The sequence below is a fragment of the Oncorhynchus gorbuscha genome, linkage group LG25 (assembly GCF_021184085.1).
Source record: "Oncorhynchus gorbuscha isolate QuinsamMale2020 ecotype Even-year linkage group LG25, OgorEven_v1.0, whole genome shotgun sequence".
In the NCBI taxonomy this organism is placed as follows: domain Eukaryota; kingdom Metazoa; phylum Chordata; class Actinopteri; order Salmoniformes; family Salmonidae; genus Oncorhynchus; species Oncorhynchus gorbuscha.
Window position 1 is genome coordinate 30,991,385 of NC_060197.1, and position 72,089 is coordinate 31,063,473.

Consider the following 72,089-nt stretch of genomic DNA (forward strand, 5'->3'; position numbering starts at 1 on the left):
CGTGGAGGACTGAATGCCTGGCTACAGGACAAGTAGACAAATCTGGATCTTTCATCATTGGGGAATTTATGTTTGATGAGACTAGTGTTGAGGATAGAATTAGATTAATATTGAAACAAAGTACAGACTTTTTTAACCTCTTGCTCCTACCTGACACGCAGGCGTCCCATCTAGACATCTGGAAATGCAAATGCGCTACGCTAAATGCTAATAGTACTAGTTAAAACTCAAACGTTCATTAAAATACACATGCAGGGTATTGAATTAAAGCTACACTCGTTGTGAATCCAGGCAACAAGTCAGATTTTTTAAATGCTTTTCGGCGAAAGCATGAGAAGCTATTATCTGATAGCATGTAACACCCCAAAAGACCCGCAGGGGACGTAAACAAAATAATTAGCATAGTCGTCGCTACACAAACCGCACAAATAAAATATAAAACATTGATTACCTTTGACCGTCTTTGTTGGCACTCCTAGATGTCCCATTAATCACTATTGGGTCTTTTTTTCAATTAAATCGGTCCATATATAGCCTAGATATCGATCTATGAAGACTGTGTGATAAACGGAAAAAAAATAGGGTCTTATAACATATAGTCATTTTTTTAAATTGAAAAAGTCGACGATAAACTTTCACAAAACACTTCAAAATACTTTTGTAATAAAATATCCGGTCGGAGGATGGAACAAATGGCTTGTCTCTTCTTCGTTTGACCAAGAAACAAAGCCTAGGCAAATGGCAAGATTGTTGACATCGTGTCGAAGCTGTGGGTATTGCAACCTCAGCCCCATTTATTGTGGTTCGCCTTTATCAATGGGTTGAAGTGGCGGATGGATATATATTTCCATTTTCAGTGATCAGATTTTCCTGCGCTTTGATGAAACTCACGTTCTGTTACAGTCACAGCCGTGATTTAACCAGTCTTATAAACGTCTGAGTGTTTTCTATCCACACATAATCATATACTATATTCCTGGCATGAGCAGCAGGGCGCTGAAATGTTGCGCGATTTTTAACAGAATGTTCGTAAAAGTAGGGGGTAGGAGTAACAGGTTAATGAAGATTGTAACGAAAATCCTGAAAGAAAATCCTGAAAGAAGAGTTATGATTCTGATGTAGGTTTAAAAACAGTTGGAGTTAAGGTTAGATTTGATTATGATGGGTGGATGTGTAACCCGGCTAGCTCAGTACAGCATTGGTTGGCATGGCTCTGTCATGTCAAATGCCCTCTGGTAAAGTATCATGTTTTATGTTTCCTTCTTTCCACTCCTCTCCTCTTTTGACCTCACCCTCTCACCTTCCCCCCCTACTCACAAGGCAGGCAATACGCTCGACCTCATCTTTACTAGATGCTGTTTTTCCACTAACCTCATTGCAACTCCCCTCCAAGTCTCCGACCACTACCTTGTATCCTTTTCCCTCTCGCTCTCATCCAACACTTCCCACACTGCCCCTACTCGGATGGTATCGCGCCGTCCCAACCTTCGCTCTCTCTCCCCCGCTACTCTCTCCTCTTCCATCCTATCATCTCTTCCCTCTGCTCAAACCTTCTCCAACCTATCTCCTGATTCTGCCTCCTCAACCCTCCTCTCCTCCCTTTCTGCATCCTTTGACTCTCTATGTCCCCTATCTTCCAGGCCGGCTCGGTCCTCCCCTCCCGCTCCGTGGCTTGACGACTCATTGCGAGCTCACAGAACAGGGCTCCGGGCAGCCGAGCGGAAATGGAGGAAAACTCGCCTCCCTGCGGACCTGGCATCCTTTCACTCCCTCCTCTCTACATTTTCCTCCTCTGTCTCTGCTGCTAAAGCCACTTTCTACCACTCTAAATTCCAAGCATCTGCCTCTAACCCTAGGAAGCTCTTTGCCACCTTCTCCTCCCTCCTGAATCCTCCTCCCCCTCCCCCCTCCTCCCTCTCTGCAGATGACTTCGTCAACCATTTTGAAAAGAAGGTCGACGACATCCGATCCTCGTTTGCTAAGTCAAACGACACCGCTGGTTCTACTCACAGTGCCCTACCCTGTGCTCTGACCTCTTTCTCCCTCTCTCTCCAGATGAAATCTCGCGTCTTGTGACGGCCGGCCGCCCAACAACCTGCCCGCTTGACCCTATCCCCTCCTCTCTTCTCCAGACCATTTCCGGAGACCTTCTCCCTTACCTCACCTCGCTCATCAACTTATCCCTGACCGCTGGCTACGTCCCTTCCGTCTTCAAGAGAGCGAGAGTTGCACCCCTTCTGAAAAAACCTACACTCGATCCCTCCGATGTCAACAACTACAGACCAGTATCCCTTCTTTCTTTTCTCTCCAAAACTCTTGAACGTGCCGTCCTTGGTCAGCTCTCCCGCTATCTCTCTCAGAATGACCTTCTTGATCCAAATCAGTCAGGTTTCAAGACTAGTCATTCAACTGAGACTGCTCTTCTCTGTATCACGGAGGCGCTCCGCACCGCTAAAGCTAACTCTCTCTCCTCTGCTCTCATCCTTCTAGATCTATCGGCTGCCTTCGATACTGTGAACCATCAGATCCTCCTCTCGACCCTCTCCGAGTTGGGCATCTCCGGCGTGGCCCACGCTTGGATTGCGTCCTACCTGACAGGTCGCTCCTACCAGGTGGCGTGGCGAGAATCTGTCTCCTCACCATGCGCTCTCACCACTGGTGTCCCCCAGGGCTCTGTTCTAGGCCCTCTCCTATTCTCGCTATACACCAAGTCACTTGGCTCTGTCATAACCTCACATGGTCTCTCCTATCAGTGCTATGCAGACGACACACAATTAATCTTCTCCTTTCCCCTTCTGATGACCAGGTGGCAAATCGCATCTCTGCATGTCTGGCAGACATATCAGTGTGGATGACGGATCACCACCTCAAGCTGAACTTCGGCAAGACGGAGCTGCTCTTCCTCCCGGGAAGGACTGCCCGTTCCATGATAAATATATGCAAATAATATATGCCATTTAGCAGACGCTTTTATCCAAAGCGACTTACAATCATGTGTGCATACATTCTATGTATGGGTGGTCCCGGGATCGAACCCACTACCCTGGCGTTACAAGCACCATGCTCTACCAACTGAGCTACAGAAGGACCATGATCTCGCCATCACGGTTGACAACTCCATTGTGTCCTCCTCCCAGAGCGCTAAGAACCTTGGCGTGATCCTGGACAACAAACTGTCGTTCTCAACTAACATCAAGGCGGTGGCCCGTTCCTGTAGGTTCATGCTCTACAACATCCGCAGAGTACGACCCTGCCTCACACAGGAAGCGGCGCAGGTCCTAATCCAGGCACTTGTCATCTCCCGTCTGGATTACTGCAACTCGCTGTTGGCTGGGCTCCCTGCCTGTGCCATTAAACCCCTACAACTCATCCAGAACGCCGGAGCCCGTCTAGTGTTCAACCTTCCCAAGTTCTCTCACGTCACCCCGCTCCTCCGCTCTCTCCACTGGCTTCCAGTTGAAGCTCGCATCCGCTACAAGATCATGGTGCTTGCCTACGGAGCTGTGAGGGGAACGGCACCTCAGTACCTCCAGGCTCTGATCAGGCCCTACACCCAAATAAGGGCACTGCGTTCATCCACCTCTGGCCTGCTCGCCTCCCTACCACTGAGGAAGTACAGTTCCCGCTCAGCTCAGTCAAAACTGTTCGCTGCTCTGGCTCCCCAATGGTGGAACAAACTCCCTCACGACGCCAGGACAGCGGAGTCAATCACCACCTTCCGGAGACACCTGAAACCCCACCTCTTTAAGGAATACCTAGGATAGGATAAAGTAATCCTTCTCACCCCCCCCCCCCCCCCTTAAAATATGTAGATGCACTATTGTAAAGTGGCTGTTCCACTGGATGTCATAAGGTGAATGCACCAATTTGTAAGTCGCTCTGGATAAGAGCGTCTGCTAAATGACTTAAATGTAATGTAAATGTAATGTTTTAGGAGTGTGGTGGTGGAGTGACTTTGGTGGATGTGTAACCCGGCTAGCTCAGTAAAGCATGGGTTGGCATGGCTCTGTCATGTCAAATGCCCTCTGGTAAAGTATCATGTTTTAGGAGTGTGGTGGTGGAGTGACTTTGGTGGATGTGTAACCCGGCTAGCTCAGTACAGCATGGTTTGGCATGGCTCTGTCATGTCAAATGCCCTCTGCTAAAGTATCATGTTTTAGGAGTGTGGTGGTGGAGTGAGCTTCAGCACAGGGTTCCATGTTGCTTATTGTTTTTTCTTGCTCTTAAAATGTAGATCCTGGTTATTGGACTAACACATTGCGGCACTCCCATACGTTTTTCACATTCTTATTTTGGGGTTTAATTTCAAGGATCTGGTCCTGGTGCAGGTTCTTTCCCATGGCTGGGCCGCTTCTTAATGTGAACATGGAAATGCGTCTCGTACTGCGGATTACTTTTAGGCTCGTCTCCCACCTCTCTCTCGCTCTCTCTCGCTGTCTGCTTCAGCTCTGTAGCTATCACTGTTGCCAAGAATCTCTGTCTCCCTTTCTCCACGTTTCACTCCAAAATTTCACACACATTTTCACTCTTTCAGTTTGTATTAGCCGACATTCTGACACTCGCCCTCATTCATAGATGGTTCCCGCAGACGTCTCAAACTATGTGTTCGTAACCTTCACAGCCTTGCTATATTCTGGATGCACCAATTTGTAAGTCGCTCTGGATAAGAGCGTCTGCTAAATGACTTAAATGTAAATGTAATGAAGAGTCAGATAAACATTTATAATAATGTTGGATGTGTCTATTCATATGATAATCTGATAAACCTTAATAAGCTTCGTTATTAGTAGGTTAATATGTTAAAACTAGATGTAGATTTGAATGTATATTTCATCAAAGGGAGGATTGTTTGAGGAAATTATAGTTGAAATGATTAATGTATACATTTAAATTAGAACCAATTATACTATTATGGGATGAAATATCGGTTCTTAGTTAAGCTGTTACTGAAAATGTAAGAAAAATGAATTAATTGTCTGTACTTTGTAGGTTTAAGGGAGAAGGCTGATGCATCTTTGACAGATTAGAATAGTCCTTGATATTCCATTAGTGGAGAAAAGTATCTTTTAGACAGTTTGGAATGTAGTTTTATGAGGCGAGTAGAAGAAGGTCTCCAGACCTAAAGACACTGCGCTATTGTGGGGATCGGAGAGAGTGTGAGAAACTGATGTCATTTTATGTTCTCTTTAAAATGTAATGTTCCTTGTATTTTGGGTCAGTACTCTGGAATTAAACGCTGTTACCTGGCTTTTAAGACTGGTCTCGATCTACTTCATGCATAATTAATTAACTTACACCTCATTAATGAACTAGAGAATGCGAAATTGATTTTGGCTATAAAACAGGAATTTAGAAATTCCACTGACACTAGGTTAAAGAACTGGGCTGCACTGGCCCAGGTTAACTGGTGCCAGCTTGATTAGATTTAGGGCTGTGACTTTAAACAACCAAGCTGATCACTGCTGGACACTGAAAGTTTAGCTAGTGCATGGACAAGCTGTAGTCATACATGGGGAATTACCACCATAAATCCATCCTTCATACAAATGTTTTCACTACAAAACAGACCCTTCAGCCCTTGAAATGCTAGCAAGTCAGTTAGAAGATGGCAAGTGAATTCCTACTAGTTCATATTGAACATTAGCCAGAGCCTATCATTTTTTTCTGGTTTGCTAGGTGGTGAATGCCATGGCAAGCAAGGAATTAAGCTAGCAACACTAAGCATTAAATAGTGAACATTAGCAAGCTAAATAGATGGATCAGTCATGCCACATAGCAGGAATTTGGGGTAAAGTTAGAACATGGTAAATTACTCAGGTCAACATCTTGCTAGCTACATTAATGACTCCAGCTCACCGCATTGTCTACCTACAGTAGCATCATGGCAATCTAATTTCTGGAGGCAATGGAAATAACATTTGAGTTGACCCCACCCTGGGTTGACTTCAAAGTGCCAATGTTAACAGGGATTTAAAGTGTTACCATTAGAATTCACTTGGGGTATAACCCCCAAACCAAATGAAGCCACATCAGGACAAGCTACAGAGATTTTAAAGATTATATTTATTAAGACATTTACACTCAATACTCTTGGCAGCATTGTCACTTCATTAGTTCCTACAGAGAGAGGAAGAAAAAGTTAGCTCAGTTTGAAATGTAACACCATACTAGTTGTCATTGTACGTCATAAAATTGTGTTGCGTGACTGGTGTGGGCCTAAAGGTTAATTTGCCAGTTGCCTTAAGCTGGCAGGCATTTCTCCCAGGAGTCACTCCTGTTTTGGAGGTTGAAGGTATAATGGGTAGGCTGAAATAGTGTGGACAGAGTCAGGATTAAATTTCTCCACTTTTTAGATGCATGACACCAAGTATTGAACACTTACTTTACAGGGACTCTAGTCAAGATGGTGCCAAATCCTGGCGAGTCTGCTTCAAACCGCCGATACGCAAACAGCTTGTAAAGGCCACTCAGTGGATAGACACACCGCACAGTCACCCTAACGAGAGAACAATTGAACATATGTATACATTAAAGCCACCAGTGCCTTTAGTGAGAGTTAATGACTGATAAATATTTATTGTACTTGGTTTCAACCAATGAGACAGTATATTATTAGTGAAGTCATGTACACAAAGGCAGTATACCTGGTTGAGACTGGTGCTTCCACTGATTGGCTTGTATGCTCAACGGTGATCTCATTTTCATAGGTAAGGTGCTGGTAATCAAACTGCAACACAAGAGGTCAAAACAAACCTGAATTTATTAATTCAACCATTAACCTGTTGAAAGCCATGTCTAAACGCTTACGGTTGTTCTTTTGTTAGCCCTCATGAGAAATCAAGAGAGTTTAAGTCTTAATATTAATTTAAGTAGTTGGCCTGTATGCGGAAAGTTCCTGAGTTAAACCAGGGTTTCCCCAAAACTCAGTCCTGGGGCACATACTTTGCCCTGGCATTACAGATTCAAATACCAACTCTGCAAGCTTTGAATCAACTGTGTAGCACTGGAGTTTTAATTATTTTCAGTACCAGGGGCCCTAGAATAAAGTTGTGAACACAGAGTTTAGGCACATTAATCACTTGGACCGTCTATGCACATTCTGGTAATCAAATTATTTGGCCAGATTAGGATATGGGGCAAAACAGGTTAAATTAGGGGGTTTCAGCAGAGTCCTTTGGTAAGGACTCTAACCGAAACCCCAGAACTAAAACCCACAGCTGACCAAAATTTAGCAAGATTTTAGTTGTTGGTTAACATGGAAGAATGCTGGAAAATCCATTTCAAATACCGATCACTCGTGGAGCCCGATTGCATTTATGACTAATTCTATGGGTTGGACAGTACTATACCTGGACCCTGGTTCCACAGGTGTCAAGTCTAAAGCTAAAGAGAACCCTGGTGTCATCCATCTCTTGAGGCCTGCAGTTGGAGTCCAGGAGGGAGGATCTGATGGGTTCAGATCCAGGGATGGCCAAAATCACAGACACCACTGTCATCACACCTTCAGTGGAACACACTGGAGAGAGGAAGGCCTGTTAGTGCTCATCGACCCTATAAAAGCGTCACCAGGCAAAAGCAAGCGACGCTGCAGGTTAATATCTGACCAACTAGTAGTTACCTATGACCTCAGTGGTCTGGAATAGACACGCTTTGGCCAAGGAGCTCTTGACCTCCAAGGTCTTCGGAGCTCTTGAGAGAATTTCAAAAGTGCCACGGAACTGCTTCAAATTGATGTCCTAGGAAGAAAAAAAGAGCAGGTACACTTTAATTATAACTCCTACTTTATCCAACGACGAGTCAGTTTAAGCACTTGACCAATGAGCATCTCACCTTATAAGTGTAGCCAACAGAGAAGAGGGGCACTTCCAGGGTCAGACTCTTGCTGTCATTCCGCATAACGTAGCCCCGCTTGGCTGCCAGATTTGTGGTCAGAATGTGAGGGCCAACACCCACCTCCCACAGGTAGTCAAACGGCTTATGGTCCATCTGGAATCTGATGCTTTTCTCGTTGCAGACGCCTTTGAAGACCGGAGGAACTGACGAAGAGAAGATCAGCCCAATAGTGACACGACGTTAGGGGTAAACTTGGGAAAGTGTATCGTGGTTGGTTACTGGGCTGCGTCAAGCCATCGTGCAGCCCAGGTCTCATAGTTGAAGGTTGAAGTCAACTTACAGACATCATTGAACTGAGCCACGACTGAGGCCAGGTAGAAGTACGGCTCCGCCTGAGGCAGGATGACCAACGTGTAGTTGATGTCCAACGAGTATTCGAGAAGCCCCTCTGTAGGGTACTATGGACAGGAACACATCACCAATTAAGAAACAGTACAAAAGCCTTCAATTCACCTCTTAAAACCATAGGAGAAAGTTCAGGCCAGGAACACCCTCTTCTCCAATGTTGAGGAAAAGCTGAGACCACAGTAGCTAATATCATTGCATCATTACCAGCTTGTGAATAACGGCATCAAATGGCACCCTGAGAATGTAGGCATGTAGGGTACTATTGGGCTGGGGGACCATGGTTATGAAGAGGCCACTTTTATTCGCCTCTAGTATGGTGAATTTGTGACCATTGAGCTTCACAGCCACCAGGTCAACATCGTAGGAGAGGTTCCCCAGGTAAACAGTAAACACACGATCCTCAAGGACTGTTTCTGTGGTGGGAGAAGAACAGGGTCATTAGCAATCATGACCATGAGCTGAAGATCCACTTGAATTAGCTAGTAGAACTCCTTACGGTTAATGATGGAGAGGTGCTGGATCAGAAGGGGTGTGTTCATGGGCCTGTGGAGGCGGAGTCTGGTCTCCACACCACTGTCATCCATGAAGATTTGTTCATAGTAGAGACGGACCACATAGAACTCATGGTACATGTTGTCCATCACAAGGCTCTGGAAGAGTTGAAACCGTTATGAAGCATCTGCCATTAGGTTATATGGTACAAAGTAGAATATTCAAGGTGTACAGAGGACATGAGTGAATGAAGCCATTTGCAGCTTCTCTACATCAGAATAAAAGGTAAGAGTCTCCATGTGAAGTGTCAGATGACGGCCTGGTACGCTACTGACTTTTCTGTATCCTCCGGCAGCATTGAAGGGGATGCTGATCTGGACAGTGGTGTCACTTATATCCAGGCTGTAGCCTCGCTCTGCTGTGATGGGCTCATCCAGGAGCTGACCATCCACCCCCATTGAGATCTTGATGCTCTCCAACCCAGAGAGGCCAGAGACCAGCGGGGACAGCAGAGTGGGGGTCTGCCAGACCAGCCCCGCCCCATCATACATTCCTTCATCTGGAAAGAGGTTATACATAGAAAGGTTAAGACTGATGAACACTCCCTGGTTTAGTGATCAGGTGCAGGTGAAAATAGTCACTAGAGCCATCAATTGTTTAGCCCATCTAGCCCTTTGAACCTTGAATGGTCAGGGCTGATAGGTCACTGAAACTTACCAGTGCTGCAAGCAACCACCAAGTTCACCATGATGACCATCCATCTCTGCCTGGAGACTAGTATCAGATAGACCACCTCAACCAACGTACCATTCACCTGGAATTAGATAATGATTTGGTACCTGCCAACAATACAGTATGAAGAAGACTGAAAAGCTATGTAAATAAATCTAGTATTCCAGCCTAAAAAGTTCAATTTTAAGAGTTCCTACAGGAAAGCAAGACCCTACCCATCAAGGCATTTAATGTAATTTGAGATGGGAAAGCCTTGTGCCAGCATTGAGACATAACCAAGATACCTGCATCCATTTAAATCCTCACCATGGTTACAGACCCCATGACAGACCCTGGCGTGTAGGGTGAACGGAACACTAGCCTCCCCTGGGTGAGGTAGAACACGTAGCCCAGCTCCCGAGCCTCTGAAGGGGACATGGGAGTCAGCTGCTGCCCCTCCTGCTGGAACATCACCTGCCAGGTAGACATGGCAGAGCTGTGGGCCTGATTAGGAACAAGAGACAGGGCATGCATGGTGTTATTGGGGACAAATTGGTGGAGCTCATCTAATTGAGAATTTGACAAATAGCCTTTAGCTTACTTTAGCAAGGGCAGCAGACCAGGCATCTGCTGTTGTACCAGGTAGATCAGACACGTCACCCTCACCGACACCTACAGGGGAATATAACAGACCATACTCCTATAAAAAGGTTAAGGATAATCTAGGCCAGCATCCGCACAAATACAACCCTGGATGCACAGTCTAGAGCCATGTATTAGTACCTCCATATAGTTCTCCTCACAGCTGACTTCTCTGGGGGACCAGGGTAGAGGGAGGGAGCAGGTTGCAGTCACAGTGTAGGTGGCTTCCACTCCATTCGCATCAATTGTGATCAAGTTAAAGTTAAAAGTGAACACCTCATCATCCTAAGATACAAAACAAGACCTTCAACTGAGATACCTGGTAGTAATTTAACTTTTAAGATTTGCAAAAGTGTTTAAAAACACTTCTAGCTTTGAAAAGATCATCGCGTGTGGTGATATGAACCTGGTTGTCAGTGTGGCAGGAGAAGTAGGAGGCTCTGAGTTCAGCAAGGCCAGGCAGAGGGAGGATACTGAACATGTAGCCACACTCTGACCCATACTGCTTAGTGATGGGGTGAACACCATCAGCATCTAGATAGGGGTAAAAAATTGGGTCATATCAAATGATTTGAATATGCTCAAGTCCAATACTAAATAAAAATCAGTTTATTCTTAAGTGGTCCAACAGGCACAGTGAGACTGCAATATACTGCAGTCGTGCTGTCAGCACCAGCTACCAAACCCTGGCCAAGACGTGTTAAGATGCCAAGTTCATGAGCTGACCAAACCTGGTTTCAGGCCCATTTTGCAGCAGAATTAAGGTTAAATGCCTACTTACCAACCGCTTCAAAGCGAGGTTCGTTCCCAGCAAATGAGAGTTGGGTTGTTACCAACAGGTATCGATCCCGGCATACAGTCTCAATGGCCCCTATATAGACACACACAAGGTGAGAAACTAAAGGGTGGAAACTAATTGATTCTGACCAACAATTCATACCAGTGTTCTACAGCTTGTATGAAGGCTAATCGGAATCAATTTAAGTTTCTTACCTCTTGGAAGGTCAGAACATCTTACACTAGGCCATACAGACAGGAGTACAAATACTCTGTAAGAAAAACAATAGCAGAGGTCAATAAAGGTTGCCAGCATCAAAACACTTATTCAAAACATTTAAGCCAACCACCAAACTTACCCCACCCAACAGCCAAAAGCCATTGCTCCGTTGTGAACCGAGTGTCTAACCCTAGCCAGGAACAGCTAGTAAACTACACCTGCTAGTTAACACAACATCAACTATCACGGACTGACAATATCCCAGTAAAAGCAACAGTGGATAAGTACCATGTTCTCTGGCACTTTTATATGGGGGTGGTGCTGTGATTGAGGTAATTAATTAGCTAATTGGGTCACATGGTTGGTCATCTTGCCAGAGCCTAGGGGCACAGCTAAATAGTCTGAAATGGATTCATTTACATTTACATTTAAGTCATTTACTCTCCTCATCTCTTCTCCTTCCCCCTTTCTGAGGATGTGTTTTCCATCTCCACTGAATAACAATATAAACGGGTCATGTAAAGTGTTGGTTCCATGTTTCATGAGCAGAAATAAAAGATCCCAGACATTTTCCATAGGAACAAAAATCTTATTTCTATCAAACTTTGTGCACAAATTTGTTTACATTCCTGTTAGTGAGCATTTCTCCTTTGCCAAGATAATCCATCCACTTGACAGCTGTGGCATATCAAGAAGCTGATTAAACAGCATGATCATTACACAGGTACACCTTGTGCTGGGGACAATGAAAGGCCACTCTAAAATTTGTCACACAACACAATGCCACAGATATCTCAAGTTTTGAAGGTGAGTGCAATTGGCATGCTGACTGCAAGAATGTCCACCAGAGCTGTTGCCAGAAAATTGAATGTTCCTTTCTCTAACATAAGCCGCATCCATCCGGCCTCACAACCACAGACCATGAGTAAGGCGTTGTGTGGGCGAGTGGTTCGCTGATGTTAACGTTGTGAACCGAGTGCCCATGGTGGCGGTGGGGTTATGGTATGGGCGGCATAAGCTATGGACAATGAACACAATTGCATTTTATCTATGGCAATTTGACCCCACTCCGGGATCCTGTCCTTCTAGGCAGAGTTTCAAAGGAAAAGCCATATCTCAGACTGGCCAATAAAAAGAAAAGATTAAGATGGGCAAAAGAACACAGACACTGGACAGAAGAACTCTGCCTAGAAGGCCAGCATCCCGGAGTCGCCTCTTCACTGTTGAGACTGGTGTTTTGCGGGTACTATTTAATGAAGCTGCCAGTTGAGGACTTGTGAGGTGTCTGTTTCTCAAACTATACACTCTAATGTACTGTACTTGTCCTCTTGCTCAGTTGTGCACCGGGGCCTCCCACTCCTGTTTCTATTCTGGTTAGAGCCAGTTTGCGCTGTTTTGTGAAGGGAGTAGTGTAACTCCCTCCGGTAACCACGAGCACAACCGCTCCTTGATTTTAACTGGCCGCTTTATCCTGTAGATTTAGTCAGAATTATCACCTTCCGTGAGAACTATAAAGTAAATTAAAAATACAGTTAAGCACACTCTTACATCCTCCTTATCTTACGAGTGACATATTAGCTTGGTATAACTCTGAAGTGCTTACATACATAAATAGTTTAGCCGGTGCTATAACAGTATCAGATTAAACACATGAATAATGGTAACATACCTCATTGACTGCTTATTACAGAAGGGAGGAATCAAACTTCACATTTATTATTCCTGGAATTATCAAATCAAATCAAAGCAAATTTTATTTGTCACATACACATGGTTAGCAGATGTTAATGCGAGTGTAGCGAAATGCTTGTGCTTCTAGTTCCGACAATGCAGTGATAACCAACAAGTAATCTAACTAACAATTCCAAAACTACTGTCTTATACACAGTGTAAGGGGATAAGGAATATGTACATAAGGATATATGAATGAGTGATGGTACAGAGCAGCATACAGTAGATGGTATCAAGTACAGTATATACATATGAGATGAGTGTGTAGACAAAATAAACAAAGTGGTATAGTTAAAGTGGCTAGTGATACATGTATTACATAAGGATGCAGTCGATGATGTAGAGTACAGTATATACATATGCATATGAGATGAATAATGTAGGGTAAGTAACATTATATAAGGTAGCATTGTTTAAAGTGGCTAGTGATATATTTACATCATTTCCCATCAATTCCCATTATTAAAGTGGCTGGAGTTGGGTCAGGGTCAATGACAGTGTGTTGGCAGCAGCCACTCAATGTTAGTGGTGGCTGTTTAACAGTCTGATCGCCTTGAGATAGAAGCTGTTTTTCAGTCTCTCGGTCCCAGCTTTGATGCACCTGTACTGACCTCGCCTTCTGGATGATAGCGGGGTGAACAGGCAGTGGTTCGGGTGGTTGATGTCCTTGATGATCTTTATGGCCTTCCTGTAACATCGGGTGGTGTAGGTGTCCTGGAGGGCAGGTAGTTTGCCCCCGGTGATGCGTTGTGCAGTCCTCACTACCCTCTGGAGAGCCTTACGGTTGAGGGCGGAGCAGTTGCCGTACCAGGCGGTGATACAGCCCGCCAGGATGCTCTCGATTGTGCATCTGTAGAAGTTTGTGAGTGCTTTTGGTGACAAGCCAAATTTCTTCAGCCTCCTGAGGTTGAAGAGGCGCTGCTGCGCCTTCTTCACAACGCTGTCAGTGTGAGTGGACCAATTCAGTTTGTCTGTGATGTGTATGCCGAGGAACTTAAAACTAGCTACCCTCTCCACTACTGTTCCATCGATGTGGATAGGGGGGTGTTCCCTCTGCTGTTTCCTGAAGTCCACAATCATCTCCTTAGTTTTGTTGACATTGAGTGTGAGGTTATTTAATTCACACTTCATCCTTAATTATTATAACGGTACCATCCTAACATACACGCTTCAACCTTTATAAACTACACCTGATGACATGAAAACTTAGCTAACACAGTGCGGGATTGCCTTCCCTCCAAAAGTGTGTTGCTACAATAAGCATCCCCATTACAACAGTATTAGCTATGTAGTTCCGCTTGTCTTATCATTTCCCCCACACAGCGGACACGTAAACAATTCAAACAAAGGACGACATAGACTTACAGGTTAACTGTCAGTTACACTCCCACCAATCACCGGTGATTTCTGTGAAAGGGGTCTGCATGTTTCTTGATCGCTTCCAGGAGGGTGACTGTCTTATGGACGGGCCTCTCCATATAGGTGGGTTTGGTGATGTGTTTACCTCTCTCATCCAGGGTTGAGTCACTGATCAGTAACTTGAATCTTCTCACCCGTCCATCCTGTCCCGGGTACACTTCTGTAACGTTTGCCAATTTCCACTTTTTGCGTGGTACAATATCATCTTGCAAGATGACAATGTCATTAATCCTTGCGTTTCTTCTGTATTTATTCCATTTCTGTCTGTGTTGGAGGTACTCTTTCTTCCACCTTGTCCAGAATTCATTGGCTAAGAATTGTACTCTGCGCCATCTCTTGCGGAGATAAAGATCTTCCTTGATGAACTGTCCAGGTGGCAATAAGATAACTGTGGACTTCATTGTCAAGATATGATTTGGCGTGAGAGGTTCTGGACCTAATGGATCATTCAGATATACCGTAGTTAGGAGTCTACTATTTAAAATTGCCATGACTTCATAGAGAAAGGTACGCAGAGAAGCGTTGTCGAGTCTTCCGTCTGACTGATCAAGAATGGATGTTAAGACACTTCGTATTGTGCGGATTTGTCTTTCCCAAACACCACCCATGTGACTTAAAGATGGGGTGTTCATGATAAACTCGCATCCAAGTTTCTTCAGTCGTGTTTGATCCATTTCTTTCAGGGCGTCCACAAACTCACGTCTTGCATCAATGGAGTTGTTGCCTTGATCACGTCTGATTTGACGAACATTACCACGTATGAATGAACGCAGGGAATTGATAAAAGCGTTGGTGGTTAAGTCATCAAGCAGGAGTAGGAGCCCATAACGCTTTAACTCTCTTCTTCCGTCCTTGGCATAGCAAGGTCCAAAGCAGTCCATCCAGCAGTATGTGAAGATCTGCCATCCTTTGCCCTTCTGTACATCTTCTGAATTTCCTACATTTCACACATTTGTAGATGTGAGAGGAAACTGCATTGCTGCATCCTTGGATCCATATACCGTTGGATCGCAGCTCATTGATAGTCATTCCACGTCCTTGGTGTCGTACTCTTTCATGATAGCCACTTGTCAGTGCTGCTCGTCAAGCACTATCTCTTGGCAGGATTGCAAGATGCTTCACATGGGAATGAAGAGTTGCATGAGCCAAGCGACCTCCCACCCTGTGGATACCTTGCTCATCCAGAAATGCAACTTGCTTGCTTTATCTTTGGTCTTGATGTCTTTCTGGTGCCTAAGGTTGTGTATCTCATGGGAGAAGGCTGCTTCTTGAACCATCTTTATAATGGTGAGCTCTGCCTCTCTCCTTTCTTCTATGCTTGTAGCTTCACTGGACCTCATTTTTAAACCCATGGCTTCCTTGACACGTCGTTTGAGCCTGGCAATAGCTTTTACCACTCTTGCCCAGTCTGAGAACATGTGAAGGTGATCTAGTAAGGATCTTTCTTCCTTTGCCTGGGTATCATGGACCAGGGATTTCTGCAGCTCTGGATCATTGTCTGAGAACTCTTCCCCCTGGACTTGAACTTTGGGAAGTTCTTCTTGTCAAAGAAAGTCTGGACCTGTGAACCAGTTGGAAGCCATGAGGTGTTCTGATGTGAGACCTCTGGAAGCATGATCCACAGCATTCTCTTCAGAGGTCACATATCTCCATTGTTCGGGATCTGTGCTTTGCTTAATGCGTTGAATACGGTTAGCTACAAAGACGTGGAATCTTCTGGCTTCATTGTTGATGTAGCCAAGAACTACCTTCGAGTCTGTCCAGAAGTATTCCTGTAGACCTTGTATCTCCAGCTCCCTTTTGAGCATGTCACTTGTTCAAACAGCTACCACCGCTGCTGAAAGTTCCAGTTGTGGTATGGTCGTAACCTTGGAAGAGGCGACTCTCGACTTCCCCATAACTAGGGAGCAATTAACTTCTCCTGCTGTGCTGATTGTTCTGAGGTATGAGAGGCTACTGTAGACAACACTCCTCTTCTTGTGAGTGGGCGTTCCTTGACAACTACTCTAAACTGGAACTCGTCTGATGTGACACACCACAGTACACCAAGAGCTCTCTCCATGTGTGGTTCACCCAGGTCTTTGGCACCCTCGGGACACGTTCTTCCTTGGGAATTATGGCTATAACTTCCTTGCTGTTAGAGATAAACTTGTGCTGCAAAGCTCTCTTGCTTCTTTCACCAGCTGGGCCGCTTCAGCTTCAGACGATACGCTTCTCAACCCATCATCAACATAAAAGTTCCTTTCTATGAACTGGATAGACTTCTCGCTGAAGCTTCCTCGTCCTTCGGCAGCAAGATGTTTGAGACCATAGTTGGCGCAACCAGGAGATGAAGCTGCGCCGAACAAGTGGACCTTCATACGATACACTGAGGGTTGAGACTCTCGATCTCCGTTCTCCCACCAAAGGAACCGTAGATAATCTTGGTCTTCTGCTTTCACATGAAACTGGTGGAAAATGCGCTCTACATGATTGCAAATGGACCCTTACGAAACGACAAAGGACGCCCAGCAATGTGTTTGTTAACCTCTTGCTTCTACCTGGCACGCAGGCGTCCCATCTAGAGCTCTGGAAATGCAAATGCGCTACGCTAAATGCTAATAGTATTAGTTAAAACTCAAACGTTCATTAAAATACACATGCAGGGTATTGAATTAAAGCTACACTCGTTGTGAATCCAGGCAACAAGTCAGATTTCTAAAATGTTTTACGGCGAAAACATAGCACATATTTATGTCAAACCACCACCGCAGACATAGCTCATTAGCATAGCCAAGTAGGAAAAAATATGCAATCAACAAACGCAGGATTAAAAAAAAATCATTTCACTAACCTTTTGAAATCTTCATCAGATGACAGTAATATAACATGTTACACAGTACATTCATTTTTTTCAATAATCTGCAATATATATCCATAAATCTCTGTTTACAATGACGCATCGTTCAAAAAATGCTACTAAAATGTCAGGAGAAATGAAATAGCTCCGGCAGATAACGTCAGCTAACAAGGAATACACATCATAAACTTTGACTAAATATGCATGTTTTACATATGTATAGGAAGATACACTTCTTCTAAATGCAATCGCTGTGTTACATTTATTTTTAACGTTACAGTTTGCGTTTACTAGGCTATACTAGGAGTCGGGGCTCCAAATGTATCATTATGCCTCCTCTATCTTGGAGTCGACAGAAACCCCAAATTAATACATAAATATTCCCTTACCTTTGCTGTTCTTCCATCAAAAGACCTGGAAGGGATTATACTTACCAAAACAGCGTTTAGTTTTCAAGTCTGCGTCTTTCGGTTCTCAAAATAGCCACTTTTCGGTCGAAATGTAGGCAAAATTCAAGTGGATGCGCACCAAAACGTCGAAATTATATATTATATGTCGAGTAAACTTGTCAAACTATGTTCATAATTAAGCTTTAACATGTTATAAAGGTGTACAGCAATTGTGAGGACGAAGCGAAACACACACGTCGTTTAATCGATCCTGAAGAAAAGAGAGAGCGGGAGCAGAGGGCGCATAAACGTACACTTTTTTTTCGCGTGACTGAGACCTTTCGGCACGCTCAACGTCTCGTGAGCGCGCGATTGTCACAATGATCAGCCCCATTGAAAGCAGGCTTCGCGCTGAACACGTAGGAACTGTTCCCAGAGCGGTAGTTATTTGGGAAGGCGTTTAAGATGACGTCAAAGTTGGGCCAACTTTTTCCATGACAAGAGAGATTTTGGGAGAATGCATGCCCTGAGACTTCTGCTTTACATAGAGACAAATTTTAAACGGTTTTAGAAGCTTTAGAGTGTTTTCTATTCGATAATATGTTTTATATGCATATATTAGCAGCTTTTAACAAAAATGTATCCTGTTTTATATGGGTACCCAATTCCTCCATTAGGGGCAGTAAACAGGGCTAGGTTTAGGAGGTTAACTCTGGACCGCTAAGGAGATGGTCATTCAAGGATGTCTCTCAAAACTTAGCTGAGCAGTCAAAGACGACTCGTATCTTCCCAGGCTTTTGTGGGTGATAAACCCCATGGTGCGGGATGTACCATGCTGGATGCTTGTTAATTTCCTCTTTGGAGACCTTCTCAGCATCTCCACAAGATATGGTCTCTTCCATGAATGCTGTGTAGTCCTTGTAGTACTACTTGTTTCTCCTTAGCCTCCTTTCCAGGCACTTGAGACGGTGAACTGCACATGTTTTATTGTTCGGCAGGTTGGGTCTTTCTTCCATAAACGGAAGCGGCATCTCATAATGTCCATTGTCCTTGCGTCTGATGCCCGCTTTCATTTTTGTCAGGAACCGGATATCCTCTTGAGATATGAGGTCCTCTTCTGCAGCGCTCTCGTTGAAGTCAGATTCAAGCATCTTGATAATGTCCAGTGCTGTGATTACCTCTCTTACACGTGTTCTACAAACATAGTGTACTTGATTTGTAAGGTTGGAAGAAGATTGAAGGCTTGGCATCATCTGTCTAACGATAACCCGATGACTCACTCCAATAGCGTCGCCATAGTCGATACATGGATTTCCATAGCCGACTATGCTCCAGCCAAGATCTGTTCTCTGAGCGAAAGGCTGATTTCCCTTACCAGACACAATTTATCTTGGAAGGGAAGACCCCCCTGTATTGGACAAAAATGAATGGGAAGTCATTGGCATCGGACAAACCATATACACATTGTCCAATACCACCCAATTCGGCGTTGATTCATGCAAAGTGTATTGCAAATGCCATATGGCAATTGCCAGTTGTAACACTTAAAAAATCCAACAGGTGGCGAATCCGCTCCACCATGGTTTTTAATATTGGAAATGTAACCCAAGTCACCCTCCAAAAGCAAAATTTTGAAAAAATGAATTTTTTGTCAAAAACTTATCACCCCTTAAAAAAGTGCTTTCTGGGCCGTTTTTCGAAATTCTTTCGATTGTTTTGTCAATTACACATGTGTAAGAACTGTATGAATACACTTTTGTCCAATTGTATTATCAATTTTTTTTTTACATGCGCATAAGTAATATGTTTTGTAAATTTTCAATATGATTTCATAGGAAGTCAAAAGTCAAAAGTCAAAAATGTCAATTTTGTAAAAAACTTCACATACCCTTAACCGGTTAAGACTCTAGGGGCAGTATTTCATTTTTGGATAAAAAGACGTGCCCGTTTTTAGCGCAATATTTTGTCACGAAAAGATGCTCGACTATGCTTGGAATTGATAGTTTTGGAAAGAAGACACTCTGACAATTCCAGAACTGCAAAGATTTTCACTGTGAGTGCCTTAGAACAAAACCTACAGGCAAAACCAAGATGTTTGAGCGACCAGGAAATCAACAGGATTTCTGATGGCACGTTTTCCATGATCGCCTTATATGGTTGTGAATGCGACAGGAATGAACGGACACTTCCTATCGTTTCCCCAAGGTGTCTGCAGCATTGTGACGTATTTGTAGGCATATCATTGGAAGATTGACCATAAGAGACTACATTTACCAGGGGTCCCGCACGGTGTCTGTGTGGAAATTGGTGCGCAAAAGTCGCCTACCAGTATTTTTCCATCCGAATCTGAGAACAATGCAGGCTTCCAGGAATGGCATTTCAATGAAGAGATATATGACAAAACACCTTGAGGATGGATTCAAACAACGTTTTCCATGTTTCAGTCGATATTATGGAGTTAATTCGGAAAAAGTTTGACGTGTAGGTGACTGAATTTTCGGTTAGTTTCGGTAGCCAAATGCATAGTAACAAAACGGAACGTTGTGTCCTACACAAGCATCTTTCAGGAAAAACTGGACATCTGCTATGTAACTGAGAGTCTCCTCATTGAAACATCTGAAGTTCTTCAAAGGTAAATTATTTTATTTGATCCCTTTGCTGGTTTTTGTGAATATGTTGCGTGCTAAATGCTAATGCTAAATGCTAAGCTAGCTATCACCACTCTTACACAAATTATTGATTTTCTCTGGTTCTAAAGCATATTTTGAAAATCTGAGACGACAGGATTGTTAAGAAAAGGATAAGCTTGAGGATAGGCATATTTATTTCATTTCATTTTGCGATTTTTAGAAATCGCTAACGTTGCGTTATGGTAATGAGCTTGAGGCTATGATTACGCTACCGAATACGGTGTGGGTAGGACTAACAGGTTAAAAAGTGCTTTCTGGACCGTTTTCGAAATTCTTTCAAATTTTGTGTCAATTACACACGTATAAGAACTGTATCAACATACTTTAGTTGTATTTTATTATCATAATTTTTTTTAAAACTTGTGCATAAGGAATATGATTTTTCCATTTCCAATATGATTTCATAGGAAGTCAAAAGTCAAAGTCAAAAGTAACTTTTTTTGGGGCCAAATGCCATAAGAAATTTGACATGCTCAAAAATCCTGCAGAAATGCAAAATTGACTGGCCTGATGAACTCTGGATGGCCGGGCAGTGATAGTTGTTCCTTTCCATCACTCGTTGTGTTGATTTCATCATGTCCATTTGGTGATGTTTTTTTTCACTATAGAATCACATTGCAAATGCACGTGCATTTGCAATATATTTCAATGGGCATTTACCATATGAAATTTGACATGCTCAAAAATGCTAAATTGACTGGCCTGATGAATATTGCAAATGCACGTACATTGTTGTGCAACTGGTAACCCAAAAATAAAAAATATGGTTGTAAATGCATTTACCGGGACTCCTATTGTTCATGCCCGGTATGGGAGTACCCTACTACGGCCCTCTATCTATGGGGGCTTTCCTGAGTGCTTTATGGACTGTTTAAAATATTCTGATGGAGACGCATTGTTGTGCAACTGGTGATTGAAAATAGGCACCTGGTAACCCAAAAATAAAAATATGGTTGTAAATGCATTTACCGGTCATTCTGATATTAATGCCCGCTATGGGAACACAGAATGGCCGGGCAGTGATAGTTGTTCCTTTCCATCACTCGTTGTGTTGATTTCATCATGTCCATTTGGTGATGTTTTTTTTCACTATAGAATCATATTGCAAATGCACGTGCATTTGCAATATGGTTCAATGGGCATTTACCATATGAAATTTGACATGCTCAAAAATGCAAAATTGACTGGCCTGATGAACACAGGATGGCCGAGCAGTGATAGTTGTACATTTCCATCACTCGTTGTGTTGATTTCATCATGTCCATTTGTTTATGTTTTCTCACTTTTGCAAAGTCACTGTGCATTTGCAATATGGTTCAATGGGCATGTACCATCACGAATTTGTCATGCTATAAAAATCCTGCAGGAATGCAAAATTGACTGGCCTGATGAACACAGGATGGCCTGGCATTGATAGTTGTTCCTTTCCATCACTCGTTGTGTTGATTTCATCATGTCCATTTGTTTATGTTTTCTCACTTTTGCAAAGTCACTGTGCATTTGCAATATGGTTCAATGGGCAGGTACCATCACGAATTTGTCATGCTATAAAAATCCTGCAGGAATGTGAAATTGACTGGCCCGATGAACTCGGGATGGCTGGGCAGTGATTCTGGTTCATCTCAATGGCTCGTTAGGGTTGATTTCAGAATGTCACTTTTGGTGATGGTACCTCACTGTTTAAACATATTGCAAATGGACAAGAGTCACCAGCAAGTCACCGTCCATCAGTCAATTAGATATCATTCTGACACCAAACTGATACAAACTGACACTAAACCCACTTTTTCCAACTCGTTTAGTAGCCAACTATGACATACTTCAGAGCTGGCCCAAAATTCACAAAGCCTTTGGTTCAAAGCATAAAAAAAACATAAAACACGTAGTTACGTTCTAGCTGCGGGTCCATTTCTTATGGTATGTGTAGGCCTAGCTGAGGCGACCCCGAATCCCAAGTTTCGGCTCGATCGGTCATTTGGTGTCCAAGCAAAACCCTAATTGGTGCTGAAAATCCACTTTTTTTCCATGACTTGCTACGGGGTCCTTGAATGAGCTATTGGGCAGAAACGTTGGGGTCTGTCTATATGGGCCGAGACGGTCGCAATGCACCTACTCTTGCGACTCTGGGACATTTCTAAATTTCGTGATGCAAAAATGAATTGAAGTCATTGCAAATGTACGAAGCTGTTTCTCGGTCCGAGAACCGTCTAGAGCCACGTAACTCACCACGCACTATCGACCTGAGGTCTAGAACAGGATTCTAAAGTTTCAGAACTCTAGGTCTGACGGTTCTTTAAAAGTTCCAACAAGGTTAACTAATGCAGGCAGTGTATGTCTCTACGCACCCCAATGGGTCCCTACTTCCAAGCTGTGTGTGTGTGTGATTTAGTTTTCCTTTGAAATTTTATGGGAAAAATGACTGATTTACAGTTCATGGGGGTTGCCTAATCACATATATGAAGTTTTGGAAAGATCTGACTTTTTTAACCCCTCGAAACAGCCCAAGAGACACCAGTTATGGCACTTCCGGTTGGCACAGGAAGCTATAAGTCAACACATATCATGATTGGGGTAGTTTTAAGTCCTTGCGTTAAGAATTGACTGATTTACACAGGGTTGAATGCACTATGTCTATCAAACTGCAGGCCGGGTATGGATAAACACTTTTAGGGTGATTTTAACCACTTCCGGTTGGTCCAGGAAGCTTAGAATCAACACAGGTAGACCTCGTAGTGGCCTGATGGACTGTCATCGAAGACAGGTTCATACGACATTCAGAACCCACATAGGCTTCAGGTTGAATTTAGGGTTGCAGGCAATGTATTCCTATGGGGAGAGAAGTCAATGCAAACTGTTTGATGTAAACACCTTCTTTTAACTGTTAAGGGTTAATGCCACACGGGCAAGGTTAGGCTTGCGCGGATCGGGAGGACCTTAGGAATGTACCTGAGGTCAAATTGTGCTTCTCACCCTAACGGTTCTCTCTCTGTCACCCAAAAGCAAATGACGTTGTGGGGCAGGCTTCATTTTGGGCCTACTTTTCTAATGGTCGCGGCGCTTAGACCGAGCGAGCTACGGTCAAGCGGGATATCTTGTTGAACTCGGCACGGCCTAGAGATTATGTTTATGCCATTGCCTGCTCTCTGTGTCTTTGAGAACCACACTTTATCACTCCATCCTTGCTGTGTGAGAGCTTTTCTTTGACATCTGCTGGGAGAAATGACTGATTTACAGTTTAGGAGGGTTACCTAGTCACACATATTTAATTTACATTTTTTAAAATTTTACCTTTATTTATCCAGGCAAGTCAGTTAAGAACATGTTCTTATTTTCAATGACGGCCTGGAAACAGTGGGTTAACTGCCTGTTTAGGGGCAGAACGACAGATTTGTACCTTGTCAGCTCGGGGGTTTGAACTCGCAACCTTCCGGTTACTAGTCCAACGCTCTAACCACTAGGCTACGCTGCCGCCCCAAGTTTTGGAGAGATGTGACTTTTCTAACCCTTCAAAACAGACAGTGTGACCCAATTAAAGGCACTTCCGGTTGGCACAGGAAGCTATAAGTAAACACATGTCTTGATTGACATAGAAACTTACAGAATCCTGAGTTTGAAGTCTTTAAGTTAAGAATTGACTGATCTACGATCTACACAGGGTTGAATGTAGTCATTTTCACCTTTGAAGGTTATGTACATCAAAACACCTTTTGGGTCAATTTAACCACTTCCGGTTGCTCCAGGAAGCTTAGACTCGACACAGGTAGACCTCATAGTGGTCTGATGGACTGTCATAGAAGACAGGTTCATTAGGCATTCATAACCCACATAGGCTTCAGGTTGAATTTAGAGGTGCAGGCAATGTATTCCTATGGGGAGAGAGGTCGATGCAAACTGTTTGATGTAAACACCTTCTTTTAACTGTTAAGGGTTAATGCCACATGGTCAAGGTTAGGCTTGCACGGATCGGGAGGACCTTAGGAACGTACCTGAGGTCGAATTGTGCTTCTCACTCTAACAGTTCTCTCACTGCCACCCAAAAGCAAATAACATTGAGGGCCAGCCTTCATTTTGGGCCTACGTTTCTAATGGTCGCTGTGCTTAGACCGAGCGAGCTACGGTCAAGCGGGGCATCTCGTTGAACTTGGCATGGCCTAGGGAATATGGAAATGCCATTGTAGGCTTTGTGTGTCTTTAAGCACCGCACTTTGTCACTCCATCCTTGCTGTGTGTGTGTTTCTTTGTGTGTGTGTGTGTGAGAGAGAGCTTTTCTTTGACATCTGTTGGGAGAAATGACTCACTTACAGTTTATGGGGGTTGCCTAATCACACATATGAAGTTTTGAAAAGATCTGACCTTTTTAACCCTTGGAAACTGCCACTGTGACACCATTTAAGGCACTTCCGGTTGGCACAGGAAGCTATAAATAAACTCATATCATGATTGGGGTATGCCTTTACAGAATCCTGAGTTTTCAGTCTTTACGTTAGTGAGTGTGTGTTATTTCAGAAAATCATAGAAAATCACAGAAATCTCGCAGAGCTCCGCAGCACACTTTAAAAAGATTCGTAAGAACACCCCGCAACTGGATCTGTAACCGTTGAAAAAAAACACCTATCCGTGAACATTACCAATCTGTCATCATACGATTTCTCTTAAATGACGATAGATAAATGGCTGGTTCTTTTTTTATTGACACCGGAGGCTCCTTGACTTTGACGTGAAGTGGAAAAATAATTTCTCTATTTTCATTTTGGACCTTTAATCCCAGATAAATGGCCATAACTCAAAAACTGTTGAGGCCTAGACGCCATCTTGTTCGGGGCCAACTGCCCATTATGCCAAACCTTCGCTCACCGAGATTCGGCTTCTAAATATTTTCCGTTTTCGAGATAAGGCCCCGTCGTGAATCGTGATGTTTTGTCCAATAGCAATATGATTGCTTATGCCCTCTTGTGGGATATTCCGGGACAGTGGAAAAATGTCCAAAATCTTATTATTTTTGTAAAACGGAAACCGAATGTCCGACAAAGTTAATTTGATGACTTCCTGGTAGGTCCGGCCCTGCCGCTCGGTCCGACGCCGTCCGCGAATTTTACAAACGATTTTGGACGTCTAGTAAGGGACCGTACATTTGCAATATGGACTTTCTCACTAACCATACAGCAACTGCAGAAATCTTCCCTTAAGGTATGGAAGGAGAGCCTGGGAGCAGTTGTAGCCAATTAAGAGACAGACATCACAGCTCTGTTGAGGAGCAATCTCCTCTGCAATGTGTTCTAGATGAGACCATGCTCTTGCAGTCTCTGGAGTAGGAATATGATCTCTGTTTGCAGGAATAAACTCTCTCGAGTAGGTTGTTGGCAGAGGGATTTTCTTCTCCAAGTAAAACCCTCTAACCTGCAAACCAGACAGCTTCTGGCAGGGCACAATGGTATTGATTGAAGCCATTGTAGAGAGTTTCAGATGGACTGGGTCCTTCCTTGTATTGAGAGCCTTTGTTGTCTCTTCAAGGATAAAAGTGGTGTCGCTCTGGGTGTCAAGAAGTGCATACACAAGAACTTCACGATCTTGCTCACTTGTGGTTGACACCCATACTGAAATGATTGTGGAGGTGTGAGTGTTGTTAATGTCCCTTACAACTCTGTTAGATATGGCCTCAATCGACGCTCTTGTCCCCTTATCTTGTGGGGGCTCTGTCTTCCTATCCCTTAACCTTTCTTTAATACGATCTTCATGCAGGCAGAATGGATGCCTCCTCTGACACGTGTCGCAGGTTTTCCTGTTTTCACAATCTTTTGAGTGATGCCCAGGCCTTAAAACAGCCAAAGCACAATTTATTCTCTTGAACAAACTTATGTCGCTCTGCGGTGGGCTTATCCGTGAACTTTTGTGGAGCCTGTGGCCTCACTTCTCACAGAAGACACAACTAGTAACAGTAACTTTCTCATCAGAGTTAATTGCTTATACCCTTGCTCTGGGGCTTTGAATCCTTGGCGTCTTAGGTTTTCCATCTTCGCTTGGTTTCAAAGCATGAAGGGATGTCACAGGATTGCAAGCGATCTTTGCTTCTCTCGTGAGAAACTTCACAAACTGACTGAAGCTTGGAAAGGTCTCAGTTTCTTATAAGATGTCTATGACCTTTCCATTCCATCTTGAAGTTAGCGAGGATCTTTTGGTTTTCATTACAGTCATTAAGCACCTCCAGGCCCTTATTCTGAGACGTAGCAGCCTCACAGCTGCGACGAAAGTCTACAAGGTCTCTAAGTTCAAAACTTTCCTTGGATCCAATCTTAGGCCATGCATTGAGCTTATCTCTGAAGGACTTGGCGATGAGGAATTTGTTTCCGTACCTTTCTTCAAGAATGGTTCACGCAGCATGGTAGGCTGACTCAGTTCCTAACATAAAGTAACTTTCGATGACTTTCTTGGCAGGCCCACTGATATATTTTCTTAAGTAATATATTTTCTCATTTGCTGGTATGTTCTTCCTGTCTATCAGTCTGAAAAGAGACCTTCCATTCAGTGAACGAGAGTGGTTCTCCATTGAATGTTACTGGTTCTGGTATGGGGAGGCGGCTTTCCCTGATTGATTCCGCTAGCAACCTGAACATGGTCTTGGTGCCGTCTTCTTGTTGTGTGCTTTTCACAACATGTTGTGGTGAAAGACTGTGAAATGAGCCACTTCTGTGCATGACTTCTTTCACAGATTTGCAGTTAGAGAGTAATTCTCTCTTCTCGTCCTCTGAGTTTTCATCTTGCTCATACACTTGCATCCGCGCCTTGGCAGCATTTCGTTTCTTGAGCACTTCTAGGTGTTCTAACTCTCTACGCTTGTCTTCTAGCGTCCTTCATCTGGCAGTATTTTCTACCTCTAACTTGACTCGCAGCCCAACTTCTTCTAAGCTGCTTTTCACAGCCTCAGCTTCTTGCTCCGCTGTCCTCTTCTTATCTTCATCTTCGAGTCTCTGAAGCTCTTCCAGTTGGCGTTGTTGCTTAACCATTACTTCTAAAGCTGCTTGGTTAGTAGAAACTTCCGCTGCAGCCTCTTGTCTCTTGACAGATGACACGCTTGAACGTCTGGAGTTGACCTTTGAGTTGCTTAGAGACTTGGAGGAAGCACTTGAGGGCTGATAGTTGAGACTTGACTTATGTGAGAGTTCGGACATGCACAAGGAATTGCTGTCCTTCCAGTGCAGCTCTACCTGGTTACTTTGACCTTCTTCCCTGCCTTTTAAATGACACCTTACAGTCTTGATAATAGACATTGTAACTGCTTCACAAGTATCAACTCTACGTCGTATATCGTTGTCGGGAATGTCAATTTGAAGCAAATTTACGTAGACAAGGTTTAGCTCTGTAGAGGTATGGCAAATCAAATCGAATTTATTTATATAGCCCTTCGTACATCAGCTGATATCTCAAAGTGCTGTACAGAAACCCAGCCTAAAACCCCAAACAGCAAGCAATGCAGGTGTAGAAGCACGGTGGCTAGGAAAAACTCCCAAGAAAGGCCAAAACCTAATCTTGTTTAAGAGGTCTTCTAGTAGGTCTTCAGAGCAACAGCCTGTCAGTGACAGTTTTGCTTCCTTTACCAGAGCCTTCCACTTCTCATAGCTGACCTTGAAACGATGTTCGAGCTGTCTCCATCTTTTGTCGCGCAGTTCTCTGCCCTTTTCAGTTACCCTGCGGACCCTCTCACCTTTTCGTGGCTCTTGTTGTGATATCTCATCAGCAGCCTCTGTATCACCATTCGCTGGCAGAAGTGACTCCACACCAGTCTGGGCCTCTTCCTGCTGCTCTGTTTGTTCTGATGAAGGCTTGAAGTTTGCGAGGTGTTGCTGCAGATGCTCAACTTGACCCACCCCATCTCTATCACCTATAGTGAAACTACCTCTTTCTGACATTCTAAATCAAATCAATTCTAGGTAAGTTTTGGATAAGTGAGTAGGTAATTTATTCTCTAATTCACTGTAATTTAAACCTTAGTACTGTAACGTCAGGATAGTGATGGGTGTGGAGTCAGACGCAGAGAGCAGAAGGTAGACGGGAAAAAACGCTTTAATGTCCTCAAGCACAGTAACAGGGACAAACATGAGTGAAGCCCAAAACACAGGCGCAACAAAACCCCAAAACACTGTTACCAAAATAACAGACAGCGAAAACCCAAAAGAACACAAACACCACTAACGTAGAATAACCACAAGCCCGGGCTAAACTAACTTAAATAACACCCATCCCAAAACCCCAACAAGGAACAGGTGAAAACAATTAGACAAAAACAAACGAAAAGGAAAAAGGGATCGGTGGCAGCTAGTAGACCGGCGACGACCACCGCCGAGTGCCACCCGAACAGGAAGGGGAGCCACCTTCGGTGGTATTCGTGACAAGTACGTGGTATAAACATGTATAATGCTTGTAACAAAGGCTTGAACAAACACCTCATTGGTTGCTTATTACAAAAGGGAGGAAATCAAACTTCACATTTATTATTCCTGGCATGAATTCACACTTCATCCTTAATTATTATAACGTTACCATCCTAACATACACGCTTCAACCTTTATGAACTACACCCGATGACATGAAAATTTAGCTAACACAGCGCGGGATTACCTTCCCTCAAAAAGTGTGTTGCTACAATAAGGATCCCCGCTACAACAGAATTAGCTACTTAGTTCCGCTTGTCTTATCATTTCCCCCACACAGCGGACACGTAAACAATTCAAACAAAGGACAACGGCATAGACTTATAGGATAACTGTCAGTTACAAGTAGTGCACAGCGCCGCACCAGATCTTCAGTTTCTTGGCAATTTCTCACATGGAATAGCCTTCATTTCTCAGAACAAGAATAGACTGATGAGTTTCAGAAGAAAGTTCAGCAAACCGCTCACCCACAAGATGTCTACCATCTGCCCGGTTCATTTGAAACCTGGATTAATCCTTGTAAAGCACACATCTCCAGCATGCCAGTGCCATTGAAGGTGAGCATTTGCCCACTGAAGTTGGTTACAATGCCAAACTGCAGCCAGGTCAAGACCCTGGTGAGGACTACAAGCATACAGATGATCTTCCCTGAGATTTCTGCACAAACTGTCAGATACATCAATTGCCTAAACCCACAGTTTCATCAGCTGTCCGGGTAGCATGTCTCAGATGATCCCGCAGATGAAGAAGCCGGAGGTCATGGGCTGGCGTGGTTACACGTGGTCTGCGGTTGTGAAGCCGGTTGAACAAACTGCCAAATTCTGTAATGGTAGAGAAATTAAAATGTAATCGTCTGGCAACAGCTCTGGTGGACGTTCCTGCAACCATGCAAATTGCACACTCCCTCATAACTTGAGACATCTGTGGCATTGTGTTGTGACAAAACATCACCATTTAGAGTGGCCTTTTATCCCCAGTGGTTTAATCAGCTTCTTGACATGCCACACCTGTCAGGTGGATGGACTATCTCAGCAAAGTTGAAATGCTCACTAACAGGTATGTAAATAATTTGTGCACATAACATGAAATAAGATTTGTGTGGAACATTTCAGGGATCTTCTATTTCAGCTCATCAAACATGGAACCAACACTTAACGTTATCTATACTTTTGTTCATTTTCAGTCCCTATACCCATAATGTATTTGTCTGATAAAGTGGCCTCTCAGAGGCAATTTTACACAAACACATGCAAAACAGGTAGCCGACATTAAATATACGAGTTCAAACGTCGACACCCTAGTTCATGAGCTGTCCATTAGTTATGAGTTGAATGTGTGGCGTTTTCACCGATCATGCGACAAAACACCTTTCATTACGTTGTTTTGTAATTAAGTATTTGAAAATATCTTCCGATTCCTGGATCTCTGAAAATGCATACAGTCACATTTGTCTCACTGTGAGAATAGTTGTGTACACAAATCCAAAAATATAGGCCTATGCCATTGCATAATCAAATGCTTCCAACCAAAAGTAAACTATAGGCCTACAATTATTGGATGAGCATTGGTATCTAGCTGAAGGCTAGTTGTCTGGAGCAATTTGACCAGTCAAATGTGATCCCTGATTATCAAATCAACTAAGCCGACACTGAAATAGCCTGTTAATGACACAGCCATCAATGAACAAGCTGGACCGCCGCCAACTTTAAAGATTAATTGGCTGAATCACTTCTACCAGGATATGACTTGTGCCAACTGTCGTAGTGCAATCTAGACCTGTCACGTTCTGATGGGACTAATTACAATTTAGCATTTCAGTCACACAACTTGACACTGGCTGATGCAGTGTGTTGTGTACGGTCAGAATTGGGGTACATGTTAACAGCCTTAAAAGCATCCAGGTAAAATGTATATAACTCTACTGTATGAGCCTTAAATTCTAGGCATAACCAAGTGGTCAGACACTCATTCTAACACCCTTTGAAGTCACAGACATTCAAACAGCATGGTAAAAAAAGCAGCAATAGCCTTATATTGTTCTGTCTACAGAGGCTTTAAGTTCTAGGATGAGTAGGAGTCATCTGTAGTTACCCATTGATTTGGACTAATATAGCTTAATACCACGAGCTTGCTCTACTCCATTTCTAGTAAAACTAGCCTCAACATGGTCACACCTTGCTGCCAAAATGCAGTTTATGGATCCGTGTGCTTAGATTCAGGCCCCATCCTGCAGCAGTTGACCAAAAGTGGCAGGGTGGCCACAGTTAGAATTGCTGATCACCTCTTAAAGGCCAACATGTGTCGTAAGTGACTGAGATGAAAGATTCAAATGTGTCGCACACAAAGACTTTATCTAGCCAACTTAGTTACCAAACAAAGTCCTCACTTGTGATATAATCCCCAAACTGGATGCAGCCACATCCCATAACAATCAGGACAAGGTACAGCTTGTAAGAAATTTGTTTATTAAGAACCAGACTTATTTATATTAAAAAACACCGCAAACACTCCTGATTCAGTCAGTGGTTTCATTTGTTCCTGTGGAGAGAATAAAATGAAGCTAGATCTCATCTAGGAATATGACATGTAGAACAGATCTCTCCATCTCATACCATTGTATGGAGAGTGACTGGGGTCTGGGCCTAAGTGGTTCCTTTAGGTTGGTTCATTTGCCAGCTGAAGACTTTGACGTATTTAGCCCTAGGGTTGATGCCAGGCATTTCCCTCCCAGGACTAAGGCCCGTGTTGGAAGTAGTTGTGGAGGTCAACAGTCTTCTGGTGGTGGGTGGAAAGGTGGGCTGAAATGCTATGATTGGACAGAGAGTCAGGTTTAAAAAGCTGTAGCAGTTTTACCACCCTCTTTAGCTGCACAACTACCGAACACTTACTTTTTACAGCTTCTCTAGTCAAGATGGTGCCAACTCCTGGAGAGTCTGCCTCAAACCGCCAATATGCAAACAGCTTGTATAGGTCACTCAGTGGATAGACACACCGAACTGTCACCCTAAAAAGAGAACTGAACATTAAAGCCACAAGTGCCTGTAGTGGGAGTTAATGGCTGACGTAAATATTTTTAATTCAACCAATGAGGTAGTAGATCATCAGTGAAGTCACGTACACAGAGGCAGTATCCCTGGTTTTGACTGGTGCGTTCACAGATTGGCTCTTGTGCTCAACGTTGATATCATTTTCGTAGGCAACATGCTGATGGTCAACCTAGATGACGTCACAAACCTGAACATGATTCATTGAATATCAAACTGTTGCAAGCCAAAAAAAACGAAATGGTTGTTCCCTTGTCAGGCCTCATGAGAACTACAGACACTTGTCAGTCAAAGTCTAAATATTAATTTAAATATTCAGCCTGTATGCTGACGGTTTGAGATGGAGGCTTGCTGATCTCGTGGACCGATTCTGCGCCAGAACCAATGACGCGATGCATATATAACAGCAGTAGTTCCAGCGTTTATTTTGCAGATTATTTGGACGCATCAGGATTGGGCAAATTCTAAGACATATGTAACCAGAACTAAGTCATGCAGCTGAACAAATTAAGCAAGATGAGTTCTGGGTTACCAGATTAGATGCTGACGAACTTATTTGAAGTAGTCACTGGTAGGGCCAGTCACTTGATCATTTGAATGATTCAAATAGTATGGGTTGGACAGTTATACCTGGACCCTGGTACCACAGGTGTGGAGTCCAAAGCTAAAGAGAACCCTGGTGTCATCCGTCTCTTGAGGCCTGCATGTGGAGTCCAGGAGAAAGGTTCCGTTGGGTTCAGCGCCAGGGGTGGTCAGAGTCACATCAGTAACCACTGTCACCACCCCTTCAGTGGAAAAAACTAGAGAAAGTTGTTAGAGCTGGGCTAGAACAAAGTGAATGATCAACACTAAACAGTCAGGCAATAAATTAAGTTGCAGGCAAAGATGAGGCACTAGTAGCTACCTATGACCTCAGTAGTCTGGAAGAGACAAGCTTTGGCCAAGGAACTCTTGACCTCCAAGGTCTTAGGAAGTCGTGAGTGAATTTCAAATGAGCCGTAGAACTGCTTCAAATTGATGTCCTGGGAAAAAAAGAGCAGGTACATTATAACTCCTACTTGAGGCAACGACAAGCAAATTTAAGCACTTGACCAATGAGCATCTCACCTTATAAGTGTAGCCAACAGAGAAGAGGGGCACTTCCAGGGTCAGACTCTTGCTGTCATTCTGCATGATGTAGCCCCGCTTGGCTGCCAGATTTAGTTCAGAATGTAAGGGCCAACACCCACCTCCCACAGGTAGTCAAATGGCTTATGGGCCATCTGGAAACTGATGCTTTCCTCATTGCAGACGCCTTTGAAGACCGGAGGAACTGACAAAGAGAAGATCGGCCCAATAGTTTAGTCAATAGTGCCAAGATGACATCAGGGGTAAACAGTGGTAGATCGCTGGGCTGCGTCCACGTTAGGCAGTGATCAGAACCAGAAGGCTCGGAAGCCCACCTTGAGAATTATCACTTCCAGCCCAGGTCTCTTAATAAAGTTCAAGTCAACTTACAGACATTGAACTGAGCCACAACTGAGACCAGGTAGTAGAAGGGCTCCTTGTGAGGCATGATGACCAACGTGTAGTTGATGTCCATCGAGAACTGAAGAAGCCCCTCTGGAGAGTACTATGGATATGAACTCATTTAGAGGGGGGGGGGACTTTCTCCCGTCCTTGGTCTCACAGTACTAACACATGTGTTGTCAGTTCCTCTTTATCACACAATGTTCCCACTGTCTCACAATATTCTAGTATTGTGTCTAAACACATTGTCTAAGCTTCTGTAGCTATCAGGGTGAAATACTTCAGTCATAACTCTTAATGTCATTCAGATTACCTTATTACTTTAAACATAAATTACCTTATCAAGAAGCCATGAGGAAATACTGAGAAAAACCACAGTAGTTCATTAGAGTAAAAATAAGTATTTCTCTTTACCAGCTTGTGAACAACGGCATCCTCAAATGGCACCCTGAGAATGTAGGCATGTAGGGTACTATTGGGCTGGGAGACCATGGTTATGACGAGGCCACTTTAAGTCGCCTCTAGTATGGTGAAGTTGTGACCATTGAGCGTCACAGCCACCAGGTCAACATCGTAGGAGAGGTTCCCCAGGTAAACAGTAAACACACGATCCTCAAGGACTGTTTCTGTGGTGGGAGAAGGACAACAGGCTCATTAGCAATCATGACCATGGAGCTGAAGAGCCACTTCGGATAGGCTAGTAGAACTTACGGTTAATGATGGAGAGGTGCTGGATCAGAAGGGGTGTGTTCATGGGCCTGTGGAGGCGGAGTCTGGTCTCCACACCACAGTCATCAAGAAAGATTTGTTCATAGTAGAGATGGACCACATAGAATTCATGGTACATGTTGCCCATCACAAAGCTCTGGAAGAGTTGAAACCGTTATGAAGCATCTGCCATTAGGTTATATGGTACAAAGTAGAATATTCAAGGTGTACAGAGGACATGAGTGACTGAAGCCATTTGCAGCTGCTCTACATCAGAATAAAAGGTAAGCATCTGCATGTAAAAGGTCAGATGCCGGCCTAGTATGCTACTGACTTTTCTGTATCCTCCGGCAGCATTGAAGGGGATGCTGATCTGGACAGTGGTGTCACTTATATCCAGGCTGTAGCCTCGCTCTGCTGTGATGGGCTCATCCAGGAGCTGACCATCCACCCCCATTGAGATATTGATGCTCTCCAACCCAGAGAGGCCAGAGACCAGCGGGGACAGCAGAGTGGGGGTCTGCCAGACCAGCCCCATCATACATCCCTTCATCTGGAAAGAGATTACAAGTGTTAAGACCCTGTGAGCAATTCTTCCTCTGCAACCGAGTGATCAAAACATGTCACAGATCTGAAATAACTTCATAGGTGAAAGTATTATTTGCTTAACTGAGCCATCACTATTGCACTGGAACTTACTAGTGCTGCACGCAACAATCCAGTCCACCATCATAACCACCCATCTCTGCCTGGAGAACAGTATGGGATGGACCACCTCCACCACTGAACCATTGATCTGGAATTGAATAAAGGATGAAGTGTACTTGCCAACAGTACAAAAGGGGCATTTCAGTAGTCTAAATAAGTGGCTTCCTTCCCATCCTGCATAACCCTGGTTTTAAACATTACGCAATGTAAGACCCTCTTGGAATACAGCCACCAGTGTAGGTCGTTAATGTCGAATTAAGCAAGCCTGAAGACAACCAAGATAAAGGAAGCCATTGAACAGGACATTTAAATCCTCACCATGGAGACAGACCCCATGACAGACCGTGGTGTGTAGGGTGAGCGGAACACCAGTCTCCCCTGGGTGAGGTGGAACACGTAGCCCAGCTCCCGAGCCTCTGAGAATGACATGGGAATCGGCTGCTGCCCCTCCTGCTGGAACATCACCTGACAGGTAGACGTGGCAGAGCTGTGGGCATGATGGGGAACAAGAGACACGGCATGCTTGGTGGTATTGGGGACAAACTGGTGGAGCTCATCTAATTGACAATTTGCCAAATAGCCTTTAGCTTACTTTAGCAAGGGCAGCAGTCCAGGCATCCGTTGTACCAGACAGACAGGAAACGTCACTCCTCATTGACACCTACAGGGTAACATAACACTCTCCTATAAAAAAATACAAAAGCCCACCTCCACGAGCCCTGGATACAGTCTAGATCCATGCATCAGTACCTCCATATAGTTCTCCTCACAGCTGACTTCTCTGCGGGACCAGGGTAGAGGGAGGGAGCAGGTTGCATTCACAGAGTAGGTGGCTTCCACTCCATTCGCATCAATTGTGATCAAGTTAAAGCTAAAAGTGAACACCTCATCGTCCTAAGATACAAAAACAAGACCTTCAACTGAGATACCTGGGAGTAATTTAACTAGAAAATATAGCTTAAAAGCCCTTCCCATGGGCACAGATATAAACTCAATGGCTAATTCACATATGTTCAATTAATTTAAATGTTGATTTAACCAGTGTGCCCATGGGTTGTGGCTTTTAAAAGACCACAATGCACTGAAAATATATGAACCTGGTTGTCAGTGTGGCAGGAGAAGTAGGAGGCTCTGAGTTCAGCATGGCCAGGCAGAGGGAGATACTGAACATGTAGCCACACTCTGACCCATACTGCTTAGTGATGGGGTGAACGCCATCAGCATCTAGATAGGGGTAAAGAACTGGGTCATATCAAATGATTTGATTATGCTGAAGTCCAATACTAAATAAAAATCAGTTTATTCTTAAGTGGTCCAACAGGCACAGTGAGACTGAAATATACTGCAGGGAGAGACTTCCTGTCAGCACCAGCTACCAAACCCTGGCCAAGACATGTTAAGATGCCAGGTTCATAAGCTGACCAAACCTGGTTTCAGGCCCATTTTGCATCAGAATTAAGGTTAAAAGCCTGCTCACCAACCGCTTCAAAGCGAGGTTCTGTTAGAGGAATTCTAAATTCCTATATGTTTTGTAGCCAAAATCAAATTCGCACTCTCTCTATTTCATTAATGAGATAAAGAGATAAAATGGAAATGCCTGGTCATAACTTGGGGCGGTTTCCACTGGCACTTAAAGGGTCAAATAGCTGGCTCCAAAAAAATGCTCAACTTCACGCTGGGTCAAGGGGCGGTAGGGTAGCCTTATGGTTAGTGTTGGACTAGTAACGAAAGGTTGCAAGTTCAAATTACCCGAGCTGACAAGGTACAAATCTGCCGTTCATTGAAAATAATGTTCTTAACTGACTTGCCTAGGTGTTGGAGGAAATTATAGTTGAAATGATTAATAATGTATACATTTAAATTAGAACCAATTATTCTAATACTATTATGTTATGGGATGAAATATATGGGTTCTTGGTTAAGCTGTTACTGAAAATGTAAGGAAAACGAATTAATTGTCTTTACCTTGTAGGTTTAAGGGAGCAGGATGATGTATCTTTTAGACAGTACATCTTTTAGACAGTTTGGAATGTAGTTTTATGAGGGGAGTAGAAGTAGGTCTCCAGACCTAAAGACACTGCGCTATTGTGGGGATCAGAGAGAGTGTGTGAAACTGATGACGTCATTTTATGTTCTCTCTTTAAAATGTAATGTTCTTTGTATTTTGGGTCAGTACTCTCTGGAATTAAACGCTGTTACCTGGCTTTTAAGACTGGTCTCGATCTACTTCATGCATAATTAATGAACTTACACCTCATTAATGAACTAGAGAGAGTGCAAAATTGATTTTGGCTGTAAAACATATAGGAATTTAGAAATTCCACTAACAATTGGTCCTTCGATCCCGGATCTAAATACCCCTCCCTGTTATCTGGAAGTAGTATGCTGAAAATCGTGCATGGACATGTTTTTGACTCGTTTTACTAAAGACGTGACCTCTGAATTGAGGTTAAAATTAAAACAGGCCTGCGTATTATCACAGAGGACAGAGAAGGTGACTAGATTCAAATGAACAATGCTTTCCCAGCCGGCAGCAGGTAAAGTAGCCTTTATTCTCGATTCTGGGGGGATTTGAGCTCTTTAATTGATGTCCTGAAATTTTCAGAATTCATCAATAATGGGAGCTTTGCTATTCCCACAGGGTTTGTATGACCATCATACACTGGGTTTTGTATAACCGATATACACTGGGTTTGTATGACCATCATACACTGGGTTTTGTAAAACCGATATACACTGAAGCAGGTTCGAAAATAACCTGCGGTAATGTGCACTACCGTAAATAAAATAAACTTAATCATGAGAGGCACACCCGCCCGAGATTAAGACGGGATATTAAATAGGTACTGGGGGATAGGACGGTGAGCTTGTACAAATACTGGGCATAGGGAGACTGCAAGAATGCGCAAGATAACTGGATTGGTCATTTGAATACTGTCACAGTATTGATCATCGTTCCGATTCAACTAATACTACGGGAAATATCCAAATAAGGAGGAGAGGGAATTTAAATCTAAAGAAATGAGATAAAAGCCATATCTATAGACAGGATAGTTCCATGTGAGAGGGGAGTCTAACAATTAGTGGCGTGAGATAATGATTATTAGCGTTCTTTAAAAGCCCTCTGTCACAACCGGAAAATAAGATATTAACTAGGGATTTACAAACCCTGGGCTTATAGTTGTAAGGTCAGACCTAATATCGGATTCAAAAGTCAAAGCTATTGAAGATTTCCATAAAAGAGACACAAACAGTCAGAAAAGGAAGGTAGAAATTCCTCAAAAGAAGTGTCGAAAAACTAGTAGGAGATTACCGTAATACGAGAACAAAGAGAATGGAAGGGAAGCAGCCAAAATCTGACTCAGACAAAGAACCTGAATGGAAGCTGATATTTAAAACCCTTCCTTGCTATATCCATAAATAGGACGATTTTCTGGGAATTCCCGGTGTCGAAGTTTTGGGACTACGGACAATTATAATAATAATGTTGAGAAAAATGGATAAGGTGAGTCAAAAGAAAAATACAAGATGGTTTGTTTGTGTTTGACTAAATATAACTGAACGTTTATTATGTGTTTTAGGAAAAAAAAGGCATTAAAAATAATGTAATATGCTATTTTGCCCAAAATGATCTGGTGGAATAATGTATTGAGATGGGAGTCGTATTTAAATAAATGTATCATAGAAGAGAAAGTCACCTAAAGTTAAATGTAGGGGATAACGGAGAGATACGATACAATTTCGGGCTATCCGGACATTATAGCTATTTATGAATCGACTGACATATGATAAATTTAGCCCAAAACATGGTACGTTTAAATGTTAGAGTATGGTAAGTTGAGAAGTTAGGTTGGTTATGCTTTGATGATTAGAATTTAAAACTGAACGCAATCTGAATAGGGAAAAATGCGTGCATTATAGCTTAGAGTCACTTTTCAAAAGCGGCCAGAAGTTCCAGATACATTTAATTTTAAAAAGGAGAAGTATCGTAAAGATACCACAGATTGCAACGGAAGTGCCAAGCACTAAATGGGCTAGTATCCTAAAAAAAACACTATCTATTTTCTCTGTTTTTCTTTACGGGGAAAAATAAAGTATTATCTTAAAGGGACAGTGCACGTCAATCACAGTGGTTTGAGTGTATGACAGTGGAAAAAATATTGTGGGATGACAATTTGAAGATAGAAAAATAAGTTACATGATACATCAAGAGATTTAAAACAAACGATGTGAAGGGATTATCAGAATTATTGGGTGTCGTTGTAGGAGTAAAAGTTTGGGTTAAGGTGATTTCCCTGTTCCCAGAGACAAGGTATTTTAACCTGTTGGAGCTAGGGCTGTTTACTGCCCCTACTGGAGGAATTTGGTGCCCTTATTAAACAGGATACATTTTTGTCAAAAGTTGCTAATATATGCATATAAAAAATATTATTGAATAGAAAACACTAAAGCTTCTAAAACCGTTTAAATTTTGTCTCTATGTAAAGCAGAACTGTCAGGGCATGCATTCTCCCAAAATCTCTCTTGTCATGGTAAAAGTTGGCCCAACTTTGACGTCATCGCAAACACCCTTCCCAAACAGTTACAGCTCTGGGAACAGTTCCTACGTGTTCAGCGCGATCCCTGCTTTCAATGGGGCTTCTCATTGTGAGAATCGCGCGCTCACAAGAGTTTGAGCGTGCCGAAAGCTCTCGGTCACGCGAAAAAACAGGTCACTTTTATGCGCGCTCTGGTCAAGTCCTGTCTTTTTTCCAATATCGATTGAACGGTGCCTGTGTTTCTGTTCGTCCTCACGATTGCTGTACACCTTTATAACATGTTAAAGCTTGATTATGAAGTTAGTTTGACAAATTTAGTCGACATATAATATGTAATTTCAACATTTTGGTGCGCATCCACTTGACTTTTGGCTACATTTCGACCGAAATGTGTAGTTTTTGAGAACCGAAAGACGCAGACTTGAAAATTAAACGCTGTTTTGGTAAGTATAATCCCTTCCAGGTCTTCTGATGGAACTACAGCAAAGGTAAGGGAATATTTATGTGGTAAATTTGGGTTTCTGTGGACTCCAAGATAGAGGAGCCAGAATGCTACTTTTGGAGCGCCGACTCCTAGTATAGCCTAGTGAACGCAACCTGTAACGTTAAAAATAAATGTAACACAGCGATTGCATTTAGAAGAAGTGTATCTTCCAATACATATGTAGAACATGCATATTTAGTCAAAGTTTATGATGTGTATTCCTTGTTAGCTGACGTTATCTGCCGGAGCTATCGTCATTTCTCCTGACATTTTAGTAGCATTTTTTGAACGATGCGTCATTGTAAACAGAGATTTATGGATATATATTGCAGATTATTGAAAAAAAATGAATGTACTATGTAACATGTTATATTACTGTCATCTGATGAAGATTTCAAAAGGTTAGTGAAATTATTTTTCTTTTAATCCTGCGTTTGTTGATTGCATATTTTTTCCTACTTGTCTATGCAAATGAGCTATGTCTGCGGTGGTGGTTTGACATAAATATGTGCTATGTTTTCGCCGTAGAACATTTTAGAAATCTGACTTGCTGGGTAGATAAACAACTTGTTTATCTTTCATTTGAGCTATTGGACTTGTTAATGTGTGGAGGTTAAATATTTTTTAGGAACATTTTTGCGTTCCATGCGCCACATTCCAGCTGAGGGTGTGGGGGGGGAGGTCCCAGCTGGGAACCGGTGTCCCCAACAGGTTTTAACCTCTTCAGTCGACCCTCTACTTTTTCGAACATTCTGTTAAAAATTGTGCAACATTTCAGAGCCCTGCTACTCATGCCAGGAATATAGTATATGCATATGATTAGTATGTGTGGATAGAAAACACTCAGATGTTTATAAAACTGGTTAAATCACGGCTGTGATTATATCCATCCGCCGCTTCAACCCATTGTTATGGGCGAAAGACATTAAATAGGGCTGAGGTTGCAGTACCTACACCTTCCACACGATGTCAACAGTCTTGTCATTTGCCAATTCTTTGTTTCTTGGTCAAACGAACAAGAGACAGGCTTTTTCTTCAGGTCTCTGACCGGATATTTTGGTTGAGAAATACACGGACAGTATTTCAAGACGGACCCCTATAGAAAACACTTCGTCTCGTGATTAATTTGATCGCTTATTAACGTTTACTAATACCTAAAGTTGCATTAAAAAAGTATTTCGAAGTGTTTTGTGAAAGTTTATTGTCGACTTTTTGAATTTAAAAAAATGACGTTACGTTATGAAACGCTATTTTTTCCGTTTATTACAGTCTTCATAGATCGATATCTAGGCTATATATGGACCGATTTAATAAAAAAAAGACCCAATAGTGATTATGGGACATCTAGGAGTGCCAACAAAGAAGATGGTCAAAGGTAATGAATGTTTTATATTTTATTTGTGCGGTTTGTGTAGCGCCGACTATGCTAATTATTTTGTTTACGTCCCCTGCGGGTCTTTTGGGGTGTTACATGCTATCAGATAATAGCTTCTCATGCTTTCGCCGAAAAGCATTTAAAAATCTGACTTGTTGCCTGGATTCACAACGAGTGTAGCTTTAATTCAATACCCTGCATGTGTATTTTAATGAACATTTGAGTTTTAACTAATACTATTAGCATTTAGCGTAGCGCATTTGCATTTCCAGAGCTCTAGATGGGACGCCTGCATGCCAGGTAGGAGCAAGAGGTTAAAGGTGAGTTTTTAATTAGACAAGTGAATAACGTATTGGGAATAGAGTTGTAATTAAAATACTAAGTCAAAGACGACGAGACAGCAAAATGGATTCTAAATGATAACAAAGAGACAATTACGATTTATGCCCATCAAAATGTTTTAAAATTAGCCAATTTAGAGATATTGGTTGGGGTGGTAAATTATAATTCAGGATTTGAACAGATGTGATAAATTAGGTTTGGTTAATCGAACAAGAATTATTTACAATTCATTTAAAGTCTCTACGAATGGGGCTGTGGTTGAGCGCTTGATGATGACGTCACTAGCGAGGCACTTTTGTCGTCAGGGACTAGGGATAAAGGGGCAAATTATTTGTCTGTTAGTGTGTATTGGTGTTTCGAGTAACTTCTCAGAAGTTTATATAAATTACAAAATACATTTTTAACAGTAATTTGAGAGTTGCCAGGATAGTCGGGAAAGATGCTAAAAACGATCAGCTAATACCTAGGTAGGCATCAAGGTTTGTGGAGTTGGTTTGGGTTGAACCATGTTAGAGAGGGAGAGACTGGATGTATGATTCGTAAAACATTGTGGTAATGGATTCCATGGTTGGGATTTCAGGGTTGATTGTTTACGTAACACCAGTGAATTTGAGCACTGTTTCCATTGTGTGGAACCATGTTAGGGTATTTAAAGTTTGAAAAGCAACCTCTGTAGTAAAACATCATTACATATGTTTCGGGAAACTAGCTAGGTTGAATTTGGTTCTTTGAGCTTTTCCCCTGATACATAAACATCTGTAACAGCGGCAAGTTGTTTTTCTTGAGGAACACGCAGATGGTGTTTTGTTTTATTGAGATTTAAACGTGAGTTTCTGAGTAATTTTGTCATCTGAAGCATTATAGTAGTGAGTTTTTGTATAGTTTGTTTTTTTGCTGATAAAAGTGGTTTGTTTATTGGTTACTGATGATTGGTTATTCTAGGAGTTGATTTAACTTAATTAAGCATTTGTTCTGGTGTGTTTAAGTAGGATTCTTCATACCGGGATGGATGGAATTTATCTAAAGGATGTGAGTTGAAGGAGCCAAGGGAAAACGCGTTTACATTTTTAGTAAATATCTGGTATTAGGATTTCTTACACTGAGAAATGTACGACATTTGCGGCAGAGGGGAAAAAGTAATACAATAATGTTATCGGGTTAATTGTATCTAAGGGTAGCATGTTCATTTAAGTAAACATATATATTGACGTTGTTTAAAACTTATGATTAATGATTTTAGATAACCTCTTGCGCCGAGCCATTCCGGATCCGGTATCGTGACTACAGCCTCAAGCTCATTACCATAACGCAACGTTAACGTTTTCTAAAAATCGCAAATGAAATGAAATAAATATGCCAGCTCTCAAGCTTAGCCTTTTCTTAACAACACTGTCATCTCAGATTTTCAAAATATGCTTTTGAACCATAGAAAATCAATAATTTGTGTAAGAGTGTTGATGGCTAGCTTAGCATTTAGCGTAGCATTTAGCACGCAACATATTCACAAAAACCAGCAAAGGAATAAAATAAAATAATTTACCTTTGAAGAACTTCAGATGTTTCAATGAGGAGACTCTCAGTTACATAGCAGATGTCCAGTTTTTCCTGAAAGATTCTTTCTGTAGGACAAATTGCTCCGTTTTGTTACTACGCATTTGGCTACCGAAACTAACCGAAAATTCAGTCACCTAAACGTCAAACTTTTTTCCGAATTAACTCCATAATATCGACCGAAACATGGCAAACCTTGTTTGAATCAATCCTCAAGGTGTTTTGTCAAATATCTCTTCATTGATATGCCGTTCGTGGAAGCATGGTTTTTCTCAGAATCCCATGGAAAAATACCAGCAGCTGAGTTTTGCGCACCAATTTCCACGCAGGACACCGTGCGGACACTTGGCAAATGTAGTCTATTATGGTCAATCTTCCAATGATATGCCTGCAAATACGTCACGATGCTCCAGACCCCTTGGGGAAATGATAGAAAGGGTAGGCTCATCCCTGTCGCATTCACAGCCATATAAGGAGATAATGAAAAACGTAGCCTCAGAAATCCTGTTCATTTCCTGGTTGCAGAAACATCTTGGTTTTGCTTGAAGCTTTTGTTCTAGGGCACTCACAGTGAAAATATTTGCAGTTCTGGAAACGTCAGAGTGTTTTCTTTCCAAAGCTATCAATTCCATGCATAGTCGAGCATCTTTTCGTGACAAAATATTGCACTTAAAACGAGCACGTCTTTTTATCCAAAAATGAAATACTGCCCCTAGAGTCTGAAGAGGTTAAAGGGGAATCATCATTAGGTTTAGTTTATAGTTCACTTTTGAGTTTCTGAATCGGAATTAGCATAGTGAATGCTAGTTAGGAGTGTTGTGTTTTTCTGGGAAAATTGATGTTTAAAGTGTCTCAATTTTAGATGTTTCCTGGGATTATAATCTGGGGGAGAATGAGGCCATAAACGACCAAATTAAAACAGGACTGCAAGTATATACACATAAAACCATTGTTAGGGCAATTGTTTTTAGTGCAAAGGTATTTTAAAGAGGCACAATCACATATGGAACATTATGAGTTTTAATTATACAAGTGAATTCTCTTTAAATTTGATGACCTATTGATCTTGTCATGACTGTCTTCTGAGGTCTGATCAGCCTGAGGGGAGAGTCATTTGTATGATGAATGTGGTCATATTGAGTTACTAGTTTTAAGGTAATTCATAGTAATGGAGTTTTGGTTGAGGGGTTAGAATTACTGTTTGAACCGCAAATGAGAAAGTGGTTCAGGATTCTGTTTTACAACATTAGCTGTGAAGTTTTTGAATGGGCTATTAGTGATTTGGTATTGTAACAGGGAGAAAGTCATATTTATCATTGAGAATAAATAAGGGAGGGATGGTAAAATAGATTAAGCCAATAGGGCAGGGAATTACATAGAAAAATAAGTTGCAGTTTTTAGTGGTGATAAATTGCTGTAGATAAGGTATTTCACACTTTGCAACACATATTAAATCCATGTTATTGTCAGATAGAATACCGAGGGTCCCCGAAGGAGAGGGCTTGTTTGTGTAGGAAGGATTTTTAATATGGTTAGCATTTATTAGAACTTGATTGATTATTATATGTTTTTAAATAGTATTACATTTAACAGGAATATAGGACATCTGTGATGATTTAGGATTATTGTTAGGATTAAGATAGATTGATTAAGGAAATGTAAGGACTTTAGAGAAAAGCCGCTCATAGACATGTTTTTTTCTAATAATCAATGATTTTAGATAAAGCCAAACAGTTAGACATGTAGTTCAAATTTGGAAACATGAGAAACAGAGCTACAGACAGATAGGGGAAAAGGCATACAGAAGAGCCCTCCCCCGCACTGCAGAGACCTTGAAGGTTGGAGAGCAGAGAGGAGAAGTTTTAGAAGGGGAGCCAGGACGAGCAAAGATAACATAATGTGTAGATAACTGTTACTGAGTGGAGACAAAAGCGAGAATTGGACATGTGGAAAATGAAAGGGGCGCTCCTAAATAATAATGCCAGAACAGAAGGATAATATACTAATCTTACCTAAGTCATTATTTAGAGTAGGTAAGGTTGTTACCTGGGCAGAGCCAGGTAACAAAGGGGGGATGGGTAAATAGTGTTCTAGAATAGGATGTGACCTACGGGATAATTAACTAATACATTTTTTAGCTAATAAACAGAAGAAATGAGAAACTGTTTGTTAACCAAACCTGTATGTCCAAGATTTTATGCACTACAGGTGAACTAGGGGACCATACCAAGGACTCCTGGTGACAGCTAGCTGAAAGAGCTACCCAGATTCATATCGCACTGCGGGAGGGTAAGGCACAATTACACTGTTGAACAATAACAGAGTTCGAGAGGAGAACTGGAATTAACAGAATTCTGGGGGACATCTCTCAAGTGAAAAATACCTTACCTGTCCTTTCCTCACTGTTGTTGTTCATAGAAGTGAAGATGTGTCTGGCTCTTGCTAAGCGATGTGTTCTAGGGGAGAGGGTGGGGCTTCACATGGAAGCTGTTCGTCTGAGCTGTCTTATCGTGGGTGACATATTCCTGATACAGCACATCCTACTCGAGTATGCGGAGAGTGGTAATTTGACCCATGGGTTAGACGGTGAGGATTTTGTTCCAAATTAGAAGAGATACCGGTGCAGGTTCCCATATTGATCGTGGACACAGGTCATAGCTCATTGGGAGAGAGGGCTATATGAATCCACTCACCCAGTATGGAAGAAGGTAGAGTAGAGTGGCATAAAAATACGCTTAACCCTTTAAATAGAAATGAAGGAGGACCAAGGGTTGTGGTAGGGAGATGACCAGGTCTTGGTCGACACCCTAGTACGGTTCTGGGTAGAGGAGTTTGGGTCGTTATGGTAAAGCTGTTCACGAAAGCAGGAATGCCAGATAATGACAGTTGTATCGATTTGCACTATTTAAATCCCCAGGTTCCTCCCTTTACAGTATCCAGAGGAGATTATTACTGTTTGGCCCGGTATAGTACCCATGAAAATATGTGGGAGAAGTTAGTACTTGTAATAGAACAGAGAATGTTACCACTAAAAAGACCCTGTTGGATTTGAGAGGAAGATGGGCCAGGGCTGACATCTAGTGGTTGTGTGGGGGAACAATTCTATTAACAACAGATTGGGTGGGGTCATGTGCGTTGGGGATGTCTTTTACACTCATTCAGACACCAGGACATGAAGTTATCTAAACGGGAAAAGAGAAGCACTCCATCTGGGTCATTTCATGACAAGGTATACATTGATAACATTGGGGTTCCAGGGGAGGTGCCAGATGAGTCAAAGCAAGAAATCCGATCCTAGCAGGATTAGAGTTAAGCATTTCCGGGGCTCTACTCTCACAAGAACGTGGACTGGATTAATTATATTTATGATAATCAACAGCGCTTTAACAGGTATACCAGAGGTGTTATTAAAGGTTTTGTAGAACAGACTGAAGCAACCAGCTGGAAGGCCTGACAGAATAGAATTGCATTAGATATGTTAATGACTGAAAAGGGAGAAGTATGCATGATAATCAGGACCATGTTTGTGCTTACATCCCAAATAACACAGCTCTGGACGAATGAGTGCCCGAAGCCTCAGCTGGTTTGGCCACCCTGGCTCACGGGTTGGCAGAAACTCTGGGGTGGATACTTCTCTGAACTAGATTGGGTTGACAGTGTGTATGGAAAAATGTTGTGTTATGGGCTACCATCACGGACGTGGTTGATTGCGTGTATGTATGAAAGTTATTATTTCCAGGACTCTGGAGTAATCTATGACAATAGATGATGCGGTGTGGGACGATTCCAGGTTCTGACCCGTGGAGGACTGAATGCCTGGCTACAGGACAAGTAGACAAATCTGGATCTTTCATCATTGGGGAATTTATGTTTGATGAGACTAGTGTTGAGGATAGAATTAGATTAATATTGAAACAAAGTACAGACTTTTTTAACCTCTTGCTCCTACCTGACACGCAGGCGTCCCATCTAGACATCTGGAAATGCAAATGCGCTACGCTAAATGCTAATAGTACTAGTTAAAACTCAAACGTTCATTAAAATACACATGCAGGGTATTGAATTAAAGCTACACTCGTTGTGAATCCAGGCAACAAGTCAGATTTTTTAAATGCTTTTCGGCGAAAGCGTGAGAAGCTATTATCTGATAGCATGTAACACCCCAAAAGACCCGCAGGGGACGTAAACAAAATAATTAGCATAGTCGTCGCTACACAAACCGCACAAATAAAATATAAAACATTGATTACCTTTGACCATCTTTGTTGGCACTCCTAGATGTCCCATTAATCACTATTGGGTCTTTTTTTCAATTAAATCGGTCCATATATAGCCTAGATATCGATCTATGAAGACTGTGTGATAAACGGAAAAAATAGGGTCTTATAACATAACGTCATTTTTTTAAATTCAAAAAGTCGACGATAAACTTTCACAAAACACTTCAAAATACTTTTGTAATGCAACTTTAGGTATTAGTAAACGTTAATAAGCGATCAAATTGATCACGAGGCTGTCCGTCTGGAAATAATGTCCGGGTAAATCTCAACCAAAATATCCGGTCGGAGGATGGAACAAATGGCTTGTCTCTTCTTCGTTTGACCAAGAAACAAAGCCTAGGCAAATGACAAGATTGTTGACATCGTGTCAAAGCTGTGGGTATTGCAACCTCAGCCCCATTTATTGTGGTTCGCCTTTATCAATGGGTTGAAGTGGCGGATGGATATATATTTCCATTTTCAGTGATCAGATTTTCCTGCGCTTTGATGAAACTCACGTTCTGTTACAGTCACAGCCGTGATTTAACCAGTCTTATAAACGTCTGAGTGTTTTCTATCCACACATAATCATATACTATATTCCTGGCATGAGCAGCAGGGCGCTGAAATGTTGCGCGATTTTTAACAGAATGTTCGTAAAAGTAGGGGGTAGGAGTAACAGGTTAATGAAGATTGTAACGAAAATCCTGAAAGAAGAGTTATGATTCTGATGTAGGTTTAAAAACAGTTGGAGTTAAGGTTAGATTTGATTATGATGGGTGGATGTGTAATCCGGCTAGCTCAGTACAGCATGGGTTGGCATGGCTCTGTCATGTCAAATGCCCTCTGGTAAAGTATCATGTTTTATGTTTCCTTCTTTCCACTCCTCTCCTCTTTTGACCTCACCCTCTCACCTTCCCCCCCTACTCACAAGGCAGGCAATACGCTCGACCTCATCTTTACTAGATGCTGTTTTTCCACTAACCTCATTGCAATTCCCCTCCAAGTCTCCGACCACTACCTTGTATCCTTTTCCCTCTCGCTCTCATCCAACACTTCCCACACTGCCCCTACTCGGATGGTATCGCGCCGTCCCAACCTTCGCTCTCTCTCCCCCGCTACTCTCTCCTCTTCCATCCTATCATCTCTTCCCTCTGCTCAAACCTTCTCCAACCTATCTCCTGATTCTGCCTCCTCAACCCTCCTCTCCTCCCTTTCTGCATCCTTTGACTCTCTATGTCCCCTATCTTCCAGGCAGGCTCGGTCCTCCCCTCCCGCTCCGTGGCTTGACGACTCATTGCGAGCTCACAGAACAGGGCTCCGGGCAGCCGAGCGGAAATGGAGGAAAACTCGCCTCCCTGCGGACCTGGCATCCTTTCACTCCCTCCTCTCTACATTTTCCTCCTCTGTCTCTGCTGCTAAAGCCACTTTCTACCACTCTAAATTCCAAGCATCTGCCTCTAACCCTAGGAAGCTCTTTGCCACCTTCTCCTCCCTCCTGAATCCTCCTCCCCCTCCCCCCTCCTCTCTCTCTGCAGATGACTTCGTCAACCATTTTGAAAAGAAGGTCGACGACATCCGATCCTCGTTGCTAAGTCAAACGACACCGCTGGTTCTGCTCACAGTGCCCTACCCTGTGCTTTGACCTCTTTCTCCCCTCTCTCTCCAGATGAAATCTCGCGTCTTGTGACGGCCGGCCGCCCAACAACCTGCCCGCTTGACCCTATCCCCTCCTCTCTTCTCCAGACCATTTCCGGAGACCTTCTCCCTTACCTCACCTCGCTCATCAACTTATCCCTGACCGCTGGCTACGTCCCTTCCGTCTTCAAGAGAGCGAGAGTTGCACCCCTTCTGAAAAAACCTACACTCGATCCCTCCGATGTCAACAACTACAGACCAGTATCCCTTCTTTCTTTTCTCTCCAAAACTCTTGAACGTGCCGTCCTTGGTCAGCTCTCCCGCTATCTCTCTCAGAATGACCTTCTTGATCCAAATCAGTCAGGTTTCAAGACTAGTCATTCAACTGAGACTGCTCTTCTCTGTATCACGGAGGCGCTCCGCACCGCTAAAGCTAACTCTCTCTCCTCTGCTCTCATCCTTCTAGATCTATCGGCTGCTTTCGATACTGTGAACCATCAGATCCTCCTCTCGACCCTCTCCGAGTTGGGCATCTCCGGCGTGGCCCACGCTTGGATTGCGTCCTACCTGACAGGTCGCTCCTACCAGGTGGCGTGGCGAGAATCTGTCTCCTCACCATGCGCTCTCACCACTGGTGTCCCCCAGGGCTCTGTTCTAGGCCCTCTCCTATTCTCGCTATACACCAAGTCACTTGGCTCTGTCATAACCTCACATGGTCTCTCCTATCAGTGCTATGCAGACGACACACAATTAATCTTCTCCTTTCCCCCTTCTGATGACCAGGTGGCGAATCGCATCTCTGCATGTCTGGCAGACATATCAGTGTGGATGACGGATCACCACCTCAAGCTGAACTTCGGCAAGACGGAGCTGCTCTTCCTCCCGGGGAAGGACTGCCCGTTCCATGATAAATATATGCAAATAATATATGCCATTTAGCAGACGCTTTTATCCAAAGCGACTTACAATCATGTGTGCATACATTCTATGTATGGGTGGTCCCGGGGATCGAACCCACTACCCTGGCGTTACAAGCACCATGCTCTACCAACTGAGCTACAGAAGGACCATGATCTCGCCATCACGGTTGACAACTCCATTGTGTCCTCCTCCCAGAGCGCTAAGAACCTTGGCGTGATCCTGGACAACAAACTGTCGTTCTCAACTAACATCAAGGCGGTGGCCCGTTCCTGTAGGTTCATGCTCTACAACATCCGCAGAGTACGACCCTGCCTCACACAGGAAGCGGCGCAGGTCCTAATCCAGGCACTTGTCATCTCCCGTCTGGATTACTGCAACTCGCTGTTGGCTGGGCTCCCTGCCTGTGCCATTAAACCCCTACAACTCATCCAGAACGCCGCAGCCCGTCTAGTGTTCAACCTTCCCAAGTTCTCTCACGTCACCCCGCTCCTCCGCTCTCTCCACTGGCTTCCAGTTGAAGCTCGCATCCGCTACAAGATCATGGTGCTTGCCTACGGAGCTGTGAGGGGAACGGCACCTCAGTACCTCCAGGCTCTGATCAGGCCCTACACCCAAATAAGGGCACTGCGTTCATCCACCTCTGGCCTGCTCGCCTCCCTACCACTGAGGAAGTACAGTTCCCGCTCAGCTCAGCCAAAACTGTTCGCTGCTCTGGCTCCCCAATGGTGGAACAAACTCCCTCACGACGCCAGGACAGCGGAGTCAATCACCACCTTCCGGAGACACCTGAAACCCCACCTCTTTAAGGAATACCTAGGATAGGATAAAGTAATCCTTCTCACCCCCCTTAAAATATGTAGATGCACTATTGTAAAGTGGCTGTTCCACTGGATGTCATAAGGTGAATGCACCAATTTGTAAGTCGCTCTGGATAAGAGCGTCTGCTAAATGACTTAAATGTAATGTAAATGTAATGTTTTAGGAGTGTGGTGGTGGAGTGACTTTGGTGGATGTGTAACCCGGCTAGCTCAGTAAAGCATGGGTTGGCATGGCTCTGTCATGTCAAATGCCCTCTGGTAAAGTATCATGTTTTAGGAGTGTGGTGGTGGAGTGACTTTGGTGGATGTGTAACCCGGCTAGCTCAGTACAGCATGGTTTGGCATGGCTCTGTCATGTCAAATGCCCTCTGCTAAAGTATCATGTTTTAGGAGTGTGGTGGTGGAGTGAGCTTCAGCACAGGGTTCCATGTTGCTTATTGTTTTTTCTTGCTCTTAAAATGTAGATCCTGGTTATTGGACTAACACATTGCGGCACTCCCATACGTTTTTCACATTCTTATTTTGGGGTTTAATTTCAAGGATCTGGTCCTGGTGCAGGTTCTTTCCCATGGCTGGGCCGCTTCTTAATGTGAACATGGAAATGCGTCTCGTACTGCGGATTACTTTTAGGCTCGTCTCCCACCTCTCTCTCGCTCTCTCTCGCTGTCTGCTTCAGCTCTGTAGCTATCACTGTTGCCAAGAATCTCTGTCTCCCTTTCTCCACGTTTCACTCCAAAATTTCACACACATTTTCACTCTTTCAGTTTGTATTAGCCGACATTCTGACACTCGCCCTCATTCATAGATGGTTCCCGCAGACGTCTCAAACTATGTGTTCGTAACCTTCACAGCCTTGCTATATTCTGGATGCACCAATTTGTAAGTCGCTCTGGATAAGAGCGTCTGCTAAATGACTTAAATGTAAATGTAATGAAGAGTCAGATAAACATTTATAATAATGTTGGATGTGTCTATTCATATGATAATCTGATAAACCTTAATAAGCTTCGTTATTAGTAGGTTAATATGTTAAAACTAGATGTAGATTTGAATGTATATTTCATCAAAGGGAGGATTGTTTGAGGAAATTATAGTTGAAATGATTAATGTATACATTTAAATTAGAACCAATTATACTATTATGGGATGAAATATCGGTTCTTAGTTAAGCTGTTACTGAAAATGTAAGAAAAATGAATTAATTGTCTGTACTTTGTAGGTTTAAGGGAGAAGGCTGATGCATCTTTGACAGATTAGAATAGTCCTTGATATTCCATTAGTGGAGAAAAGTATCTTTTAGACAGTTTGGAATGTAGTTTTATGAGGCGAGTAGAAGAAGGTCTCCAGACCTAAAGACACTGCGCTATTGTGGGGATCGGAGAGAGTGTGAGAAACTGATGTCATTTTATGTTCTCTTTAAAATGTAATGTTCCTTGTATTTTGGGTCAGTACTCTGGAATTAAACGCTGTTACCTGGCTTTTAAGACTGGTCTCGATCTACTTCATGCATAATTAATTAACTTACACCTCATTAATGAACTAGAGAATGCGAAATTGATTTTGGCTATAAAACAGGAATTTAGAAATTCCACTGACACTAGGTTAAAGAACTGGGCTGCACTGGCCCAGGTTAACTGGTGCCAGCTTGATTAGATTTAGGGCTGTGACTTTAAACAACCAAGCTGATCACTGCTGGACACTGAAAGTTTAGCTAGTGCATGGACAAGCTGTAGTCATACATGGGGAATTACCACCATAAATCCATCCTTCATACAAATGTTTTCACTACAAAACAGACCCTTCAGCCCTTGAAATGCTAGCAAGTCAGTTAGAAGATGGCAAGTGAATTCCTACTAGTTCATATTGAACATTAGCCAGAGCCTATCATTTTTTTCTGGTTTGCTAGGTGGTGAATGCCATGGCAAGCAAGGAATTAAGCTAGCAACACTAAGCATTAAATAGTGAACATTAGCAAGCTAAATAGATGGATCAGTCATGCCACATAGCAGGAATTTGGGGTAAAGTTAGAACATGGTAAATTACTCAGGTCAACATCTTGCTAGCTACATTAATGACTCCAGCTCACCGCATTGTCTACCTACAGTAGCATCATGGCAATCTAATTTCTGGAGGCAATGGAAATAACATTTGAGTTGACCCCACCCTGGGTTGACTTCAAAGTGCCAATGTTAACAGGGATTTAAAGTGTTACCATTAGAATTCACTTGGGGTATAACCCCCAAACCAAATGAAGCCACATCAGGACAAGCTACAGAGATTTTAAAGATTATATTTATTAAGACATTTACACTCAATACTCTTGGCAGCATTGTCACTTCATTAGTTCCTACAGAGAGAGGAAGAAAAAGTTAGCTCAGTTTGAAATGTAACACCATACTAGTTGTCATTGTACGTCATAAAATTGTGTTGCGTGACTGGTGTGGGCCTAAAGGTTAATTTGCCAGTTGCCTTAAGCTGGCAGGCATTTCTCCCAGGAGTCACTCCTGTTTTGGAGGTTGAAGGTATAATGGGTAGGCTGAAATAGTGTGGACAGAGTCAGGATTAAATTTCTCCACTTTTTAGATGCATGACACCAAGTATTGAACACTTACTTTACAGGGACTCTAGTCAAGATGGTGCCAAATCCTGGCGAGTCTGCTTCAAACCGCCGATACGCAAACAGCTTGTAAAGGCCACTCAGTGGATAGACACACCGCACAGTCACCCTAACGAGAGAACAATTGAACATATGTATACATTAAAGCCACCAGTGCCTTTAGTGAGAGTTAATGACTGATAAATATTTATTGTACTTGGTTTCAACCAATGAGACAGTATATTATTAGTGAAGTCATGTACACAAAGGCAGTATACCTGGTTGAGACTGGTGCTTCCACTGATTGGCTTGTATGCTCAACGGTGATCTCATTTTCATAGGTAAGGTGCTGGTAATCAAACTGCAACACAAGAGGTCAAAACAAACCTGAATTTATTAATTCAACCATTAACCTGTTGAAAGCCATGTCTAAACGCTTACGGTTGTTCTTTTGTTAGCCCTCATGAGAAATCAAGAGAGTTTAAGTCTTAATATTAATTTAAGTAGTTGGCCTGTATGCGGAAAGTTCCTGAGTTAAACCAGGGTTTCCCCAAAACTCAGTCCTGGGGCACATACTTTGCCCTGGCATTACAGATTCAAATACCAACTCTGCAAGCTTTGAATCAACTGTGTAGCACTGGAGTTTTAATTATTTTCAGTACCAGGGGCCCTAGAATAAAGTTGTGAACACAGAGTTTAGGCACATTAATCACTTGGACCGTCTATGCACATTCTGGTAATCAAATTATTTGGCCAGATTAGGATATGGGGCAAAACAGGTTAAATTAGGGGGTTTCAGCAGAGTCCTTTGGTAAGGACTCTAACCGAAACCCCAGAACTAAAACCCACAGCTGACCAAAATTTAGCAAGATTTTAGTTGTTGGTTAACATGGAAGAATGCTGGAAAATCCATTTCAAATACCGATCACTCGTGGAGCCCGATTGCATTTATGACTAATTCTATGGGTTGGACAGTACTATACCTGGACCCTGGTTCCACAGGTGTCAAGTCTAAAGCTAAAGAGAACCCTGGTGTCATCCATCTCTTGAGGCCTGCAGTTGGAGTCCAGGAGGGAGGATCTGATGGGTTCAGATCCAGGGATGGCCAAAATCACAGACACCACTGTCATCACACCTTCAGTGGAACACACTGGAGAGAGGAAGGCCTGTTAGTGCTCATCGACCCTATAAAAGCGTCACCAGGCAAAAGCAAGCGACGCTGCAGGTTAATATCTGACCAACTAGTAGTTACCTATGACCTCAGTGGTCTGGAATAGACACGCTTTGGCCAAGGAGCTCTTGACCTCCAAGGTCTTCGGAGCTCTTGAGAGAATTTCAAAAGTGCCACGGAACTGCTTCAAATTGATGTCCTAGGAAGAAAAAAAGAGCAGGTACACTTTAATTATAACTCCTACTTTATCCAACGACGAGTCAGTTTAAGCACTTGACCAATGAGCATCTCACCTTATAAGTGTAGCCAACAGAGAAGAGGGGCACTTCCAGGGTCAGACTCTTGCTGTCATTCCGCATAACGTAGCCCCGCTTGGCTGCCAGATTTGTGGTCAGAATGTGAGGGCCAACACCCACCTCCCACAGGTAGTCAAACGGCTTATGGTCCATCTGGAATCTGATGCTTTTCTCGTTGCAGACGCCTTTGAAGACCGGAGGAACTGACGAAGAGAAGATCAGCCCAATAGTGACACGACGTTAGGGGTAAACTTGGGAAAGTGTATCGTGGTTGGTTACTGGGCTGCGTCAAGCCATCGTGCAGCCCAGGTCTCATAGTTGAAGGTTGAAGTCAACTTACAGACATCATTGAACTGAGCCACGACTGAGGCCAGGTAGAAGTACGGCTCCGCCTGAGGCAGGATGACCAACGTGTAGTTGATGTCCAACGAGTATTCGAGAAGCCCCTCTGTAGGGTACTATGGACAGGAACACATCACCAATTAAGAAACAGTACAAAAGCCTTCAATTCACCTCTTAAAACCATAGGAGAAAGTTCAGGCCAGGAACACCCTCTTCTCCAATGTTGAGGAAAAGCTGAGACCACAGTAGCTAATATCATTGCATCATTACCAGCTTGTGAATAACGGCATCAAATGGCACCCTGAGAATGTAGGCATGTAGGGTACTATTGGGCTGGGGGACCATGGTTATGACGAGGCCACTTTTATTCGCCTCTAGTATGGTGAATTTGTGACCATTGAGCTTCACAGCCACCAGGTCAACATCGTAGGAGAGGTTCCCCAGGTAAACAGTAAACACACGATCCTCAAGGACTGTTTCTGTGGTGGGAGAAGAACAGGGTCATTAGCAATCATGACCATGAGCTGAAGATCCACTTGAATTAGCTAGTAGAACTCCTTACGGTTAATGATGGAGAGGTGCTGGATCAGAAGGGGTGTGTTCATGGGCCTGTGGAGGCGGAGTCTGGTCTCCACACCACTGTCATCCATGAAGATTTGTTCATAGTAGAGACGGACCACATAGAACTCATGGTACATGTTGTCCATCACAAGGCTCTGGAAGAGTTGAAACCGTTATGAAGCATCTGCCATTAGGTTATATGGTACAAAGTAGAATATTCAAGGTGTACAGAGGACATGAGTGAATGAAGCCATTTGCAGCTTCTCTACATCAGAATAAAAGGTAAGAGTCTCCATGTGAAGTGTCAGATGACGGCCTGGTACGCTACTGACTTTTCTGTATCCTCCGGCAGCATTGAAGGGGATGCTGATCTGGACAGTGGTGTCACTTATATCCAGGCTGTAGCCTCGCTCTGCTGTGATGGGCTCATCCAGGAGCTGACCATCCACCCCCATTGAGATCTTGATGCTCTCCAACCCAGAGAGGCCAGAGACCAGCGGGGACAGCAGAGTGGGGTCTGCCAGACCAGCCCCGCCCCATCATACATTCCTTCATCTGGAAAGAGGTTATACATAGAAAGGTTAAGACTGATGAACACTCCCTGGTTTAGTGATCAGGTGCAGGTGAAAATAGTCACTAGAGCCATCAATTGTTTAGCCCATCTAGCCCTTTGAACCTTGAATGGTCAGGGCTGATAGGTCACTGAAACTTACCAGTGCTGCAAGCAACCACCAAGTTCACCATGATGACCATCCATCTCTGCCTGGAGACTAGTATCAGATAGACCACCTCAACCAACGTACCATTCACCTGGAATTAGATAATGATTTGGTACCTGCCAACAATACAGTATGAAGAAGACTGAAAAGCTATGTAAATAAATCTAGTATTCCAGCCTAAAAAAGTTCAATTTTAAGAGTTCCTACAGGAAAGCAAGACCCTACCCATCAAGGCATTTAATGTAATTTGAGATGGGAAAGCCTTGTGCCAGCATTGAGACATAACCAAGATACCTGCATCCATTTAAATCCTCACCATGGTTACAGACCCCATGACAGACCCTGGCGTGTAGGGTGAACGGAACACTAGCCTCCCCTGGGTGAGGTAGAACACGTAGCCCAGCTCCCGAGCCTCTGAAGGGGACATGGGAGTCAGCTGCTGCCCCTCCTGCTGGAACATCACCTGCCAGGTAGACATGGCAGAGCTGTGGGCCTGATTAGGAACAAGAGACAGGGCATGCATGGTGTTATTGGGGACAAATTGGTGGAGCTCATCTAATTGAGAATTTGACAAATAGCCTTTAGCTTACTTTAGCAAGGGCAGCAGACCAGGCATCTGCTGTTGTACCAGGTAGATCAGACACGTCACCCCTCACCGACACCTACAGGGGAATATAACAGACCATACTCCTATAAAAAGGTTAAGGATAATCTAGGCCAGCATCCGCACAAATACAACCCTGGATGCACAGTCTAGAGCCATGTATTAGTACCTCCATATAGTTCTCCTCACAGCTGACTTCTCTGGGGGACCAGGGTAGAGGGAGGGAGCAGGTTGCAGTCACAGTGTAGGTGGCTTCCACTCCATTCGCATCAATTGTGATCAAGTTAAAGTTAAAAGTGAACACCTCATCATCCTAAGATACAAAACAAGACCTTCAACTGAGATACCTGGTAGTAATTTAACTTTTAAGATTTGCAAAAGTGTTTAAAAACACTTCTAGCTTTGAAAAGATCATCGCGTGTGGTGATATGAACCTGGTTGTCAGTGTGGCAGGAGAAGTAGGAGGCTCTGAGTTCAGCAAGGCCAGGCAGAGGGAGGATACTGAACATGTAGCCACACTCTGACCCATACTGCTTAGTGATGGGGTGAACACCATCAGCATCTAGATAGGGGTAAAAAATTGGGTCATATCAAATGATTTGAATATGCTCAAGTCCAATACTAAATAAAAATCAGTTTATTCTTAAGTGGTCCAACAGGCACAGTGAGACTGCAATATACTGCAGTCGTGCTGTCAGCACCAGCTACCAAACCCTGGCCAAGACGTGTTAAGATGCCAAGTTCATGAGCTGACCAAACCTGGTTTCAGGCCCATTTTGCAGCAGAATTAAGGTTAAATGCCTACTTACCAACCGCTTCAAAGCGAGGTTCGTTCCCAGCAAATGAGAGTTGGGTTGTTACCAACAGGTATCGATCCCGGCATACAGTCTCAATGGCCCCTATATAGACACACACAAGGTGAGAAACTAAAGGGTGGAAACTAATTGATTCTGACCAACAATTCATACCAGTGTTCTACAGCTTGTATGAAGGCTAATCGGAATCAATTTAAGTTTCTTACCTCTTGGAAGGTCAGAACATCTTACACTAGGCCATACAGACAGGAGTACAAATACTCTGTAAGAAAAACAATAGCAGAGGTCAATAAAGGTTGCCAGCATCAAAACACTTATTCAAAACATTTAAGCCAACCACCAAACTTACCCCACCCAACAGCCAAAAGCCATTGCTCCGTTGTGAACCGAGTGTCTAACCCTAGCCAGGAACAGCTAGTAAACTACACCTGCTAGTTAACACAACATCAACTATCACGGACTGACAATATCCCAGTAAAAGCAACAGTGGATAAGTACCATGTTCTCTGGCACTTTTATATGGGGGTGGTGCTGTGATTGAGGTAATTAATTAGCTAATTGGGTCACATGGTTGGTCATCTTGCCAGAGCCTAGGGGCACAGCTAAATAGTCTGAAATGGATTCATTTACATTTACATTTAAGTCATTTACTCTCCTCATCTCTTCTCCTTCCCCCTTTCTGAGGATGTGTTTTCCATCTCCACTGAATAACAATATAAACGGGTCATGTAAAGTGTTGGTTCCATGTTTCATGAGCAGAAATAAAAGATCCCAGACATTTTCCATAGGAACAAAAATCTTATTTCTATCAAACTTTGTGCACAAATTTGTTTACATTCCTGTTAGTGAGCATTTCTCCTTTGCCAAGATAATCCATCCACTTGACAGCTGTGGCATATCAAGAAGCTGATTAAACAGCATGATCATTACACAGGTACACCTTGTGCTGGGGACAATGAAAGGCCACTCTAAAATTTGTCACACAACACAATGCCACAGATATCTCAAGTTTTGAAGGTGAGTGCAATTGGCATGCTGACTGCAAGAATGTCCACCAGAGCTGTTGCCAGAAAATTGAATGTTCCTTTCTCTAACATAAGCCGCATCCATCCGGCCTCACAACCACAGACCATGAGTAAGGCGTTGTGTGGGCGAGTGGTTCGCTGATGTTAACGTTGTGAACCGAGTGCCCATGGTGGCGGTGGGGTTATGGTATGGGCGGCATAAGCTATGGACAATGAACACAATTGCATTTTATCTATGGCAATTTGACCCCACTCCGGGATCCTGTCCTTCTAGGCAGAGTTTCAAAGGAAAAGCCATATCTCAGACTGGCCAATAAAAAGAAAAAGATTAAGATGGGCAAAAGAACACAGACACTGGACAGAAGAACTCTGCCTAGAAGGCCAGCATCCCGGAGTCGCCTCTTCACTGTTGAGACTGGTGTTTTGCGGGTACTATTTAATGAAGCTGCCAGTTGAGGACTTGTGAGGTGTCTGTTTCTCAAACTATACACTCTAATGTACTGTACTTGTCCTCTTGCTCAGTTGTGCACCGGGGCCTCCCACTCCTGTTTCTATTCTGGTTAGAGCCAGTTTGCGCTGTTTTGTGAAGGGAGTAGTGTAACTCCCTCCGGTAACCACGAGCACAACCGCTCCTTGATTTTAACTGGCCGCTTTATCCTGTAGATTTAGTCAGAATTATCACCTTCCGTGAGAACTATAAAGTAAATTAAAAATACAGTTAAGCACACTCTTACATCCTCCTTATCTTACGAGTGACATATTAGCTTGGTATAACTCTGAAGTGCTTACATACATAAATTGTTTAGCCGGTGCTATAACAGTATCAGATTAAACACATGAATAATGGTAACATACCTCATTGACTGCTTATTACAGAAGGGAGGAATCAAACTTCACATTTATTATTCCTGGAATTATCAAATCAAATCAAAGCAAATTTTATTTGTCACATACACATGGTTAGCAGATGTTAATGCGAGTGTAGCGAAATGCTTGTGCTTCTAGTTCCGACAATGCAGTGATAACCAACAAGTAATCTAACTAACAATTCCAAAACTACTGTCTTATACACAGTGTAAGGGGATAAGGAATATGTACATAAGGATATATGAATGAGTGATGGTACAGAGCAGCATACAGTAGATGGTATCAAGTACAGTATATACATATGAGATGAGTGTGTAGACAAAATAAACAAAGTGGTATAGTTAAAGTGGCTAGTGATACATGTATTACATAAGGATGCAGTCGATGATGTAGAGTACAGTATATACATATGCATATGAGATGAATAATGTAGGGTAAGTAACATTATATAAGGTAGCATTGTTTAAAGTGGCTAGTGATATATTTACATCATTTCCCATCAATTCCCATTATTAAAGTGGCTGGAGTTGGGTCAGGGTCAATGACAGTGTGTTGGCAGCAGCCACTCAATGTTAGTGGTGGCTGTTTAACAGTCTGATCGCCTTGAGATAGAAGCTGTTTTTCAGTCTCTCGGTCCCAGCTTTGATGCACCTGTACTGACCTCGCCTTCTGGATGATAGCGGGGTGAACAGGCAGTGGTTCGGGTGGTTGATGTCCTTGATGATCTTTATGGCCTTCCTGTAACATCGGGTGGTGTAGGTGTCCTGGAGGGCAGGTAGTTTGCCCCCGGTGATGCGTTGTGCAGTCCTCACTACCCTCTGGAGAGCCTTACGGTTGAGGGCGGAGCAGTTGCCGTACCAGGCGGTGATACAGCCCGCCAGGATGCTCTCGATTGTGCATCTGTAGAAGTTTGTGAGTGCTTTTGGTGACAAGCCAAATTTCTTCAGCCTCCTGAGGTTGAAGAGGCGCTGCTGCGCCTTCTTCACGACGCTGTCAGTGTGAGTGGACCAATTCAGTTTGTCTGTGATGTGTATGCCGAGGAACTTAAAACTAGCTACCCTCTCCACTACTGTTCCATCGATGTGGATAGGGGGGTGTTCCCTCTGCTGTTTCCTGAAGTCCACAATCATCTCCTTAGTTTTGTTGACGTTGAGTGTGAGGTTATTTAATTCACACTTCATCCTTAATTATTATAACGGTACCATCCTCACATACACGCTTCAACCTTTATAAACTACACCCGATGACATGAAAACTTAGCTAACACAGTGCGGGATTGCCTTCCCTCTAAAAGTGTGTTGCTACAATAAGCATCCCCATTACAACAGTATTAGCTATGTAGTTCCGCTTGTCTTATCATTTCCCCCACACAGCGGACACGTAAACAATTCAAACAAAGGACGACATAGACTTACAGGTTAACTGTCAGTTACACTCCCACCAATCACCGGTGATTTCTGTGAAAGGGGTCTACATGTTTCTTGATCGGCTTCCAGGAGGGTGACTGTCTTATGGACGGGCCTCTCCATATAGTTGGGTTTGGTGATGTGTTTACCTCTCTCATCCAGGGTTGAGTCACTGATCAGTAACTTGAATCTTCTCACCCGTCCATCCTGTCCCGGGTACACTTCTGTAACGTTTGCCAATTTCCACTTTTTGCGTGGTACAATATCATCTTGCAAGATGACAATGTCATTAATCCTTGCGTTTCTTCTGTATTTATTCCATTTCTGTCTGTGTTGGAGGTACTCTTTCTTCCACCTTGTCCAGAATTCATTGGCTAAGAATTGTACTCTGCGCCATCTCTTGCGGAGATAAAGATCTTCCTTGATGAACTGTCCAGGTGGCGGTAAGATAACTGTGGACTTCATTGTCAAGATATGATTTGGCGTGAGAGGTTCTGGACCTAATGGATCATTCAGATATACCGTAGTTAGGAGTCTACTATTTAAAATTGCCATGACTTCATAGAGAAAGGTACGCAGAGAAGCGTTGTCGAGTCTTCCGTCTGACTGATCAAGAATGGATGTTAAGACACTTCGTATCGTACGGATTTGTCTTTCCCAAACACCACCCATGTGACTTAAAGATGGGGTGTTCATGATAAACTCGCATCCAAGTTTCTTCAGTCGTGTTTGATCCATTTCTTTCAGGGCGTCCACAAACTCACGTCTTGCATCAATGGAGTTGTTGCCTTGATCACGTCTGATTTGACGAACATTACCACGTATGAATGAACGCAGGGAATTGATAAAAGCGTTGGTGGTTAAGTCATCAAGCAGGAGTAGGAGCCCATAACGCTTTAACTCTCTTCTTCCGTCCTTGGCATAGCAAGGTCCAAAGCAGTCCATCCAGCAGTATGTGAAGATCTGCCATCCTTTGCCCTTCTGTACATCTTCTGAATTTCCTACATTTCACACATTTGTAGATGTGAGAGGAAACTGCATTGCTGCATCCTTGGATCCATATACCGTTGGATCGCAGCTCATTGATAGTCATTCCACGTCCTTGGTGTCGTACTCTTTCATGATAGCCACTTGTCAGTGCTGCTCGTCAAGCACTATCTCTTGGCAGGATTGCAAGATGCTTCACATGGGAATGAAGAGTTGCATGAGCCAAGCGACCTCCCACCCTGTGGATACCTTGCTCATCCAGAAATGCAACTTGCTTGCTTTATCTTTGGTCTTGATGTCTTTTTGGTGCCTAAGGTTGTGTATCTCATGGGAGAAGGCTGCTTCTTGAACCATCTTTATAATGGTGAGCTCTGCCTCTCTCCTTTCTTCTATGCTTGTAGCTTCACTGGACCTCATTTTTAAACCCATGGCTTCCTTGACACGTCGTTTGAGCCTGGCAATAGCTTTTACCACTCTTGCCCAGTCTGGGAACATGTGAAGGTGATCTAGTAAGGATCTTTCTTCCTTTGCCTGGGTATCATGGACCAGGGATTTCTGCAGCTCTGGATCATTGTCTGAGAACTCTTCCCCCTGGACTTGAACTTTGGGAAGTTCTTCTTGTCAAAGACAGTCTGGACCTGTGAACCAGTTGGAAGCCATGAGGTGTTCTGATGTGAGACCTCTGGAAGCATGATCCACAGCATTCTCTTCAGAGGTCACATATCTCCATTGTTCGGGATCTGTGCTTTGCTTAATGCGTTGAATACGGTTAGCTACAAAGACGTGGAATCTTCTGGCTTCATTGTTGATGTAGCCAAGAACTACCTTCGAGTCTGTCCAGAAGTATTCCTGTAGACCTTGTATCTCTAGCTCCCTTTTGAGCATGTCACTTGTTCAAACAGCTACCACCGCTGCTGAAAGTTCCAGTTGTGGTATGGTCGTAACCTTGGAAGAGGCGACTCTCGACTTCCCCATAACTAGGGAGCAATGAACTTCTCCTGCTGTGCTGATTGTTCTGAGGTATGAGAGGCTACTGTAGACAACACTCCTCTTCTTGTGAGTGGGCGTTCCTTGACAACTACTCTAAACTGGAACTCGTCTGATGTGACACACCACAGTACACCAAGAGCTCTCTCCATGTGTGGTTCACCCAGGTCTTTGGCACCCTCGGGACACGTTCTTCCTTGGGAATTATGGCTATAACTTCCTTGCTGTTAGAGAAAACCTTGTGCTGCAAAGCTCTCTTGCTTCTTTCACCAGCTGGGCCGCTTCAGCTTCAGACGATACGCTTCTCAACCCATCATCAACATAAAAGTTCCTTCCTTTCTATGAACTGGATAGACTTCTCACTGAAGCTTCCTCGTCCTTCGGCAGCAAGATGTTTGAGACCATAGTTGGCGCAACCAGGAGATGAAGCTGCGCCGAACAAGTGGACCTTCATACGATACACTGAGGGTTGAGACTCTCGATCTCCGTTCTCCCACCAAAGGAACCGTAGATAATCTTGGTCTTCTGCTTTCACATGAAACTGGTGGAAAATGCGCTCTACATGATTGCAAATGGACCCTTACGAAAACGACAAAGGACGCCCAGCAATGTGTTTGTTAACCTCTTGCTTCTACCTGGCACGCAGGCGTCCCATCTAGAGCTCTGGAAATGCAAATGCGCTACGCTAAATGCTAATAGTATTAGTTAAAACTCAAACGTTCATTAAAATACACATGCAGGGTATTGAATTAAAGCTACACTCGTTGTGAATCCAGGCAACAAGTCAGATTTCTAAAATGTTTTACGGCGAAAACATAGCACATATTTATGTCAAACCACCACCGCAGACATAGCTCATTAGCATAGCCAAGTAGGAAAAAATATGCAATCAACAAACGCAGGATTAAAAAAAATCATTTCACTAACCTTTTGAAATCTTCATCAGATGACAGTAATATAACATGTTACACAGTACATTCATTTTTTTTCAATAATCTGCAATATATATCCATAAATCTCTGTTTACAATGACGCATCGTTCAAAAAATGCTACTAAAATGTCAGGAGAAATGAAATAGCTCCGGCAGATAACGTCAGCTAACAAGGAATACACATCATAAACTTTGACTAAATATGCATGTTTTACATATGTATAGGAAGATACACTTCTTCTAAATGCAATCGCTGTGTTACATTTATTTTTAACGTTACAGTTTGCGTTTACTAGGCTATACTAGGAGTCGGGGCTCCAAATGTATCATTATGCCTCCTCTATCTTGGAGTCGACAGAAACCCCAAATTAATACATAAATATTCCCTTACCTTTGCTGTTCTTCCATCAAAAGACCTGGAAGGGATTATACTTACCAAAACAGCGTTTAGTTTTCAAGTCTGCGTCTTTCGGTTCTCAAAATAGCCACTTTTCGGTCGAAATGTAGGCAAAATTCAAGTGGATGCGCACCAAAACGTCGAAATTATATATTATATGTCGAGTAAACTTGTCAAACTATGTTCATAATTAAGCTTTAACATGTTATAAAGGTGTACAGCAATTGTGAGGACGAAGCGAAACACACACGTCGTTTAATCGATCCTGAAGAAAAGAGAGAGCGGGAGCAGAGGGCGCATAAACGTACACTTTTTTTTCGCGTGACTGAGACCTTTCGGCACGCTCAACGTCTCGTGAGCGCGCGATTGTCACAATGATCAGCCCCATTGAAAGCAGGCTTCGCGCTGAACACGTAGGAACTGTTCCCAGAGCTGTAGTTATTTGGGAAGGCGTTTAAGATGACATCAAAGTTGGGCCAACTTTTTCCATGACAAGAGAGATTTTGGGAGAATGCATGCCCTGAGACTTCTGCTTTACATAGAGACAAATTTTTAACGGTTTTAGAAGCTTTAGAGTGTTTTCTATTCGATAATATGTTTTATATGCATATATTAGCAACTTTTGACAAAAATGTATCCTGTTTTATATGGGTACCCAATTCCTCCATTAGGGGCAGTAAACAGGGCTAGGTTTAGGAGGTTAACTCTGGACCACTAAGGAGATGGTCATTCAAGGATGTCTCTCAAAACTTAGCTGAGCAGTCAAAGACGACTCGTATCTTCCCAGGCTTTTGTGGGTGATAAACCCCATGGTGCGGGATGTACCATGCTGGATGCTTGTTAATTTCCTCTTTGGAGACCTTCTCAGCATCTCCACAAGATATGGTCTCTTCCATGAATGCTGTGTAGTCCTTGTAGTACTACTTGTTTCTCCTTAGCCTCCTTTCCAGGCACTTGAGACGGTGAACTGCACATGTTTTATTGTTCGGCAGGTTGGGTCTTTCTTCCATAAACGGCAGCGGCATCTCATAATGTCCATTGTCCTTGCGTCTGATGCCCGCTTTCATTTTTGTCAGGAACCGGATATCCTCTTGAGATATGAGGTCCTCTTCTGCAGCGCTCTCGTTGAAGTCAGATTCAAGCATCTTGATAATGTCCAGTGCTGTGATTACCTCTCTTACACGTGTTCTACAAACATAGTGTACTTGATTTGTAAGGATGGAAGAAGATTGAAGGCTTGGCATCATCTGTCTAACGATAACCCGATGACTCACTCCAATAGCGTCGCCATAGTCGATACATGGATTTCCATAGCCGACTATGCTCCAGCCAAGATCTGTTCTCTGAGCGAAAGGCAACCATATACACACCCAAACCATATACACATTGTCCAATACCACCCAATTCGGCGTTGATTCATGCAAAGTGTATTGCAAATGCCATATGGCAATTGCCAGTTGTAACACTTAAAAAATCCAACAGGTGGCGAATCCGCTCCACCATGGTTTTTAATATTGGAAATGTAACCCAAGTCACCCTCCAAAAGCAAAATTTTGAAAAAATGAATTTTTTGTCAAAAACTTATCACCCCTTAAAAAAGTGCTTTCTGGGCCGTTTTTCGAAATTCTTTCGATTTTTTTGTCAATTACACATGTGTAAGAACTGTATGAATACACTTTTGTCCAATTGTATTATCAAATTTTTTTTTACATGCGCATAAGTAATATGTTTTGTAAATTTTCAATATGATTTCATAGGAAGTCAAAAGTCAAAAGTCAAAAATGTCAATTTTGTAAAAAACTTCACACACCCTTAACCTGTTAAGACTCTCAGCCCAGTCAAAACTGTTCGCTGCCCTGGCCCCCCAATGGTGGAACAAACTCCCTCACGACGCCAGGACAGCGGAGTCAATCACCACCTTCCGGAGACACCTGAAACCCAGGTGGTTAAGTAATCCCTCTCACCCCACCCCCCCTAAGTTTTAGATGCACTATTGTTAAGTGACTGTCCCACTGGATGTCATAAGGTGAATGCACCAATTTGTAAGTCGCTCTGGATAAGAGCGTCTGCTAAATGACTTAAATGTAAATGTAAATGTAAATGCAGTATTTCATTTTTGGATAAAAAGACGTGCCCGTTTTTAGCGCAATATTTTGTCACGAAAAGATGCTCGACTATGCTTGGAATTGATAGTTTTGGAAAGAAGACACTCTGACAATTCCAGAACTGCAAAGATTTTCACTGTGAGTGCCTTAGAACAAAACCTACAGGCAAAACCAAGATGTTTGAGCGACCAGGAAATCAACAGGATTTCTGATGGCACGTTTTCCATGATCGCCTTATATGGCTGTGAATGCGACAGGAATGAACGGACACTTCCTATCGTTTCCCCAAGGTGTCTGCAGCATTGTGACGTATTTGTAGGCATATCATTGGAAGATTGACCATAAGAGACTACATTTACCAGGGGTCCCGCACGGTGTCTGTGTGGAAATTGGTGCGCAAAAGTCGCCTACCAGTATTTTTCCATCCGAATCTGAGAACAATGCAGGCTTCCAGGAATGGCATTTCAATGAAGAGATATATGACAAAACACCTTGAGGATGGATTCAAACAACGTTTTCCATGTTTCAGTCGATATTATGGAGTTAATTCGGAAAAAAGTTTGACGTGTAGGTGACTGAATTTTCGGTTAGTTTCGGTAGCCAAATGCATAGTAACAAAACGGAACGTTGTGTCCTACACAAGCATCTTTCAGGAAAAACTGGACATCTGCTATGTAACTGAGAGTCTCCTCATTGAAACATCTGAAGTTCTTCAAAGGTAAATTATTTTATTTGATCCCTTTGCTGGTTTTTGTGAATATGTTGCGTGCTAAATGCTAATGCTAAATGCTAAGCTAGCTATCACCACTCTTACACAAATTATTGATTTTCTCTGGTTCTAAAGCATATTTTGAAAATCTGAGACGACAGGATTGTTAAGAAAAGGATAAGCTTGAGGATAGGCATATTTATTTCATTTCATTTGCGATTTTTAGAAATCGCTAACGTTGCGTTATGGTAATGAGCTTGAGGCTATGATTACGCTACCGAATACGGTGTGGGTAGGACTAACAGGTTAAAAAAGTGCTTTCTGGACCGTTTTTCGAAATTCTTTCAAATTTTGTGTCAATTACACACGTATAAGAACTGTATCAACATACTTTAGTTGTATTTTATTATCATAATTTTTTTTTAAACTTGTGCATAAGGAATATGATTTTTCCATTTCCAATATGATTTCATAGGAAGTCAAAAGTCAAAGTCAAAAGTAACTTTTTTTGGGGCCAAATGCCATAAGAAATTTGACATGCTCAAAAATCCTGCAGAAATGCAAAATTGACTGGCCTGATGAACTCTGGATGGCCGGGCAGTGATAGTTGTTCCTTTCCATCACTCGTTGTGTTGATTTCATCATGTCCATTTGGTGATGTTTTTTTTCACTATAGAATCACATTGCAAATGCACGTGCATTTGCAATATATTTCAATGGGCATTTACCATATGAAATTTGACATGCTCAAAAATGCTAAATTGACTGGCCTGATGAATATTGCAAATGCACGTGCATTGTTGTGCAACTGGTAACCCAAAAATAAAAAATATGGTTGTAAATGCATTTACCGGGACTCCTATTGTTCATGCCCGCTATGGGAGTACCCTACTACGGCCCTCTATCTATGGGGGCTTTCCTGAGTGCTTTATGGACTGTTTAAAATATTCTGATGGAGACGCATTGTTGTGCAACTGGTGATTGAAAATAGGCACCTGGTAACCCAAAAATAAAAATATGGTTGTAAATGCATTTACCGGTCATTCTGATATTAATGCCCGCTATGGGAACACAGGATGGCCGGGCAGTGATAGTTGTTCCTTTCCATCACTCGTTGTGTTGATTTCATCATGTCCATTTGGTGATGTTTTTTCACTATAGAATCATATTGCAAATGCACGTGCATTTGCAATATGGTTCAATGGGCATTTACCATATGAAATTTGACATGCTCAAAAATGCTAAATTGACTGGCCTGATGAACACAGGATGGCCGAGCAGTGATAGTTGTACATTTCCATCACTCGTTGTGTTGATTTCATCATGTCCATTTGTTTATGTTTTCTCACTTTTGCAAAGTCACTGTGCATTTGCAATATGGTTCAATGGGCATGTACCATCACGAATTTGTCATGCTATAAAAATCCTGCAGGAATGCAAAATTGACTGGCCTGATGAACACAGGATGGCCTGGCAGTGATAGTTGTTCCTTTCCATCACTCGTTGTGTTGATTTCATCATGTCCATTTGTTTATGTTTTCTCACTTTTGCAAAGTCACTGTGCATTTGCAATATGGTTCAATGGGCAGGTACCATCACGAATTTGTCATGCTATAAAAATCCTGCAGGAATGTGAAATTGACTGGCCCGATGAACTCGGGATGGCTGGGCAGTGATTCTGGTTCATCTCAATGGCTCGTTAGGGTTGATTTCAGAATGTCACTTTTGGTGATGGTACCTCACTGTTTAAACATATTGCAAATGGACAAGAGTCACCAGCAAGTCACCGTCCATCAGTCAATTAGATATCATTCTGACACCAAACTGATACAAACTGACACTAAACCCACTTTTTCCAACTCGTTTAGTAGCCAACTATGACATACTTCAGAGCTGGCCCAAAATTCACAACGCCTTTGGTTCAAAGCATAAAAAAAACATAAAACACGTAGTTATGTTCTAGCTGCGGGTCCATTTCTTATGGTATGTGTAGGCCTAGCTGAGGCGACCCCGAATCCCAAGTTTCGGCTCGATCGGTCATTTCGACCTAGTCTTGCGACTCTGGGACATTTCTAAATGTCGCAATTTTCGTGATGCAAAAATGAATTGAAGTCATTGCAAATGTACGAAGCTGTTTCTCGGTCCGAGAACCGTCTAGAGCCACGTAACTCACCACGCACTATCGACCTGAGGTCTAGAACAGGATTCTAAAGTTTCGGAACTCTAGGTCTGACGGTTCTTTAAAAGTTCCAACAAGGTTAACTAATGCAGGCAGTGTATGTCTCTACGCACCCCAATGGGTCCCTACTTCCAAGCTGTGTGTGTGTGTGATTTAGTTTTCCTTTGAAATTTTATGGGAAAAATGACTGATTTACAGTTCATGGGGGTTGCCTAATCACATATATGAAGTTTTGGAAAGATCTGACTTTTTTAACCCCTCGAAAGAGCCCAAGAGACACCAGTTATGGCACTTCCGGTTGGCTCAGGAAGCTATAAGTCAACACATATCCTCACTGGGGTATGCTTTTACAGACTCCTGAGTTTTAAGTCCTTGCGTTAAGAATTAACTGATTTACACAGGGTTGAATGCACTATGTCTATCAAACTGCAGGCAGGGTATGGATAAACATTTTAGGGTGATTTTAACCACTTCCGGTTGGTCCAGGAAGCTTAGAATCCACACAGGTAGACCTCGTAGTGGTCTGATGGACTGTCATAGAAGACAGGTTCATTAGGCATTCATAACCCACATAGGCTTCAGGTTGAATTTAGAGGTGCAGGCAATGTATTTCTATGGGGAGAGAGGTCAATGCAAACTGTTTGATGTAAACACCTTCTTTTAACTGTTAAGGGTTAATGCCACATGGTCCAGGTTAGGCTTGCACGGATCGGGAGGACCTTAGGAACGTACCTGAGGTCGAATTGTGCTTCTCACTCTAACAGTTCTCTCACTGCCACCCAAAAGCAAATAACATTGAGGGCCAGCCTTCATTTTGGGCCTACTTTTCTAATGGTCGCTGTGCTTAGACCGAGCGAGCTACGGTCAAGCGGGGCATCTCGTTGAACTTTGCATGGCCCAGGGAATATGGAAATGCCATTGTAGGCTTTGTGTGTCTTTAAGCACCGCACTTTGTCACTCCATCCTTGCTGTGTGTGTGTTTCTTTGTGTGTGTGTGAGAGCTTTTCTTTGACATCTGTTGGGAGAAATGACTCACTTACAGTTTATGGGGGTTGCCTAATCACACATATGAAGTTTTGAAAAGATCTGACCTTTTTAACCCTTGGAAACTGCCACTGTGACACCATTTAAGGCACTTCCGGTTGGCACAGGAAGCTATAAATAAACTCATATCCTGATTGGGGTATGCCTTTACAGAATCCTGAGTTTTCAGTCTTTACGTTAAGAACTGAGTTATTTACAGAGGGTTTAGTGAGTGTGTGTTATTTCAGAAAATCATAGAAAATCACAGAAATCTCGCAGAGCTCCGCAGCACACTTTAAAAAGATTCGTAAGAACACCCCGCAACTGGATCTGTAACCGTTGAAAAAAAACACCTATCCGTGAACATTACCAATCTGTCATCATACGATTTCTCTTAAATGACGATAGATAAATGGCTGGTTCTTTTTTTATTGACACCGGAGGCTCCTTGACTTTGACGTGAAGTGGAAAAATAATTTCTCTATTTTCATTTTGGACCTTTAATCCCAGATAAATGGCCATAACTCAAAAACCGTTGAGGCCTAGACGCCATCTTGTTCGGGGCCAACTGCCCATTATGCCAAACCTTCGCTCACCGAGTTTCGGCTTCTAAATATTTTCAGTTTTCGAGATAATGCCCCGTCATGAATCATGATGTTTTGTCCAATAGCAATATGATTGCTTATGCCCTCTTGTGGGATATTCCGGGACAGTGGAAAATGACCAAAATCTTATTATTTTTGTAAAACGGAAACCGAATGTCCGACAAAGTTCATTTGATGACTTCCTGGTAGGTCCGGCCCTGCCGCTCGGTCCGACGCCGTCCGCGAATTTTACAAACGATTTCGGACGTCTAGTAAGGGACCGTACATTTGCAATATGGACTTTCTCACTAACCATACAGCAACTGCAGAAATCTTCCCTTAAGGTATGGAAAGGAACGCACAAGGGTGCATCTTGTCGTCAGAAGAGGAACGTTGAGAAAGTACCGCACCTACCCCCACCTCTGAAGCGTCCACCTCCACCACGAACTGACGCGAGGGATCGGGAGCTATGAGGATGGGAGCCGAAACAAAGCGGCTCTTGAGTTTGGCGAATGCAGCCTCGGCTGTGTCGGACCACCTGAACGTCACTCTGGGGGAGGTTACGGTGGTAAGAGGAGCGACTATCTGGCTAAAGTTGCGAACGAAACGCCGATAGAAATTGGCGAATCCCAGAAACCTCTGTAGGGCCTTACGGGAATCTGGGCTTGGCCAATCCACCACAGCCTTAACCTTGTCAGGATCCATGCGAATACCTTCAGTCGAGACGATGTAACCTAGGAATGGAACGGATTGTGCATGAAAAATGCATTTCTCCGCCTTGACAAAAAGTCCATTCTCCAACAACCTCTGAAGCACTCGTCTGACGTGCTGAACGTGTTCCTGGAGAGAAGAAGAAAAAATCAGTATGTCATCCAGGTTCAATTTTCGGGCCGACTCTTTTCTCTGTGTATATCAATGATGTTGCTCTTGCTGCGGGCGATTCCCTGATCCACCTCTACGCAGATGACACCATTCTATATACCTTCGGCCCGTCATTGGACACTGTGCTATCTAACCTCCAAACGAGCTTCAATGCCATACAGCACTCCTTCCGTGGCCTCCAACTGCTCTTAAACGCGAGTAAAACCAAATGCATGCTTTTCAACCGATCGCTGCCTGCACCCGCATGCCCGACTAGCATCACCACCCTGGATGGTTCCGACCTTGAATATGTGGACATCTATAAGTCTCCTTCCAGACCCACATCAAACATCTCCAATCGAAAATCAAATCAAGAGTCGGCTTTCTATTCCGCAACAAAGCCTCCTTCACTCACGCTGCCAAGCTTACCCTAGTAAAACTGACTATCCTA

General features: G+C 43.0%; 2 protein-coding genes, 1 long non-coding RNA gene and 1 pseudogene across 4 annotated transcripts; all 4 read right to left on the reverse strand.

Moving 5' to 3' along the window:
• Positions 1-6,044: 6,044 nt before the first annotated feature.
• Positions 6,045-10,231, reverse strand: LOC124014518. Its single transcript, XM_046329618.1, has 14 exons — positions 10,228-10,231; positions 10,046-10,116; positions 9,772-9,948; positions 9,451-9,547; positions 9,069-9,292; positions 8,738-8,891; positions 8,446-8,654; positions 8,174-8,291; positions 7,831-8,036; positions 7,619-7,736; positions 7,350-7,516; positions 6,645-6,727; positions 6,383-6,496; positions 6,045-6,117 (listed from the first exon to the last, which is right to left on the reverse strand). The coding sequence occupies exons 3-14, from the start codon at positions 9,931-9,933 to the stop codon at positions 6,111-6,113; spliced, it is 1,659 nt and encodes a 552-aa protein (XP_046185574.1). The 5' UTR covers positions 9,934-9,948; positions 10,046-10,116; positions 10,228-10,231; the 3' UTR covers positions 6,045-6,110.
• A 23,385-nt stretch (positions 10,232-33,616) lies between these two features.
• LOC124013856 lies at positions 33,617-35,008 on the reverse strand. The gene is made up of 4 exons (XM_046328411.1): positions 34,865-35,008; positions 34,173-34,391; positions 33,842-33,995; positions 33,617-33,756 (listed from the first exon to the last, which is right to left on the reverse strand). The coding sequence occupies exons 1-4, from the start codon at positions 35,006-35,008 to the stop codon at positions 33,641-33,643; spliced, it is 633 nt and encodes a 210-aa protein (XP_046184367.1). The 3' UTR covers positions 33,617-33,640.
• Positions 35,009-35,149: 141 nt separating this feature from the next.
• LOC124013617 lies at positions 35,150-35,706 on the reverse strand. The gene is made up of 3 exons (XR_006834898.1): positions 35,644-35,706; positions 35,297-35,440; positions 35,150-35,207 (listed from the first exon to the last, which is right to left on the reverse strand). It is a non-coding gene; the product is annotated as an uncharacterized LOC124013617 (long non-coding RNA).
• Positions 35,707-52,746: 17,040 nt separating this feature from the next.
• On the reverse strand, positions 52,747-58,061 carry LOC124014506 (annotated as a pseudogene). The gene is made up of 18 exons (XR_006835031.1): positions 57,926-58,061; positions 57,783-57,838; positions 57,571-57,660; positions 57,196-57,323; positions 56,931-57,074; positions 56,748-56,819; positions 56,474-56,650; positions 56,152-56,248; positions 55,771-55,993; positions 55,440-55,593; positions 55,148-55,356; positions 54,876-54,993; positions 54,533-54,738; positions 54,321-54,438; positions 54,052-54,218; positions 53,347-53,429; positions 53,085-53,198; positions 52,747-52,819 (listed from the first exon to the last, which is right to left on the reverse strand). The product of XR_006835031.1 is annotated as an uncharacterized LOC124014506 (transcript).
• Positions 58,062-72,089: the final 14,028 nt, after the last annotated feature.

Coding starts and splice junctions, on each gene's coding strand:
- LOC124014518 (XM_046329618.1), bottom strand. CDS start 9,933: ATGTCTACCTGGCAGGTGATGTTCCAGCAGGAGGGGCAGCAGCTGACT. Junction 8,292..8,445: donor ATGCCGTTATTCACAAGCTG/GTAATGATGCAA, acceptor TCCTGTCCATAG/TACCCTACAGAGGGGCTTCT. Junction 6,728..7,349: donor CCTGTGGAACCAGGGTCCAG/GTATAGTACTGT, acceptor CTTGTGTTGCAG/TTTGATTACCAGCACCTTAC.
- LOC124013856 (XM_046328411.1), bottom strand. CDS start 35,008: ATGTTCCAGCAGGAGGGGCAGCAGCCGATTCCCATGTCATTCTCAGAG. Junction 34,392..34,864: donor TCATGGGGTCTGTCTCCATG/GTGAGGATTTAA, acceptor ATCTCTTTCCAG/ATGAAGGGATGTATGATGGG. Junction 33,757..33,841: donor GCACCTCTCCATCATTAACC/GTAAGTTCTACT, acceptor CTCCCACCACAG/AAACAGTCCTTGAGGATCGT.